A 72089-nucleotide genomic window follows, 5' to 3' on the forward strand; every position below is an offset into this window, starting at 1 on the left:
TGTAAGTAATTATTATTCTGGTTCAGGATCTATCATCACTCAGTACATTTAGTTGTCCTTTTTAGATTTATTTAATCTCAAGTATTTCTTTAGAGTTTTCTTTCCTTGACTGTCAACAGTTATTTTATACAATTTCCTCAGTTTGGTTTGCTCCGATGTTTCCTTATGATTTGAGTCAAGTAATTCATTTTGGGCAGGAATTCCAGAGAATTGCTGGTTTTTTTTTGTTTTTTGTTTTTTGTTTTTAACAGAGTCTTGCTCTGTCGCCAGGCTGCAGTGCAGTGGCACAATCTCGGCCCACTGCAACCTCCGACTCCCTGGTACAAGCAATTCTCCTGCCTCAGCCTCCAGAGTAGCTGAGATTACAGGCACGTTCCACCAGGCCCAGCTAATTTTTGTATTTTTAGTAGAGATGTGGTTTCACCATGTTGGCCAGGATAGTCTCGATCTCCTGACCTTATGATCTGCCCACCTTGGCCTCCCAAAGTGCTGGGATTACAGGCGTGAGCCACTGCACCTGGCTTTGCTGTGTTCTCTTCAGTGCATCGTAATACCAGGTAATATATGTCAGTTTGTCCCACTATTGGTGATGTCCTCCTTGACTCAAGTGATCCTTTCACCTCAGCCTCCTGAGTAGCTGGGACAGTAGGGGCGTGTACCACACCCAGCTAATTAATTTTTTTGTAGAGACTGGATCTTGCCTTGTTGCCTAGGCTGGTCTTGAACTCCTGGGTTCAAGCAATCCTCCTAACTTGGCCTCCCAAAGTGTTGGGATTATAGGTAAGAGCCACCGTGCCCCACCCAAAGATCACATTTTAAATGGCATGAGCACAAGCAATAACATAGGTGACCAAAGTCTACCAAAGACTTTCTCATTTCTATAGAACAAACTCTTTGCCCCTCCCTCCGTAAGTCCTTCCAGAGTGTCTTAATGGCTAGGAGAAAGTTTGAGCTGGGCGAGAGCTTGGATTTCATATGGTTCCCTGTTTTCCAAGTATGGGATGCTTACTACTGGTGAGAAAAAGATGATTTTTTTTGCACGTTTATATTGGGTTAAATTGTGTCACTTAGTAGCAAAGGCTTTGCCATCTCAACGATCTTTTCAATCTTCTGAACACATCAAGTAGGAAGGCTCAGTTGAGTGCTATTCCGTCTTGTAGCCTGTCTTAACAATCTCAAACAGTTGCTAATTTCCTTCCTTCCCTTCCTCCCTCCCTCCCTCCCTCTTTCTTTCCTTTCTTCCTTCCTTTGTTTACAAAGAAAGGGATGGTTTTGGGTTCAGAGTCTTTGGCAGTATATAGTAATTAGTATATAGTAATATAGTAATATATAGTAGTATATAGTAATTCAATGCCTTTAGGTCAATATATTTTCCATTTTTACTGTGCATACGCATATATACAATGTATTTTAAAAGTTGGCTTTACAATATGTAGTTTTATCATTTGGTTTACAACTAAATATATTGTGAACATTTTCTCTTCTACAACAGTTAAAAGAATTGCATAGCTTGGAGGAAACATAATTTATTAAGCAATCTTGTTGGGGACATTGAGGTATAATTTTTTTTTATAAGGAGACTTCATTCTTTTTACAACACCTTTGGGAAAAAAAAATCAGCATCCTAGTCTTACATAGCTTTCTATAGATGATGGAAACTTGCCCTTCCATTTAGCCTTTTAACTTTCTTCTCTACACCCACCTAATCACCATCAAGTAACCCATTTTATGTTTTCCAACCTCTCTCTCCCATTTGTTTCCTCTTTCCTACCCAGTCTCCCTGCATACATGCAGATGAACTTCCATTCCTTCAGCCCTCTGTTTCCTCTCCTTAAACAGGCTTTCTTTCCTTTTTAAGAGACTATTTTAATTGATTTTTATCAACTCTACTCAAAACTGTATCCTAAGGTCCACATTAGGATTGGTCTTTAATAATCTGAAGATAATATTCAATTGTTTAAAAGAACATTTTAAGAAGACCTTGGTAGAATTACATGTATCAAGAAACATGACTTAGGCACAATGGAGATATGGCTGACTTTCTTTTGAAAAAAGAAGTAGTTTTTGTGGGGAGGGCAGGGCAAAGAGGTAAGAAGTATTTGGTACTACAAGGAAATGTTAGAGACCATTTTGGAAATGTATTCATTATTTTAAGGCAACTAACAAATGATCATCTTTCAGTTAGGACATTATAGCAGCAGCCTTTACTGGTCATGAAATTTGAATGATATCTAAAATCATATTTCTGGAAATAGGTCAATGTCAATTAATAGTAACTTTGTATAGAAAGGCAGATGCCAGCTAGCATATAAACTGGTGCATGCAGACGGTGGTAGTTCTGGAGTCCTGGGAGCCATGAGGTGCTCATCCATCACAAGGCCATCACAGCCAGGTAGAAATGCCTGAGGAAAGCAGCGGAGCTGGCCGTACCAGCATTTACACATGGAACACTTCTTGGGCAGCCGGGTGTCATGGGGCACAGACCCACAATTCTCTTTGCGTACGTCGTGCTCACAGTTCCATCCATAGAAGGAGGGGAGGCAGGCACAGAAGGACCCCAGCATGCAGGTTCCCCCATTCAGGCAGCAGGTTCTGTTTGGCTCCTTACTGTCCTGTATCCCCATGGGGGGCACAAGCTGGGAAGACCGAGGACGAATTGCAGGCTCCTCCTGGGGCTGAATGCTGTCATCTCTGAAGGCCAGGTCTCCCTGAGATGGATGCACAAGTTCCCGATGGCCCAGCCTTTAACAAGCAATTCAACGCCTTTAAAAAATTGCCTTTACTTTTACAGTTACTGGCTGTTTACTGAAAATTTCATATAATTTTAAATTTAGAAATAAAAACTTCACAGATGGAATTAAATTTCATATAATTTTCAGTAAACAGCCAGTAACTGTAAAAGTAAAGGTAATTTTTAAAATTACATTTTACAAAGTGAAGTAAAATAAGTGAGTCAATCTAGAGACATTTTAAGAACTTAAAACTTAGGTATGGATCTCTGGAAGAGGTAAGGAGAGATATGGCTCATAGTTGCGCAGATAACACAGGAATGACTCAAGTTTGAGAAATTCCAATTGAGGCCAAATTCCTTAAAGGAAATTGACAAGCTGGCTGGCTGACTCTGTCTCTCCGCAGGCTTTCTCATGGAAACGTGGCAGGCAAACAACGATGCTGGCAAGAAATTGGACAAGCCGCATGAAGGCCTGGAGAGTTTTAAGCCCAGGTTGAGAGCACAGGTGTAGGCTTTCTGGTGTAGGTTCCGACGCACCTGCCTTCCATTCCCGCCTATCCATTTAGGCTGCGACCTCTGGTAGTTCTCCACTTACTCTAATTCTCAGTTACTTCATCCTTAAGAAGTGGTGCATAACTCACATCTTGTTAGGATTGTATGAGTATGTGTGCATACACCGTTTAAAGCAATGTAGGGCACAGAGTCAGGAAATGCAAAATATTAAGTTGAGGTCATTTTTCTTTTGGGAGGACAAGGACAGGGCACGGGCTGGGGCCCCAGAGTAGTAACTAGCGATGGGCTTTTCCTCCCAGCCTTCCTTTTGGGAAACGCAGTGTGCTAAAAAAGTGCATGCAGCCCAGGCTGTGGCCTAGGCCGTCGGTTCCCGGCCATGCCTAGCTCCTCTGAGGTCGCCCTTAGTGAGGACACGAGGTGCCCTCACCTCTTTCACTCTAGACACCTCCAGAACACTCGCCCCCCCGCGCGCCGGAGCCCCGGGTCACCACCAACCGCCCGCGGAGCCAGACCTCCCAGCTCTGCGCCCCAGGACCGCTCGGTGCAACCTGCGCATGCGCACCCGCGTCCCGCTGCTGTTTAGCCGTTTCCAAGGCTACGAAGCCCGTCGGCCGGGGATAAGACAGCAAGAAAATGAAGCTTAAGAGCCTCCTGCTCCGGTATTACCCGCCAGGTACGCACCAGCCCGGCCCCGTCATCCCCACGTGGGACCCTGGGCTCCCAGACTGGGAGGGTTTGGGGCGGAGGGCGCGGCGACTGAAAGGCGGCGGGGGTCCCCAGGTGGGACAGGAAGTCGGGCACTTCCCAACCTGTGCCCCTCATTCCTTCAGATGCTGGACTCTTCCTCAAAACATTAACAATTACTCTTTTAGGAATTTAAAGAGTTTAGCTTGACTTGCATATCAGTCCGTCTGCATTTATTGAGTGCCTACTGCGTACACGCTTTGTGCTGTGTGCTATGGACCTTTAAAGAAGTTCATAGTGCTTGATTTCAATGAGTGAAGTAATTATGAAATAAATTACTTAACTATTACTTAGTAACATAAGCAATACATTAATTGCCTAATCCTTGCCTAACTCTAATTTTAGGTGAGGACATGGTCACCTTTAAAGAATAAGTGACACCCATTGATCACCCAGCTTCTTAGGGACAGAAATAGGAGTGCAATTCTTGGGTTCTAATTCAGAACTCGTCTTCTGAATTAGAAACATCTGCAAAAAAAGAAAAAAAAAAAGAAAAAAATCTGCAAAACATGCCACAAGGCAGAAGATAACCAAATACACTTGCCCAATGAAGTTTGGATAGGAAGTGTCATAAAGATTTCAAAGGAGGGTAAGATACTTTGGACCGGTTTTGTTAAGAATAGCTTTATGAGGGGTGGGACTTGAATTTAAGGTTGAATGTCTCACTTTTCCCCGCAACACATCCAACTGCTTGGTCAACATCTCCGATGAGGTATCGCACAGAGATCTCATGATTTCTTTTTTTCCAGTCCCATCCCAATCCTGCTGCTTCCTCAAACTGTGCCCTGCCAGTAGAAGGCATCATCACCCAGCCTGTTTTTTGCCAGAAACCTAGGTGGTCACTTTTTGTTTCTCTCCTGTGATCATTCACTGCCTCCCCCACCCCCCCAACCCCTGGCATTCCTTTATCATTCTGCCAGCTCTAAGTCCAAAATATTCTGTGAATCCATCAGATTATCCCTCTTTCCATAGCACAGATTTCTTGGTCTAACATCCCTTCCAGCTGCCAACCTAGTCCAACCCTCCATTCCAGCCACCATTCCCTTTGGCTGAGCCACTCCAGTGGCTTTTCAACTGGATTCCTGGTTTTCACCCTCATCTCCTACAATCCGTCTGCCACTAGGAGCCAGTGGGATCTGAATTCAAGATCTCCAATAGCTTCCTATCATGCTTAGAATACGATCTGCAACCTGTGGGATTTGGCTCATCCTGTGCTGCTGACTTCTAAAACTTCACTTGTCTACCCTCACTATACTTCTGACTTCTTTAGCTTGTTCTTCTGTGACTTAAGAGAGGGCCTTTCACTCATTCGTTTTTTGGACCCAGCTTTCCCTAGAGCTAGGAAAAGCTGCTTCCTTTTCTTCATTCAGTTTCAATCAATGTCAACCACCTGAAGAGACTTTCCTACCTATTCAAAGTAGCCTGCGCTGATTTTACTCTATGCCATAAAGTGCTTAAAAATTATATTTGTCATCATCCAAAACTCTACTTGTTTTGTTTCAAATGTCTGCCCCTTTCCCATTTAATGTAAACTTCGTGAGAGCTAAGATCTTAGTGTGGTTTGATCATTGTAGCACCCTCAGCTTCTAGAAGAGATTTGGTGACATAGAAGATCAGGAATGTTTGTTGAATGAATGTATGGATAAATGGATGTGTTTGATGAGAGGTCAGGTATGGAAATTACTGAAAATAAACACTGAAAATCTTAAGGGATGCTGCTTCTGCCTCCCTGGAAGACCGATCCTGGACAGCTACTTTCTCCAATGGGAAGTTGACATTTGTAGAAAAGACATGCATTTTCTCCTTCATAGAATTCCAGTTAAAATAATGTGAGAAAGCTATATATATGACAGTATCTAGATAAATTTATTTTATGTAATTAATTACTTAATTTAATTTTTGAGACAGAGTCTTGCTCTGTCACCCAGGTTGGAGTGCAGTGGTGCAATCCAACTCCACCTCTTGGATTCAAATGATTCTCATCCCTTAGCCTCCCAGGTAGCTGGAATCACAGGTGTGCACTACCAAGCCCAGCTAATTTTTGTATTTTTAGCAGAGACGGAGTTTCACCATGTTGGCCAGGCCGGTCTTGAATTCCTGACCTCAAGTGATCCACCTGTCTTGGCCTCCCAAAGTGCTGGGATCACAGGTGTGAGCCACTGCATCAGGCTGAGAGTATCTACGAAATTTAAATTAGGCATAGGTATATAGTATATAGAAAATTTAAAATTAAGACTAATAGTCTGTTTCCTTTAAGTATTCCATAATTTTCTTTTGGCTCTTTTTGCCCATAGGCCTGTGCTGGTTCCCATAGATGTACCAATAAATGAAGCTCTTGCTTTCATCCCTTTGTTGTGGAGTGTAGGTTAAGAATATGAGCTCTGGGTTCAGAATAACGGCTTCTCACCATATACAATAATAAAAAAACTTGGGCAATTTGTTTTATTCTATCAAAGCATGGGTACATGGTGACAACAGCACCACCTCACAGGTCTACTAGACCCTTCCAGCTTCTTATCTTATTTGATTCTTTCTCTTCAGAGTAGAGAAAACTTTTTGGAAGAATACTCTCCCCAAGTGCTGTCCTCCCGTCCTATCATGTTTTCACGCTGATTGCCCCACTGAAACTGCCCACTTTAAGATCTCCAATGACATTCACATTACTAATCCACTGGCCAAGCCACAGTCCTTGCCTGCCTTGACCTGGCAGCAGCATTCAACCACTCTGCTTTTCTTTGGCTTCCAGGACACATATTCTATTTTCCTTCCTGTCTCACGTCACTTCTTCTGTGTCTATCTTGTTGGTTCCTCTTCTTCTTTTTGATGTTGGAGTGCCCCAGAGCCCCAACCTTGGATTTCTCCTTTCTATCTACACTCATACACTACACAATCTCATCCATTCTCAAGGCTTAAAAACTATCCTGACCTGAGGTCAGGAGTTCGAGACCAGCCTGCCCAACATGGTGAAACCCCATCTCTACTAAAAATACAAAACAATTAGCCAGGTGTGGTGGTGCGGGTCTGTAATCCCAGCTACTCAGGAGGCTGAGGCAGGAGAATCGCTTGAATCTGGGAGGTGGAGGTTGCAGTGAGCCAAGATCACGCCAATGCACTCCAGCCTGGGTGCCAGAGCGAGACTCTGTCTCAAAACAAACAAACAAACAAACAAACAAACAACAAACCATCCCACATAGTCCTGAGTACCTGAGTGCCCACCCGACACATTCATTTGAATGTCCACGGTACATCTCATATGGGGGTCTCCCATGGTCTTCCCCATGTCAGCAAATTGCAGCTCCATTTCTCCACTTACTCATGCCAAACATTTTGCACTCTTCCTTGTCTCCTCTCTCTCATCTCCACATCCACTAACAAATCCTGCTAGTCCTGCCTCCAAAATATATGCAGAATCCAACAATTTCTACTACCTGACCACTACCATTCTTTTTAGCTTGAAAGCTTCCTTCCACCCTTGCCCCTCTTCAGTCTATATGGCAATGGGATGGCTCTGTTAGAACATAAATATGACCATGTCACTCTTCTGCTCCAGCCCTCCAATGACTTCTCAGCTCGTTTAAAGTAAAAGGGCCATGATCCCCAAGGCCCTGCAAAATCTCACCCCCTGTTGCTTCCCTGACCTCACCACTTTCGACTTTTCCCTCCAGCAACACTCCTCTCCTTGGTGTTCCTTGGATGGGGCAGAGGTGTCCCCACCCAGGGTCTGCAGTTGGTGTTCTTTCTGCCTCGAATAATCTACCCATGGACATTTGTATCACTAGTGCCCCATATTTTTAAAGTCTTTCCTCAAAATTGTGTAAAGTGAAGACTTAGATGTCTCCTTTCTGAGCATTTCTATCTTCTTCCCATGATATTTCACAGCCCCTTTCCCTGGTTTGTCTTTTCTCCTTGGGGCTATCTTAATCCAACTCATCATTGTTTCACTCTTTTATTTTGCTTATTCTTCCCCACAAGAATAAAAGATTGATGAAGGTAGGAACTTTGTCTATTTTGTTTGCTTCTTATCTCTAGCACCCAGAGGAGAGCCTGGTGCATAAAATGGCATTAATGTTTTTGTTGAATAAGTGAGTTTAATGAGATGATGTGTGTTAAGCAGAATGCCTCAAACTCTTCCTGAAGTGTGAAAGGCCCAGATAAGTGATCTTTGATCTACTTCAGCTCTAAATGCCTAGGATTTTCTTTTTTTTTTTGAGATGGAGTCTAGCTCTGTCACCCAGGCTGTAGTGCAGTGGCATGATCTTGGCTCACTGCAAGCTCCGCCTCCTGGGTTCATGCCATTCTCCTGCCTCAGCCTCCTGAGTAGCTGGGACTACAGGCGCCCGCCAGTACGCCAGGCTAATTTATTTTTTTGTATTTTTAGTAGAGATGTGGTTTCACCGTGTTAGCCAGGATGGTCTTGATCTCCTGACCTCGTGATCCGCCCGCCTTGGCCTCCCAAAGTGCTGGGATGACAGGCGTGAGCCACTGTGCCCAGCCAAGCCTAGGATTCTTAGGCTCACGTAATTCTCTTGACTCATGTTTGCAACTATTGCCTTAATGCTTATCTTATAATGAGGTCATATTACTTAGCATGCTTGACATTTAATTTCTGAATTCCAATCTTTGGTGAGCCAAATCATATGCAAGTTTCCAAGATACTACTGAATAGCAGGTGGGTGTTTCAATAATAGCATTATCAGATAGGAAAAAATTATTCCACTGAATCATTCCCGTGCTACCTTTATCCCTTCTGCATATAAAGCAGTTTTGTTTTGCCTCCTAATCCTCTAATTTTCGCCCTCCCACTTTCTTTTGAATAACGTATCGGTCAGGGGCATTGTCTTGCTGCTATCTACTGAATTATCCCTCTCCCTACCTACATTCCCAAAGGCTAAATGTACATGCCAGTGACATGGCTAACCAAACATGGGACATTCCTTTTCCTCTTGGTCACATTTATTAATTCATAAGCTCTTTGCTTTGGGAAGAGTGGGTGTTGACTATGTGCTTTTCAGCTAACTCAGTTATGACAATTTTTGTATTTCATTTATTGTGTGAAGTCCATAGTTCTCAGACCAGGAGAAGGAATTAAGTCAACATTAACTAAACTAGTTAACATTCTGAGCATTTTAAAGGTTTCTGTTGATTGAATATATAATCTAAGTAAAGAATACTAATATCATTTGAAGCATGCCCTTTTAATATACTGAAAAATTTGAGGAATAGAGGCTTCTTACCTAAGTGTTTTGGGAATTATATTTATTGAATAATGCACAATCAAGGGAAAATCAAGATTATTAAGATACTGTGGGAAACAGTCACTGAAGAAAAGCATGTATTTCTGGCAGCATCTTTGTTTATTTATTTTTATTTTTGAGACATAGTTTTGCTCTGTCAGCCAGGCTGGAGTACAGTGGCACAATCTTGGCTTACTGCAACCTCTGCCTCTGTCTCCCGAGTAGCTGAGATTACAGGCATGTGCCATCACACCCAACTAATTTTAGTATTTTTAGTAGATATGTGGTTTTACCATGTTGGCCAGGCTGGTCTCAAACTTCTGAACTCAAGTGATGCACTTGCCTTGGCCTCCAAAAGTGCTGGGATTATAGGCGTGAGCCACTGCTCCCGGACTCTTTGTTTTCTGCTTTTATTCTTCATGGCACATATCACAGCCTTTTGCTCATATTGGAGCTCAGTAATCATGAGAGGGATGAACATATTGCCTAGATCAATGTTACACAACCTTTTTGGCACCAGGGACTGGTTTCATGGAAGACAATTTTTCCACAGACCAGGGGGATGGTTTTGGGATGAAACTGTTCCACCTGAGATCATCAGGCATTAGTTAGATTTGCATAAAGAGTGTGCAGCCTAGATCCCTTGTATGCACAGTTCACCATAGGGTTCCTGCTGCTATGGAAATCTAATGCTGCTGCTGCTGATCTGACAGGAGGCTGAATGAGCTCAGGCAGTAATGCTCACTCGCCCGCCGCTCACCTCCTGCTGTGTGGCCTGGGCCCTAACGGCCACAGACTGGTACTGGTCCAGGGCCCAGTGGGGTTGGGGGACCCCTGGCCTAGAGGTTTTGTCACAGCGAAGCAGTCAAATGTACATATTTCAATTTTGTAGTGTGTTCTCCAGATCCATTTGTACAGCATCCCCACCAATTTTCAGTAGTCAGCTTGAAGACTTTGAACCTTTTTACTTTATTACAAACAAGTAGTGAATAAAGAAAGCAGACTTTTGTTAACTTATTTGCTAAAATGTTAAAAATGCATTTCCTTAGGGTATTAGATCATACTCTGTGGACTGCCAAGTGCTAATTCTTTCCAACCTTTCTCTGAGTTACAGATTATTATTTTATTGCTTATTCATTGTGTTTATCATTTATTTACTCAAGCATTTATTTCCTCAATAATAAATAGCACATAGTAAATACCCTCATATATAATGCAAAAAATCTAAAATTATAGTACAGAAAGAAACACTCCCTTGATGATAGTGACACCTTGCATTGATACAGAACTTGTATGTTTAAAGTATGTATCTTTCTTGAATTTTCAAATAGCTTTTTAGGGATCTTGATCTTCAAGGGTTTATATTCTGATAATGTTGATCAACTGGGCATGGTGGTGCCTGCCTTTAATCCCAGCACTTTGAGAGGCTGAGGCAGGAGGATGGCTTGAGCCCAGGAGTTGAAGACCAGCCTGAGAAACATAGTGAAATCTTGTTTCTACAAAAAATTAAAAAATTAGCTGGGCATAGCGGCATGGGCCTATAGTCCTAGCTACTCAAGAAAATGAGGCAGAAGAATGGCATGGGTCCCTAGGAGTTCGAGACTACAGTGAGTGACGATTGTACAACTGCACTGCAGCCTGGGTAACAGAGCAAGACTCTGTCTCTAACAAAATGAAGAAGAAAATATGTCGATCCCTATCATTTTTTCTATTTTCTTGTTTTTCTCTTACTTTTTAAATTTAAATTTAATTTTTTTTTTTTTTTTTGCCCAGTGTGGAGTGCAATGGCACAATCTCAACTCATTGCAATGTCTGCCTCCTGGGTTCAAACGATTCTCGTGCCTCAGCTTCCCAAGTAGCTGGGATTACAGGCATGCCACCACACCTGGCTAATTTTTTCTATTTTTAGTAGAGACAGGGTTTCACCATGTTGCCAGGCTGGTCTTGAACTCCTGGCCTCAAGTGATCTGCCCGCCTCGGCCTCCCAAAGTGCTGGAATTACAGGCATGAGCCACTATGCCTGGCTTCTCTTACTTTTGTAAAATATTTATGTATAGTCGAATAATGAAAAATACATCAAAGAATAGCTAAGATGAGCCTCATCCCCCTGAAGATGCGGTCATGCCTTGAAAGGAGCCACCTGACACGTGACAGTGCCTGTGTCTTCAAGCTGCTGATGTGGAATATTATCAGTCTTTGTAATCTTTGCTAATTTGATGGGTAAAACTTACATCTATTTTGTTTTTTATTTTTTCTTAATAATGAAGTTAGGGACTTTTTGTTTCGGTTTGTTTATTGATCATTGTCTGTCTTTGTAAGTTGACCGCTCCTGACTTTTGTCCAATTTTCTTTTTAAAAATCATTTTTGGAGTTCTTTATATTAAGTTCTTAAAGTTTTGTGGTTATGGTTGAAACTTCTTTGCTGATTATTATTTGCCTTTAACTTTGTGGTATCTTTTATTGTACAGAGGCTTATAATTTATTTTAGACAAATTTGTCAATTTTTTCTTTTATAGCTATTGTATTTCATGTACTTACAAAGGTGATTACAGACACTAAGAGACAAATCCATTATATTATCTAGAATATTTTATATTTTATTTTTAATATTAAAATTTGTAATCAACCTGGAATATTTTTGTACATTGTATGTGGCAGAAATCTACTTTATTAACTTTTCAAAAAAATCCAACTGATTATTACATCATTTATTGAACAATACATTTTTTCTCTGTTAATTTGAAATAGTATTACATCATTTATTGAACAATACATTCTTTCTCTATTAACTTGAAATATTACCTTCACTTTATTTTTAAATGTTGATGCATAGATGATTTTATTATATTGATCTAATTTTGTATCAAAACCACACTTTATTGTTTTATAGTTCATTGTAATGTCTGGTAGAGTAAATTTTCACATTTCAAAAAGTAAAATCATTATAATTACATTAACTTCGTAAATATGACATCTTTACAGCATTGGGTTTTCTCATCCAGAAATGTGTCTCCTCATTTATCACAATTTTCTTTTATATTCAATAGTACATTTAGGATTTGCACATTTCTTGTTAATTCTATATTTAGATATTCAGTAATTTTCTTTGCAATTAAATGTGGTCTTGCCATTAACTGTATCTTCAATGGATACAGTATCTCTTTCTTATCTTCCTCCAGTCTTAGCTTTTTGTATTCTATTTATCTTTTGTAAGCACCTTAAATCTTTTTTATAACATGTGGCATACAGCTAGGTTTAAAAATATTTTAACAATGCTGTAATGTCCATATTTTGCTGAAAAGTTTAATGTGACACAGTCTTTTTTTTTTTTTTTTTAACTCTAGGGAAATAAGTACTGGTTGGCTCTCCACAGAATCTTTCTTTTTTTCTTTTTAAGTTTGCTTTTGATACTAGAGTTTGGTTTCAGGTCTTTAGTACAAAAGAACTACTTCCTGGGGGGGGGAACAACAAAACAAAATTATGCCAAACTATCCTCTAACTAGCATTTGCTTGCTGTGCTGTAGTGTTCTGGGCAGTTTCTTGAGTCACTAAAAGCATTTTTAATTACTTTTCTGTTCTAAAATCTTGCAGTTCATTACGCAACAGCTGCTTGGATTACCTGTTTAGGTTTCAGCACATCCGTGCAGCAAGACAGGGTTGAGAAAAATTCCTTCTGAGAGATCATAGCTGTGCAGCTGAGTGGGTAGTGATGTCCGACACTGAGGAAGAAACTCCAGAGGAGAAGCAGTGTTGAAGGAGAAGATCCTGAACTCTTTGAGGTGATAGGGAGACATCTATGTATCTGGAACTCAGAGGAGATATAGACTGGAGATTTGCAATTAATAGTTAGCATGTTGATAGTAATTAAAGACATGGTACCGATGAATTTAATGTAAGGTGAGAAGAGAAGAATCTGTAGACCTGAAGTTTAAAGATGCTTAGTGTTTAAAGGTCAGGCAAAAGAGGACAAAGGAGAACAAAAAATAACAAAGTCATTGGAAAAAGAGAAAGAAGAGATTTTATAAAAAGCCTAAAGAGGGTATATTTGAGGAAGGAGGACATATTGTTTATAGTATTGATTATTTCTGAAAGGCCACGTGCTATAAGGACAGAGAATGTCCAATGCATTAAGCAATTTGAGGACAGTCTTCCCATCATCCACCAGTTAGTTCATGTATTCAGCAAGCACTGCTGGAGCATTTTGAAAGATCATGAAGATACTAGATAACGGCAGGCACTGCTGATAGAGAAATGGAATTCAGAGAGGGATCTGAATGTGTTGCTCGTACTTGAACCTGAACACAAATCACAGGCCTGCTGTGCTTAAATCATGACTTGCCCTGAGAAGGGTCTTTCTGGGAATATAGGGAAGCATATAACATGGATATGTTTCCTTCTTCAAAGATGTTACAATCTCACTGGAAAGAGAAGGCATAAATGCAATTTAAGTAATACAAGGTGACCATGTAGCATATGCCACAAGGTATCATTTGATTAATAGCTAGAAAATAAGCACTGTTCATTGAGACTTTATGCCGGGTTCTTCATATACATCTTATTTAATCTCAACCAGCAAACTTATAGGTTCATAGATGAGAAAATTGACATTTGCCAGATCGTGACATAAATAAGGGGTTGAGGATCTATCTGATGCCAAGTATACACTTTTTAACTCTGCCACATTCTTTTTTTTTTTTTTTTTTTTTTGAGATAGAGTTTCACTCTGTCGCCCAGGCTGGAGTGCAGTGGTGCAATCTTGTCTCACTAGAACCTCCGCCTCCTGGGTTCAAGAGATTCTCCTTCCTCAGCCTTCCAAGTAGCTTGGATTACAGGTGCCTGCCGTCATGCCAGCTAATTTCTGTATTTTTATTAGAGACGGTGTTTCAGCATGTTGGCCAGGCTGGTCTCAAACTCCTGACCTCAAGTGATCCACCTGCCTTGGCCTCCCAAAGTGGTGGGATTACAGGCGTGAGGCACTGCACTTGGCCTCTGTCACATTCTTTCTCAATGGCTCAGTGCTTTTGAAAAGTAAATAGAGTGTTTTGGCAACATTTCCTATTTTCCCTTGATCTGAAATACTGCTAGGATTATATCTGTTATATCAAACTATGATCTATAGCAGTGATTCTCAAACTGTAGAGGACTCCTGGCAACCCTTGAACACTTTCAGCAGGGTCTCAAGGTCAAACTTATTTTTCATAATAACAATAAGATGTTACTTCTTTTCTACACTGTGCTGACATTGTCACTAATGGTGCAGAAGCAGTGGAAGGTGAAACTGCTGGTGCCTTACTACAAATCGAGGCAGTGACACCAAACTCTAATAGTGGTCACTGTATTTATTCTTCACTGACACACACTCACAATAGGAAAACATCAAAAAAAATCCCAACAGAACAACCTAGTTTTGCTTGAGGATTTCCTTGATGAAGCAGTAAAAATTATTAATGTAGCAAAATATTAACATAGGAGTGCATGTATTTTGAGTATTCCAGGTGATGAAATAGGAAGTACTAAGAAAGCACTTCTGCTCTACAGTGAAGTCTGATAGTTGTTGATATGGTTAGGCTTTGTGTCCTCACCCAAATCTCATCTTGAATTATAATTCCCATAATCCCCACAATCCCCACATGTCTAGGGAGAGACCAGGTGGAGGTAATTGGATCAGGGGGAGGTTCCCCCATGCTGTTCTCATGATAGTGAGTGAGTTCTCACAAGATCTGATGGTTTTATAATTGTTTGGTAGTTCCTCCTGCATTCATTCTCTTCCTGCCACCTTGTGAAGAAGGTGCCTTGCTTCCTCCTTTCCTTCCACCATGATTGTAAGTTTCCTGAGGCCTCCCCAGCCATGAGGAACTGTGAGTCAATTAAACCTCTTTCTTTTATAAATTACCCAGTCTTGGGCAGTTCTTTATAGCAATATAAAAACAAACTAATACAGTTGTCTTAAGGAAAATATAGGTGGTTGCTTGAATTACGAGATGAACCAACTTTTTTTCATGGAAAAGCATTTTTACTTGAAAGAGTGACTGAGAAACAACATGGTTTTCAGACTCAGACATTTTGGCAGACATTTTCTTGAAAATGAAGAATGTGAGCCCACAACTTTCAAGCAAAAATATCAGCATTTCTTGCTAGTGATATATTTTAGCTTTCAAGCAAAAAGTATAAGTTCAGAAAACTTTTGTTTACCACCATAATCTTGACAGCTTACCAACAGTAAGAGTTTTCTTATGATAAAAATTGGTAGTGAAAATGGTAAATGTTACTTTCTGATATTGTGTGATGAAATATGTCAACAGTTACAATATATGCATAACTTAGTAGATCAGTATTTTTCAAATGTCCAGTGCATGATTATGCACGGACCATGCATGAATAAAAGATCCATCGAAAGTGTGAAATAGACCAATGAGGTTTAATTCAAGTATATGGAAAATTCACTAATATGGTTTCAGATTCTATATTGCAACTAATTTTAAGAAGTTACCATTTGTTGAGTTTTAATATAATATCAAAAAATGTTCACAATGATATAAAAAGGCAATTATAATACTCCTTCATTTTTCAACTACGTATCAGTGTCTGACTACATTCTTTTCTTACACTTTGTCTAAAACATTTAGCAGCAGCTTGAATGCAGAAGCAGAGATGAGAATCCATTGTCTTAAGCCAGATATTAGAGATTTGTTAAAGTATAAAACAGTGCTACTCTTCTTACTCTTTTTAGGGGCAAGAAAATATAGTTATTTTTACAAAAACTTTATAAAAATAACATGCTATGAATTACTGTTGTTTTAAAACAACTTAATAAATATTTTAAAAATTTCTCAATTTTAGTTTTTAATATGGAAAAAAACCAAAAACTCTTTGGTGTCCTAAATAATTTTTAAGAGTGTAAGGTGATCCTGAAGCCAAATTTTTGAGATGTACTAGTTTATATCCACAGACAGAGGCAGTAGAGTAAGGTGGTTAGGAGGCTCTGTCCAGTTTTTATTAGCGCTGGGCTGTTCGGATGGAATATATTCTATGGATCCATCTTCAAGTTCACAGAGTCTATTCTCTGTCATCTCTACTTTTGAACTCGCTTAGCAAGTTTTTTATTTTCATTATCATATTTTTCAATTCTATAATCCTCATTTGGTTTAATAAATATTTTCTGGGATTTTCAATTTTTTCATTTGTTTCAAGTGAAATTGTAAATGATTATTGAAGGATTTTTATAATATCTTCTTTAAAGTCCTTGTCAGATGATTCCAACCTCTGATTCATCTTGGTATTGGTGTTCGTTGATTGTCCTTGGTATAATAGGTGATTTTTAAAAAATTGTATCCTAGACGTTTTGATTATTACGGGGATCCTTGATCCTATCTAAACCTTCTAATTTGGCGAAATCTGCTTAGATTTGGCATATGTGCTCTTGGGCTACTTTTGCGGGCGTTGGTTACAATGGTGTCTGTAGTTTCCTAGGCTCTTGCAATGTTACTGTCCTTTGTTTTTTTCGGGTATTGCTAAGGCTCCTGCTCAGTCACTGCTGGCGCCACCTGCAGGGCGCAGAAGGTACTTCCCTAGTAGGCCTGCTGTCACTGAGTGACCTTCCTGGTCACTTCCCGGCCTGATTATGCTGCTGGCTGGAAGGCAGGGAGACGCAGGGCTTTGCTGAGGCTGCTTCAGTGCCTGGTTGTGGAATGAGGTCTGAGACATCCCTGGATGTCACCGTTGCCCCTTTTGCAAGTGGATAGGACTGTCCACCAATGGCCTGGCTGTGGAGTGGGGTCTGGGAGGTCCCAGGACTTTGTTGATGGGGCTGCAGCCAGATCCAACTGCCTGCTGGGGCCCAGAATGTGCACTGGGAACTGGAACAGCCTCAAGCTTCCACTGGGGGATCAGACTGCTTGCAGGGGCCCCATTTGTGGGTCAGGGAATAGGGCCCTCTTGTCCTAGTTTTGGGGTGTGGAATGCGGTGATAAAAAGAAAATCCAGGAATCTCACCATGTAGTCGTCCCTCAAGCCCTGAAACCTATAGCCAGTCTACCTTCTTCCATCCAACTTTATTTATTTATTTATTTATTTTATTTTATTTTATTTATTTTTTTATTGATCATTCTTGGGTGTTTCTCGCAGAGGGGGATTTGGCAGGGTCATAGGACAATAGTGGAGGGAAGGTCAGCAGATAAACAAGTGAACAAAGGTCTCTGGTTTTCCTAGGCAGAGGGCCCTGCGGCCTTCCGCAGTGTTTGTGTCCCTGGGTACTTGAGATTAGGGAGTGGTGATGACTCTTAACGAGCACGCTGCCTTCAAGCATCTGTTTAACAAAGCATATCTTGCACTGCCCTTAATCCATTTAACCCTGAGTGGACACAGCCCATGTTTCAGAGAGCACAGGGTTGGGGGTAAGGTCACAGATCAGCAGGATCCCAAGGCAGAAGAATTTTTCTAAGTACAGAACAAAATGAAAAGTCTCCCATGTCTACTTCTTTCTACACAGACACGGCAACCATCCGATTTCTCAATCTTTTCCCCACCTTTCCTCCCTTTCTATTTCACAAAACCGCCGTTGTCATCATGGCCCGTTCTCAATGAGCTGTTGGGTACACCTCCCAGACGGGATGGTGGCCGGGCAGAGGGGCTCCTCACTTCCCAGTAGGGGCGGCCGGGCAGAGGCGCCCCTCACCTCCCGGACGGGGCGGCTGGCCGGGCGGGGGGCTGACCCCCGCACCTCCCTCCCGGACGGGGCGGCTGGCCGGGCGGGGGGCTGGCCCCCCCACCTCCCTCCCGGACAGGGCAGCTGGCCGGGCGGGGGGCTGACCCCCCCACCTCCCTCCCGGATGGGGCGGCTGGCCTGGCGGGGGCTGATTCCCCATCTCCCTCCCGGACGGGGTGGCTGCCGGGCGGAGACGCTCCTCACTTCCCAGACAGGGTGGCTGCCGGGCGGAGGGGCTCCTCACTTCCCAGACAGGGTGGCTGCCAGGCGGAGAGGCTCCTCACTTCTCAGACGGGGCGGCTGCTGGGCGGAGGGGCTCCTCACTTCTCAGACGGGGCGGCCGGGCAGAGACGCTCCTCACCTCCCAGACGGGGTCGTGGCCGGGCAGAGACGCTCCTCACCTCCCAGACGGGGTCGCGACTGGGCAGAGGCGCTCCTCACATCCCAGACGGGGCGGCGGGGCAGAGGCGCTCCCCACATCTCAGACGATGGGCGGCCGGGCAGAGACGCTCCTCACTTCCTAGATGGGATGGCGGCCGGGCAGAGGCGCTCCTCACTTTCCAGACTGGGCAGCCAGGCAGAGGGGCTCCTCACATCCCAGATGATGGGCGGCCAGGCAGAGATGCTCTTTACTTCCCAGACGGGGTGGCGGCCGGGCTGAGGCTGCAATCTTGGCACTTTGGGAGGCCAAGGCAGGCGGCTGGGAGGTGGAGGTTGTAGCGAGCCGAGATCACGCCACTGCACTCCAGCCTGGGCACCACCGAGCACTGAGTGAACGAGACTCCGTCTGCAATCCCGGCACATCGGGAGGCCGAGGCTGGCGGATCACTCACGGTTAGGAGCTGGAGACCAGCCCGGCCAACACAGCGAAACCCCGTCTCCACCAAAAAAATACGAAAACCAGTCAGGCATGGCGGCATGCGCGCAGGCACTAGGCAGGCTGAGGCAGGAGAATCAGGCAGGGAGGTTGCAGTGAGCCGAGATGGCAGCAGTACAGTCCAGCTTCGGCTGGGCATCAGAGGGAGACCGTGGAAAGAGAGGGAGAGGGAGACCGTGGAAAGAGAGGGAGAGGGAGACCGTGGAAAGAAAGGGAGAGGGAGACCGTGGAAAGAGAGGGAGAGGGAGACCGTGGAGGGAGAGGGAGAGGGAGAGGGCCCAACTTTCTATTATTTTATCATTGTCTATTGGACAATTTGAAGGGTATTTAGTTATATTTAGAGGGAAGGACTGGGGAAAAGTTTGTCTACATGATCTTGTTTTGGAACTAGATATCACTGCTTATTTTTTGTTAAAAAATTAAAAATTTTAAAAATAAAAATGGAAAAAACTGGCAAGGTAGGTTAACTTTTGACATAGGTGGTCATCGTAAGTGTTTTATAACATGTTTGTTTATTTCTATAGGAATTATGTTGGAATATGAAAAACATGGAGAATTAAAGACTAAGTCCATAGATTTGCTTGATCTTGGTCCCAGGTAAGTAAGCTGTAGGATTCAACAAGTAAATGTTCACTGGGAAGCCTTGACACAGAGTGATGTGTGGATGAGCTGCATAAACTGCAGATAATACATTATTTTTTAAAAATTGTTCTTCTGTGGTGTGTTAGTTTCTGTTTGTTTCAGGGAGTTGTATCTGAGGGTCTTGCTGAATGAAGAGGAAGTGGGAAAAAGGTTATCACTCTTTTTTTTCTAAGGTCTTAAAAAAAATAAACCTTTTAGTTTATAATTTTAGAAAGACTGTGAAGGTAGAGTTTCCACACCCCGATTCCCCTGATGTTAACATCTCAGATTAGCGGGGTACATTTATTAGGATTAATGAACCAGTATGATACATAATTATTAGCTAAGGCCCACTTCATTCAGTTTTTCTTAGTTTTTCCCTAATTCCTTTCTTCTGTTCCAGGATTCCATCCAGAATCCTACATGACATTTAGCCATCATGTGTCCTTAAGCTTCCTTAAGCTGCGACCGTTTCTCAGACTTCCCTTATTTTTGCTGACCTTTATTTCTTTCTTTTTTTTCCTTTTTTTTTTTTTGAGACAGAGTTTCACTCTTGTTGCCCAGTCTGGAGTGCAGTGGCCCGATCTCGGCTCATTGCATCCTCCGCCTCCTGAGTTCAAGCGATTCTCTGCGCCCAACCAGTGACCTTTACATTTTTGAGAAGTACTTGTTACTGAGTTTTAAGAATATTACTGAGCCTGCTATTTTCTTATTAAATACTTCATAGGGCTGACTGCATATGTTCCTCCTCATTAATTGTCATGGGGCAGAAAAGGGAGACCTAATCTCTATTACTGAAGCTTGGTATTAGCCCAGAGGAAACCCCTTGTGATGTAATAACACCCAGAGTTCATTCTCTTTAGTAAATCTAATGCAAATAGCTGGGCGCGGTTGCTCACACTTGTAATTTCAGCACTTTAGGAGGCCGAGGCAGCAGGGTCACTTGAGGTCAGGAGTTCGAGAGCAGCCTGGCCAATATGAGGAAACTCCGTCTCTAATAAAAATACAAAAATTAGCCAGGCATGGTGGTGCATGCCTGTAGTCCCAGCTATTCAGGAGGCTAAGGGAGGAGAATTGCTTGAACCCAGGAGGCAGAGGTTGCAGTGAGCTGAGATCGCGGCGCTGTACTCCAACCTGGGTGACAAAGTGAGACTCTGTCTTTAAAAAAAAGAAAAGAAATCTCATACAAAACTCCACTTCAAGGCCAAGGCCAAGTGTGGTGGCTCACACCTGTAATCCCAGCATCTTGGGAGACCAAGGCAGGAGGATCACTTCAGGCTAGGAGTTTGAGACCAGCCCGAGCAACACAAAATAGCAAGACTCTGTCTTTGTAAACAAACAAACAAACATCCTACTTCAAGAGAGAGTCAGACTAGTGATTATCCTGTGAGAGCCTAAGTTCAGATAAGGTGAAAATAATCTCAATGGGTGAAAATCACAAAAGAAACAAAACAAAAATGTTGTGTTTTAGGTTTGTGGCCTGAGACTGTAAGCAAAAGGAGCTTTCTTATATGGGCTGCCCTCTAGTTTTATAATGAGTCCACTTGACACTGTAACTGATGAGAGAGGGGCTCTCTTAATCCTGGAGTTGCTGCCACTTGAGAGGTTTGATGTTTCTGGGAGCACGTGTCTAGGGTGGGGCTGGGGCATGGCTCAGAGGATGATGGTCTATGTAGGGTCCAAGTCTTATTTCAGGTGCTTGGCACAAAGAAGGTAGTCAATTGATATTTTTTTAAAATCAAAGAATAAACAGTGGCACAGATAGTGTCATTGAATACAACAATCTTTGTATTTTCAGAAAAGATGAGGCCTAATATCAAACCCAACCTGTGATTTTTGTAAATGGAACATGTTATTGATTTGTTTGATGATGCTAGCATGCAGGAAGTTTCTTTGTGAGACATTCGTTTATTTAGTCAGCAATTATGTATATGTACCTTCAACACATACGTAAGAATCTAATCTGGGTTAGATTCTATAAGAGGCTATAAAGATATTACTCAGAATCCCTACACTTGATAGGCTTTTTGTCTAGTTTGAGAAACAACTTGTACAACATAGAACATCACACAAGTGGTACAGATAAGCTTCTATATGAGAGAATAACCTCCAGCTAGACATTCTGCAAAACCACAGATTTTTATATCTAAGAAGTATGAATTATTAGGTGATTTCAAAAAGGACTTGTGGGCTGTGAATCCAGGCACTCAACACTTTGAAAGTCTTCATATTAACTATAGTCACTCAATCGTGCTGTGCTTTCCTGAGGAGATATAAGGCATAGCCTCTCATAAACATGACCTTTTGGTGATATGAGAAAGTAAATAAATGTCTCAAAAAAGTGTGAATTTTATTTCTAGTTTTGTGCAAGAATCTGGAAGTATTGTGCCTGTTAAAACCCTGGTACCATAGATGACATGCTGGAATTATTGCATGAAAATCCTACAGGGTTGGAGTGTGTAGATTATCTGGTTAATTTGGATCTTGCGAGGAAATCTGTTTTTATACAAGTTGTTGAAAACTTTTCAAAGGGGCATTTTTACCCTTTTAATTGTTATGAAATTAATTATCTTTTTGACAATGAAATATCTCAGGGTTTATCCAAGTTGTTATTATGGATGGTCCCTGGTTCATTTTTGTTCAAAATATTCACTCCTACTCTAATAGATTATGTTTCTTGAGAGCTGGGACCGTATCTTTTACACACCCAGTGCTAAAGCAATAGTACCAACTCAATAAATGTCAATTGAATGAGCAGGTTCCGAGCTCGGTGCCTTGCACAAAACTGGAGCTTAATGTTTGTTGATGGGGTGAAGAGGGGGATACTTATCAGGGGCCACATTCATGGGAAGTGGATACTGAGACAGAAGTGGGTGAGTCAAAGGTTTATTGGGCAGTGACGCTTGTGACAGTCCAGGGCATGAAGCAGAAGCAGGATCAGGCAGGAGGAGCCATCTGACCTCGATGAAGGAGGCGGGACAACAGAATCTCTGCCAATCTGGAAGAGCTCAGGAGCAAAACTTGCCAGCTAGAGGAGTGCCTCACAGGGAGAAACGGCCAGGCTCTTGCTCTGCCCCTGCTCAGCTGTGGACGGAGAGCCACCAGAGAAGAGGCAGCCCTGGCCTGGAATGCCAAGGTGCAGCCTGAAAGAGCTGCAGCTAGAAGCTGTCAGGCAACAAAGCTCCAACCCTGACTCTGGGCCTGATTCTTTCTTAAAGGTGGGGGAATCTGCATAGTGCATCTTCTGGACACGTGTGTGACATGATTTGTTAAATGGCTCTTTTTTGGATGCTTCATGGTGTATATACATTGATACCTTTTTTTGAACGAATATTATTCTGTGCCAGCAACATTTTTCAGAATTTCTATGAATTATTTGAATGATAGAGAAAATTTGAATCTATCTGTATATTTTTCAGACCAGTTATCTTTCAGGGAAACAATATTTTAGTCTATAATAAATATTAATATTAGTCTTATGATGCTTTAAATTTATGGTTAGGCATTTTTCTCTTTTCCTAAAAATATTTTAAATCTAATCTTTCTGAACCTCAGTTTCTTCATCTCTAAAATAATTATGATAAAAGCATTACATTAGCAGATTGTTACACGATTAAATAAGAGAACATATGTAAAGTGAAAAGTATGCTGCTGGGAACATTCAATACATGTTCATTCAAAAGAAACAGGAAAGAAAGAAAAAGAACTCGTGTTCAGAACTAGTATGGACTAGGCCTTCCTAGGTGTCTTCATTCATTTTGTGCTGCCATAAAAAGAAAGACCTAAAACAGGGTTATTTGTTTCTCATAGTTCTGACTGAAAAATCCAAGATCAAGGCCCCTACAGGTTTGGCGTCTGATGAGGGCTGCACTCTGCTTCCAGGATGGCACCTTGATGCTGCGTCTTCACATGGCAGAGGGCAGAAGGGCAAAAGGGATGAACTCTCTTTGTCAAGCCTTGTTATCAGGGCTTCTAATCCCATTCAGAAGGGCTCCACCATTGTGACTTAATTACCTATTCAGGCCGCACCTCTTAATGCTGTGACATTGGTGAACATGTTTCAGCATGAATTTTAGAGCGGACGCAAACATTCAAACCACAACACTAGGTGAGAACATTAGACTCTTGGCACACCCTCCATGAAACAAGCCTTAGCTTTGGAAAAATGTGTTGTAGAAAATCCAAGCTTCTTGCTTTCCTGCCATCATCTATTTACTGATTTGTATGATCCTCCCCGCCCCACCCCCAGATATCTCTTGGGAAAGATAATGGTGTTTTTGACATTTTATAAATGTGCTTCATGAAGCAATGCAATCAATTCTTCATGTAATATAGGTATATGCAAATTTTGACATAAAATAAAAGAAACTCTTTTTTGGGTGTATTTCAGCACTGATGTCAGTGCGTTAGTAGAAGAAATCCAGAAGGCAGAACCTCTACTCACAGCTTCACGAACAGAGCAAGTCAAACTTTTGATACAGAGGTTGCAAGAGAAACTCGGCCAGAACAGCAATCACACGTTCTATCTTTTTAAGGTAATGGATTTAAAAACAATCAGATAGAAGAATTTCAGTGAAATGATTGATATTTTATTAATTTTTCTTTCCCTACAAATATTTTTTCATGAAAAAGGCATGTCAGTGATTGATTGTAGTGCCTCACATATGTTTGCTAAGATTGTCCCAATAATTATTTGTTAAATGAATGAGTGAAATCCAAAACACTTATTCCTTGAGAGGTTAAATAAAGATTTCAGCTCTTCATATAATGGTAAATTTAAAGGGTTATTATTATTAAGATAGTTTTAAGTTATGGAATAACTAAAGCTTTTTTCTAGTTAAAGTAACATTAAGAAGTTGTGTTTTATGACAAATCAACATTTCGTATTTTCTGCTTTCATGTGAACTAAACCATATTTCAGTAAATTATTTATTTGTATGACATATAATTTTAATGTGATGTAAATATGCTTTTTAAATAGTTTTTTTGATGATTAAATATAGCAAATATAGTCGTTTAGTACTTCAAGGAAAGCTTTTAATTTTCCTTTGTCATTACCTTAGAATTACTTCATATTACACTGCTTTTATCTTTTATGATTTAAATATAATTATGATAGTAACATATAATTATTAGTTATAGACTCACCTGATACAAAATATCCAGGCATTCGTTTCTGGAAGAGGATGTTATAGTCTTGTAACATTTCTTTGTCCAGTAGGTGGCACTGTTTAATTTCAAATATGAGCTGTATAACTAGCGTGTCTCAATTTATTCTCCAAAGGGAACATTTTTGATGGTGAAAGTAGATGCTATTCATAGTTACATTTTGGTAACAGACATAACTTGGACTGTCCCAGCCCAGCCAATCACTCTTAATAGATTGTCCAATTTATGTATATGCGTTCAATAAATATTCATTAAACATTCACTGTATGTTAGATGTTGTAGGGGTTGAAAGATAAGGAAGACATATTCTGACACTAAAGGAGCTTCAGGATTCATAAAGTCATAATACATTGTCAAATCTTTATTGAAACATATTTAGTGTATTTCCTACATACCCAGTTTATACATATATACAAAACCACATGCCATATGTAAAAGAAAATGTTACAAATTAGTGCTATCAATAAGATGCCACATAGCACTGTCTAAAGGTAAATCAGATATTGCCTGTTTCTGATGTATAATTAAGAAAAAATTGAATGTCTTCATTGGTTTGAAGTTATAACTAACAAATTTAATTTGGTTTGAGTCTAAAAAATGGTGTTTTCTTTCACTGAAGGTTCTCAAAGCACATATATTGCCACTGACTAATGTTGCACTTAACAAATCGGGCTCATGGTAAGATTCTCTTTTTATGTCTAATTTTTAGCAGTGAAACAAATTTCTGTGTTTATTTATCAAAGATTCCAGTTAGATAAGTACATAATATATTCATTTTTCTGATTTCAGTACCCTCTTGGATACTGAGGAGAAATATAAACCCTTTCTCCCACTCTTCTAATCTGAGTTTTCTGTCGTATTCGTGCTGCAGTGAATGGGAGGCATATCGGGTTCTCAGCAAATGTAGCTACTGAAGAACTCAACTCAGGAATGAGTCTGGCAGGGTGGCCTCATATCTAACTTGGTTGGTTGTGATCAGTCTATTCAGAGCAGGCACTTTCCATCTAGGTCAGTGATTTGGGGTATGGCAAACAGCAGCTTCAAGTCTCTGTTGAGAGCATGGCTGTGATCAGCTTGGGAGCTGACGTGCTAGGTAGGAGAGATGAGGGAGAAGTCTCGTCTTGACCTACAGACATAAAATAAACACAAACTAGACATAAAATAAGCAGTTTGCTAAGGCTTCCATAATAAGGTAGCACAAACTGAGTGGCTTACACAACCAAAATGTATTTTGTCACAGTTGTGGAGGTTAGAGGTCAGAGGTCAAGGTGTCATCAGGGTCAGTTCCTTCTGAGGCCTTGGGAAAGAAGCTGTTCCACAGCTCCTGTAGCTTCTGGTGGTTTGCTGGCAACCTTTGGTGTGGAGAAGCATCACCCTGAGCTCTGCCCTCATCTTCACATGGTTTTCCCTGTGCATGTGTGTGTCTATATGGCCTGTTCTTATAAGGATGTATTGAACTGGGGCCCACCCTACTGCAGCATGATCTCATCCTAACTTAACAATTTTTTTTTTTTTTTTTGAGATGGAGTTTCACTCTTGTTGCTCAGGCTGGAGTGCAATGGCACGATCTTGGCTCACTGCAACCTCCAACTCCAGGGTTCAAGCAATTCTCCTGCCTCAGCCTCCCGAGTAGCTGGGATTACAGGTGCCTGCCACCACGCCCAGCTAATTTTTTGTATTTTTAGCAGAGGCGGGGTTTCTCCATGTTGGTCAGGCTGGTCTCGAACACCTGACCTCAGGTGATCTGCCCAACTTGGCCTCCCAAAGTGCTGAGATTACAGGCGTGAGCCACCACGCCCAGCCGTAACTTAACTATTAATAATTATATCCGCAAGATCTTATTTCCAAATACATTCACATTCTAAGGTTCTGGGGGATTATGACTTCAACATATAAATTTTGAGGGCATATATTTCAACCCATAAAGTATCTATAGTATATATGTGTATAGTTGCAAATGCGAGTTTGCATCTATCCAAAGGTAGAGGAAGTCTGTGGGAGAAGATGGTAGAAGGAAAATACCTAGGAGAGAATCAAAGATACCTTGTCTTGTCAACCTGCCTGTTTAGTTGAGTTTTGCTATTAGACTTTTCTTCACCTTTTCTTGTTACCACTTGACATTCAGACTGGCTTTTCAATTTTATGGATTGTTTTCTGTGCTGGGGAAATATATTTTTGTTATACTTTTGAAGCAATATTTTGATTTCAGAGATATTTTAGAAAGAAAGTCTCTTTCTTAATTGAATATTGAAGGAATGATTAAGATGCTGCTATTTTACATTACACTCTATTCACTATTCCTGTAGGAGAATAGCTATGTTAAAGGAACCATTCATTTGTTTATTAAACAGAATATAGGCCAGGTGTGGTGGCGCACGCCTGTAATCCCAGCACTTTGGGAGGCCGAGTGTGCAGATCACGAGGTCAGGAGTTGGAGACCAGCCTGGCTAACACGGTGAAACCCCGTCTCTACTAAAAATAAAAAAAAAAATTAGACAGGCGTGGTGGCGCGCCTCTAATCCCAGCTACTCGGGAGGCTGAGGCAGGATAATCGCTTGAACCCCGGAGGCAGAGGTGGCAGTGAGCTGAGATCGCACCACTGCACTCCAGCCTGGGCGACAGAGCAAGACTCTGTCTTGGGGGTGGGGTGGGGGTTGGGGGAGGGAACAATGGAATATATCACAATTTAGACATTGTTCTCAATTTAACTTTTTGTTCTGCACACATGATTTCCATCGTAAAAAGCATAATAGGCCAGGCGTGGTGTGTCACACCTGTAACCCCAGCACTTTGGGAGGCTGAGGCAGGCGGGTCACTTAAGGTCAGTAGTTCAAGACCAGTCTGGCCAACATGGTGAAACCCCATCTCTGCTAAAAACACACACAAAAAATATAGCCAGGCGTGGTGGTGGGTGCCTGTAATCCCAGCTACTCAGGAGGCTGAGGCGGGAGAATTGCTTGAACCTGTGAGGCAGAGGTTGCAGTGAGCCGAGATCACGCCATTGCACTCCAGCCTGAGTGACAGAGCGAGACTCCCTCTTAAGCAAACAAACAAACAGCATAATAAATAGAGTTATTATCCTACAGGTAAAACATGAAGTCTTTATTAACACACTGCCATTCTTCCCTGCAACGTGTTTATATTCCTTGTGTTAGCTTTATCACAGGAAGCTATGATCGGACATGCAAGCTCTGGGACACTGCGTCTGGAGAGGAGCTGAACACCCTGGAGGGCCACAGGAATGTGGTTTATGCCGTAGCATTCAACAATCCTTACGGGTGTGTTCATCCCTTCACTTATTTGTTTATTAATTCATTTACTCATCCCTCCATCTGCTTGGGGAGAAAGGGAAGAAGACAAGAGGTCTGAATTTATTGAGTGCTTGGTATGTGCTTTGGAAGCCTTTTAAATACCTCCTTCAAAGCTTAAAAGGGTCTTTGGGTTAGCTATCACTATCCGCATATAGAATACAAGGTTTCAGGCTGGGCGTGGTGGCTCACGCCTGTAATCCCAGCACTCTGGGAGGCCGAGGCAGTGGATCACTTGAGCTCAGGAGTTTGAGACCAGCCTGGCCAACGTGGTGAAACCCCATCTCTACTAAAAATACAAAAATTAGCTGGGCTAATGTGTGTAATGTATGGTGGCGCATGCCTGTAGTCCCAGCTACTCGGGAGGCTGAGGCAGGGGAATCACTTGAACCCAGGAGGCAGAGGTTGCAGTGAGCCCAGATCGCACCATTGCACTCCAGTCTGGGCAACAGAGTGAGACTCTGTCTTAAAAAAAAAAGAATACAAGGTTCAAATGTGCTTCCAAGGATCGCACGGCAGTAAAGAGGAGAGCTGGAGTTCATGCTCAGGCAAGACTTGACTCTCAATCCTTGGGAGTTCCGACAGGCACTGCCTATTGATGTTCACAGCCCTGGGCTCATGCCTCTGGGGGAATGTGACATACACACACAGCATGGTTTACTTCATTTAGAAGTTAATTTACAGTCTTGCCAGGCAGGAAAAAAATGTGTGTGGCAACATGCTAAATAACAATACCAAGTACAACAGAAGTATTTTTAAACCAACCTCTAGATAATGAACAGGAGATTACACAGTGTCTTCTATTCTTCCTCATGACACACTGCTGATTCCCATGGCACCCTGAACATCTATAGCAGTGAACATACCCACTGGAATGGGCATCCTCCTCCCACTGGTTAGGTTCTAAGCTGATCAAGAGTTAGTTGTATTTGTCAACCAATGTGCTTATGTTGGTTGTACTTTTAATTGTAATTGTGTAACATAACATGTAATTTAACTAAATATTACATAAACCAATAAAATATGAGTGTGAAAAGAAAGCTGGTCTTTTCTAGGGAAGCATAAATAAGGCAAATCTTTGAAAAATTGTTTCACAACTAAATGAAGTTGTGGAGGAGATCAGTGTTCAATTGGAAAGCACACTGTCAAAATCTAGAAAAATTCTGCACTCAGATTGTTCTGAACGTATGTTTAAGTTCTTTAAGTTCTCATTCCACTTGCAAGAAAAGAAAACTAGATATTGTAGAGGTTTGATGCGATTTCTGAAAGACAGATGGTGAACTCCACTTAGCTGACACACAGTCAAAGAAAGACAGTGGCCTCTTGTGAAAAGATTGGCAAATAAATATATATTTATATCTAATGGAATGTACCTTTTTTAGACAAGCAAGTATTTTTTCATGATTGCACATGCTAAATGAATTTTTCCATAAAGGAAGCTGGTTCTATAAATATGGTTCATTTACTATAGCGTTATGATGACTAGAACAAAACAGTAAATGATTTAACAATTAAGACAAGAAAGTGATCACTGTGATTTCTCCTGGTAAGAGTCTTTGGAGATGGTGTGAGCCGAAAGCAGATGCCAGAAGGATGGAGGGTGGTGAGCAGTGGAGAGGACACACGGGGCAAGGAGACCTCAGCAGCTCAGTGTCTCCAGGAGGGGATTCATTGGGCACACTCAGTGGCCAGTCTCTGTAGTGACTCAGTGGCCAGTCTCTGCAGTGAGCATTTCATGTTGAGAAAGAGAAGTATGTGAGGTCAGAGCATTCAGTGGAGTTTAAACTCTGTCCTGTGGGACCGAGTTGCCATCAAGGATTTGGGAACAAAAAGGGGAAAAATGAAAGTGATGTTTTAAATAGAAGGATAGCTCTGGCAGACAGAAGAGGTCAGAGGGTTTGGATGTGAGAAGAAACAAGACACAAGGAGGTCATTTAGGATGCAGATATGACAATACACTCATGATATCATAATACACTCATTGCCTGGGAAGGGGCAGGAAGAAGAGAGGAATTTCATAAAAATTTGATACACTTAGAATAGACATTTTATACTACAGTTAAAAAATTTGATATCTAGGTTGCCAATATAATATCTTTTAGAAATGTAGTACCCTTTCAAAACATGTTAATTGTGATGGCACCAACTTAAATTGGTACATTAAAATGATTAGGCGTTCCAATTAAGTTTTAGAAAATTTAACTTTGATCTATGCATTTTTATATTCCAGAGAATGACAGTTTTTATAATACCTTATTATACCAGCTTATGAAAAGATAAAGATTTTATTGAAATTATAAATGACACTATTTTACATCTGGTATAATTCCTACTTTCACTGCAATGCTATTTAAAGGATATTCTCTATAACATAATGCCGTATCCTTTAATAGTCTACTTAGCAAACATGATGTGTTTGGGTGTCTAGCTGAGAATGAAGTTTTCTCTTGTTGGGGAGGTGAGGGATACTTTTTGACTCTTCAACTGAATTCTACCAAGAGCCCCTGATGAAAAACCCACGTGTCCAATCAGTTATCTTCGCCTGATGATTTATGTATGCGTGAATGCAGTGTTTCTCCTTGCACTTTGGGGTCATTGGGGTTTCAGTAGCATAAATTCAACACAATCACCAAAGAATAAGAGGGAGTGTGTGTGTGTGTGTGTGTGTGTGTGTGTGTGTATGTGTATGAGAGAGAGAGAGAGAAAGGAAAAACTTCAACCAATTTACTGTTTATCTGCTTTATACCTTAGGGCAGGAGTAAGCTTTGACTCAATAAAGTAATTCTCAACACATTGACATGAGAGATATCTTCTATAATGTGGTGTCATGTGGATATAGAGAACAGTTTGTGATAGAATAGATATCAGTCAAGAAACAACAGCAACTCCACACTCATGTTTGAGGGTCAGGAAGGATGGAAAAATGAATTGAGGGAACTGATAAAGAATGTACATAGTGAGACCTCATCTCTACAAAAAATAAAAAAAAATTTAGCCAAGCATGGTGACATGTGCCTGTAGTCCCAGCTACTTGGGAGGCTGTGGTAGGAGGACTGCTTGAGCTCCGGAGGTTGAGGTTGCAGTGAGCTGAGATCGCACCACTGAATTCCAGCCTGGGTGACAGAATAAAATTCTGTCTCAAAAAAAGAAAAAAAAAAAAAAAAAGCACAGGGCTTTGAGCTTATCTTGAGCACGTATTGGAAGACATCAGCAGCTGAAGTAAAATGCCCTGGGCTGGAAACCAGAGGAGAAAGCTAGGTCAGACACTCTGTTAGGAAGCTTTGGGTGGGTGAGTGTTTGCCAGTACGAGCTGCCCTTGGAGCATTGACAAAGAGGGTGGCACTTTGCTTTAGTCTGAGAGACCACCTAGACACTATAGAAATATGGGTGTCCTGGGACAAGGGGGAGAATCAAGGCATCAATGTTAGTCTGGATAAATATACATTTCTAGTCTGCTTTAGGATATATGTGTTGGGTCGTGAGATCTCTTACACTTTGGGAAATTGAGCTTGTACTGTAAATGATAATCCAATTGGGTGAACATCTTGAAGAGCTGGTGTAAAAGACAGTTGTAAGCCAGGGTTAAAAGAAAGGTTTTAGTTCCAAGATCAAAGGCCAAACAGGGTAATCTACTCTTGCTTGTTGGTTGTTGATGTTAGCTCTGCCCCGCAGTCAATATGAGAAGCCTCTTAGTTGAAAGTGACTGAAGTCTTTGTATTTCCTTTCTAAACCCTCTTACAACTGGAATAATATAGGCATTATTTCCTTAAGAGGACAAGCACTGTCTAAATTCTCAAAACCTTATTAACCATATTTTTAATGGGATTTATCTTTTTTATTTCTCTTTTATATTCAATGTTATTCTTTTCCATATACTTATTAACATAATTTTTCTATGTTTACATAGTTCATACTATACATTATTTATTTTAATTTGCAAGTAATTTTCTAAACTAAACCTTTTGCTACATTCATTAAACTCATTTTAAAAATTATTATAATCCCAAACAAATATACCTATAACTTTAATATAAAACCTTTAAAATTAAATGTGTAAATCGATACCACTCAAAAATTAGACTTATTTTATTATCCACTGAAACAAATTTAAGATTGCTTATAGCTTTAGAAGTGAAGTAAATTTTTTACTCATGTATTAATATGTCATCTTAGTTCAGTTTATTATATAATGTGTCTTTTTTTTAATAATCTACATTTCTTTTAAATCTTAGTGACAAAATCGCCACTGGGTCCTTTGATAAAACTTGTAAACTCTGGAGTGTGGAAACAGGAAAATGTTACCATACCTTCAGGGGTCATACAGCAGAAATAGTGAGTATATTTAACAATTTATTATTATTTTATGTATATATATATTATTTTCTTTGAGATGGAGTCTCACTCTGTCACCCAGGCTGGAGTGCAGTGGCACAATCTTGGCTCACTGCAAGCTCCGCCTCCTGGGTTCATGCCATTCTCCTGCCTCAGTCTCCCGAGTAGCTGGGACTACAGGCGCCCGCCACCATGCCCCGCTAATTTTTTGTATTTTTAGTAGAGATGGGGTTTCACCGTATTAGCCAGGATGGTCTCAGTCTCTTGACCTCGTGATCCACCCGCCTCGGCTTCCCAAAGTGCTGAGATTACAGGCGGGACCCACTGCACCTGGCCTTATTATTATATTTTATGTTGCTGTTTCTTTTTAGGATTCTATTATAAAAGTAGTGGGGCTACTTTTATAATTAATTTTCAAATTCTACCCCATGTTTTTAGTCTGCCTATATTTATATGGTGGTACCAATACAATTTAAAAATTACTCTAGTTAATATCTTGCAGATTCTGTAAAGAACTGTATCCTACATTGACTAAGTAGACACGTAATATGATAAATTTATAAATATAATAACCAATCTTACTTTTTAATTGGCTTTTCTTTAAAGTACTGACTCAATGAGGGTCAATTAAGTTATGAAAACAGTTTTTAAAATAATTTTTAAACTACTATGTGAAATATTTAAATATTTAGGCTGATTGTTCTCTGTATATCATTAGAGCTCAAATTTGCCTAAATAGTCTGATACTCGAAACAGCTTTCACTATTGGGAAGCCCTTGTCCTTGACCAATTCTGAGACATATCTGATAACAATTAGTGCAATAATTGGCATTCCATAAGAACAGATGATAGCTTTTAAAAATAAACAGGCTGCTGCTCCTAATGATTAGTAATACCTTAAATGGTTTTAATCAAAGATTTAAATAAGGAAAAATTGATCTGATTTTAACAAATCCCCAAGTTATGTTTTGGTCTGTTAATGGGGATCACACCTTTCCCTCCATTTCTGGCCTTCATTAGGTAGAATGATTCTTTAGATATTTAACTCACTAACTTTGTTGTACTTTGAAGTTACTCTTAAGTGGATAATACCAAAAGAGAATCTACAAATAGAAGGTACTCACTTTACCAATGCAGTAGTAGTATAAAAATAATAGAGACTTTTGAGGGTCAAAGAGAGAAAAGGCTAAAGCAGGAAACAAAATATAACCACCTCTCCCGTAACTGTCAGTAGGGAAATATAGCTCAGTACTTTTTGAATTGAACAGAGACATAAAAAGAATGTGCTAATAACTATTAGTAGATGAAGAGAGGAAATTGATAACAAAGAGTGACAGGTCCTTTAACCTCAATATTCACTGGAAAAAAAGATACCTGCTGTGAACCAGAAAGAGCAAACAAGAACATACAGGGGTGGAGGGAGGAAAAGCAAGCCACAGTGGCGACAGCTTTTGTGAATAGTTGGTGACAGCCGATCTGCCATCGGTGTTCAAGTGCTAGTACCCACACCCACCCCTGGAACTTAGGAACAAGATACCTAGAACAGACTGTGAAATGCTTGGAAATATGTCTTGAGGATGAGGAAAGTACCTGGAGATGGGAAAGGGTCCTGTATTCTGCTTATTTATGTACACCTTAAAACAGGAACAAAAACAAGCTGCTTATTTTAGAAGTAAAATTTATTTACACTCATCCTAAAAATTCATGGTATATTCATCCATAAAGAACTCATGCTATGTTGAAGTTACTTTGCTAGTGACTGGAAATCCTGCAGTGAAACATAACTGACCCTTTGACAGCACTTGCTGTTTGAGAGGCACTGTCCTAAGCCCCTTTACATAGACAGGTATTAGCTTAGTTGTGCCTCATAGCAACCCTAAGAGGAAGGTATTTTCCCATTTTACAGAGTAGGGTACTGAGGCATTGAAAGCTTAAATAACTTGCCCAAAGTCAAAGAAAAACATAATGTGTGTCCTTAGAGTGTGACCATTTTTCCACACTCCTTTAGATTTTGGGGAATATTTTCTTTAGATATAATTCCTAGGGAGACATTCATCTTTTTCACAGTCAACAACATCCATCTAATAAATATTTATTAAATATTGACTATGTGTGGAGCCCTGGCCTACATGCTTAGGGTATCTGAGAGAATCAGACACAATTCTTACAATTCAATAGAAGGAGTAAAAGTGTCAATGGATAAGTTCAAAGATGTGTTGTGTCAGAAGTGGATGGGGATTTCAGTGTGGACACAGAGGGAGCAGTGTGGCCTCCTGAGCCAAGGAAAGGTGTTCAGGAAAGACTTCCCAGAGGGGTGGCATGTGCATTCCAGGCAGACCGAGCAGCCCTGGAAAATGCTGAGAAGAGGCATGCAACAGTGATGTGTGCCTGAAACTCAGGTGGCTCTGTGTGATCAGAGCAGAACTTCCTGACCCTCCATGTGGTGGCATGTGCAGAATATGTGAATGTGGATTTGCAGCACACTGAAGGGAGCTGCCTGCTGTGCATGGCCAGAGGTGATAGGCAAGGATTCCTGCTGCTGCCCAGCTGCCTGAGTTAAAAGTGTCCATGCCTTGGCACACCTATAGCCCATTCAAATTCAGGTCACAGGGTGTGAGCAATTAAAGTAGGAGAGGCAAGCAAGGGCCATAGTATGCAGGAGGTTATATACTATGCTAAGGAACTGGATTTTATTTTGTAGGTAATGCCACACTGTTGAGACTTTTTGGCTAGGAGATGGTATGATCAGCTGTGCTCTTTGGAACGATTATTTCTGTGGCACTGTGAAAAAGAAATGGGAGGGTGGTAAAATCCGAGTTATCGGCCAGTTGGGGATCTTGCTGAAATCCAGGTGAAAAAATGATGAAGACCTGTTGTAAAGATAGATGAAGAGAATGTGAGTAGAACTTGGTTACTAAGTAGTTATGAGGCATAAAAGAAAAGGGGAACCCAGGATGGATTCCCTGATTTTGTGTTTGCGTGATGGGCAGTGCCATTCACCAATTCTGTGCATAAAAGAGGAGCAGGTTTGCATCTATATGACTTTCGTGTCTTAGATTGATATAAGCTGCCTGTGTGATAGCCAAACAGAGGCATCCATTTAACAGTTGGCTCTTTGGGACTGGAACTGAGCAGTGAGGTCTGGGAAAGAGACTTGGATGCATGAGTCACTGGCATCTGGGTGGCGGTAGAAACCAGTGAGCAATTGAAATTGCCCAGAGGAAAATATAGAGTATGGAGAGGGACTGACAGAATCTTGGGAGGATGGAGAAGAGAGAACTTCAAATGATACAGAAAGAAAAAAGCAAAACAAGAAGAAAGGGAGGGAAACTAGAGAACAAAGGATTCAGTGCTGCAGATGTCAGGGAGGTTAAGCGGGATGACTGACCAAACCTGGATTGGGCATTTAGCCAGAGTGGTTTCAGAAGAGTTGAAGAGTGAGCAGAAGATGGACAAAAATGATGGTAGACTGTTTCCCAAGAAATTTGGTTGTAAAGGAGGAAGAAGAGTTGCTAAGAGGGGTACATAAGATCAAGGGAGGATTTACTCAAACATATTTACAGGCCACTGAAAAGGATCTAGTCTACAGGGAAGGAAAAGTTAGTGGGTGCATCTCCCCTAGGTGTACAGGGAAGGGGTTCTTAGAATGGGTGGAAGGATCCCTCTGCATCCGAGACTGAACGGAAGGAAAGTAAGATCAGGAAGTTCCTACCTGACAGGAGAGTTTTCTCAGGGAAGTGGTAGGAGGCCAGGTTGTCTGTTGAGGAGGGGTGAGGATGGAAGTAGAGGCAGGAGTGGGGAATGGGAGAATGTATAGAGCCAGAGGCATCTTAAACAAAGTAGGGAACAGTGCTGAGGACTCTACTGAGGACAGAGGCATGAAAGAGCAATACTAGTAACTTTCTGTGCTGTTCTCTTAAGCTACCTTGGCTGGGTGATGAGGCAGAGAGGCAGGTGGTTGGATAAAATCCTTGCCTGATAAAAGTTAATGTTAGGAGTTGGTACGGAAGGTGCATCAGATAGATAGGGACTAACAGTGTCGAGGATACTGGGAGGAGTGATGCTTCCGGGGTGTCAGTTGAATGGGGAGGATGGACCAGGAGAAAAGGCAGATGTCTCAATGAGATGAAAGATCTTCTGGGGGAGGGGAGTGGGAAGGGAAATTTTGACCCTGGATTGGTGAATTGGTGGTGAATCTTCTAGAGAAGATAATACTAAGGTCCATGGTGTGGCCATGGGAGAGACTACTGAAGAGTTGTCCGGGGCATGAGTCTGGGGGAACTGGATGGATTGCCCACGTGAAGGCCACCTAAGACTTGGCATTGAGACTACAAGTCAGTAGTCTCTTGATGAGTGAGGGGCTGTGATTGGAAGGACTGTGGTGACAGCAGCAAGGAGAAGGAGAGCCATATAGCACGGATCTTAAAGGAGGTGGGCTTCACTTTTGTTCTCGTTCTTCTGTGGTCTGGAAGTGGCAAAGGGAACTAGTGCCCCTCCAAGCCTTAGCTGGGTGCTGTGGGAGAACAAGCAGCCTCTTTTCAAGAGGAGGACTCTGAAGGACTCAACCTGGGGGTAGCAGGTCACACATACGTGGGGTTTTGTACAAAGAATTAGACGGAATCTGGTAAGGTAATTGCATCTGGAAGATTTTCTGTGTATAATTAACACTTTGAAACTCTGTCTTCCTAAAATTTCTCCCATTTTATGTAATTTAGGTGTGTTTATCATTTAACCCTCAAAGCACATTGGTGGCGACTGGAAGTATGGACACAACAGCCAAATTGTGGGACATTCAGAATGGCGAGGAAGTTTACACCTTAAGAGTATGTCAATAATGTTAATAAGCCTGTTATTTGTGTTCATTCTTATTTGTGTTTTTGTTACAAAATGAGCTCTAAGTTGGAGGTTGTTGAGTTGCTGGTTTTCAAATTTTAGTGGTGAAAGAGTGTCCCTACTGGTTTCCTGGCTATTCCAAAAGACTTGGGTGGAGGTGCTGGGGAAGTCCAAGGAGCTTTTTATTTTGACTAACTTTAGTCTGCAAAACACATAAACTATATCTTAGAACCCATCACCATCTCTCTGGCTAAAAGGAAAGCAGGTGGAGGCTGGCACTTTTGGAAGAGGCAGAACTGGAGAACCATGACAAGAGAATCCTTAGAGCAATGACTGTGAGCACACTCTCCTCTGCCCGCTGGTCTTTCAGCCATCCTGTATCAGAAAGTCTGAAATGACAGAGGGGCAAGTGACCAGAGGGGAAAAGGCCAAAGGGCTCTGCCTACAGAGTGAGTGCTGTGGGGCATGCTCTTGTGTGTCACCACCATGTGCCCAGCACCTCCCCGCCATCTGTCACTCTCCCCTTCCTCCCACCCTCCCCTTCCTCCCACCCCAGCCCAAGTCACCGCAACAAAACTAGAGTGACCCTATGTTGTAATCAGCAGGAACAACCGGATGGGAAATTCAGTTTCCTTGTCCTTTCAAAATTATAAATACATTTTAAAAAACATGATTTGTTTCCTCAGAAAGCTTTTTCTAAGCAAGTTAAAACATGGACTGCAGAAGAAAAAAAATCACCATTTTAAAATAACAGTAATGGCTTTTCTTTCTTAAATCTGAGTATCTAGCATTATTAGTGTAAGTATACTCTTTCTGTTCTCAGTTTTTGTTTTTGTTTTTAAATCATTACTATCTCTTCTTTCAGGCAAATGTGCAGGGAAAGGCCCCCATTAATGCCGCACTTTCAACTAAAATGACTCCTTTTACAGACGTGCCTAAGAGCACTCAATGGGAGGGGTCCTGCTTGGCACACCTATCTGCGCCAGAGAGTGAATTTGTTTTGCGTACTTAGAATTCGAATATTCAACTACATTTCATTTTGTCCTTTGAAATCAATCAGAAAAATCAAGTTATAATTCAACTTTTCTAATTCTTTGTATTATTTAAAAATATACTTATGTTAATTTACTAAAATAATGAAGGAATCAAGGGATATATGTACTCCAACCAGGATCCCCTTATCAGAGTTCCAGAATCTGCTGTGGAGAGTGGTTTCTTCCCATTATCTTACAGTTTGATTCACTAACACTAGACAGTAACCAGCTGAAAGTCAGGCCAAAGGCAGGAATTTATCAATCGATTTCATGTCAAGTTATCCTAATAATTTCCTTTTTAAAAGTAATTAGTTTTATTTCATACACTGTTCACTTTTGCACACCATGTGTTATTTGCCCATGGCATCCCCTGCTCTGTAGTGTTTCCAAGGCAGTGTAAAGGATGTCCTCTAGTTTCCCCAAATACAACCTCTTTCTTTTGTTTTTAATCAATATTATTAAGTTAAATGAACTAGCTGTGTGTAAGTCACTAATTTTTAGTAAACTCACAGAATTGTGCAGCCATTACCAAAACCTAGTTTTCAAACCTTTCCATCACCCCAAAAAGAACCCTGTGCCCACGTGCAGACACTCCCCATCCTCACCCCAGCCAACCCCTGACCTCCGTTCCTAGAGCTCGGCCTTCTCCAGCATTTCCTTTTAGACTATGATATTGTACGCTTGCAGAAATTGTTTTATCTGCAGGTATACTTGACAGTATCTGCTCTTTTTCTAGGGACATTCTGCCGAAATAATCTCCTTGTCATTTAACACCTCAGGAGACAGAATCATCACGGGGTCTTTTGATCATACAGTTGTAGTGTGGGACGCTGATACTGGAAGGTAATTCTTAGTTCTTAAGAATTGTTTTAACCTGGATCAGGGGGTTCAGAAAACCCTCTGTTATTTTTTAGTTTAAGCTACTATCTATTAACTCTGCTTTGGATTCCATAAAAATAGGTCATATTGAAAATGTAAATTAATTCATTCTTTAATGATATTTCTGATTCACAAAATATGTGCATTCTTTGAATTCTGAGCAAATAATGACAAACAGCAACATAAAAGGAGAATTTTAGCAATAGTCTGGTTATATAGCTATTATTTATTCCATGGATAATCAGATTTCAATGGCTTGTCATTATGTTAGGCATGAATATCATGTATAAATAAAAACTCTTAGTTAATTTCCCAAATTAATTTAGTCCAAGAACTTCAATTTCCTTCCTAATGATTTTTGGTCCTAGTTGCTAGGAAGTTAACTAAATTAGCATATTTGTGTTGGAAAACTCTACTCTTGGATTTGTCTGTGATTTAATAGAGGGGCTAATTATCAGGGGTGCCAACCAAGATGTATGCAACAAGAAATGATAGAGGAAGAAGGACCTTTCAGTTACTTGATGTGTAGTTTCTGAACAACCAGGGGTGCACTCATCCGGTGTAAGACTACTTCTTACGGCCTTTACTATTTGTTACCCATGTCTTTTTGAAATGTTGCCTTAAGTAGCATTATTTTGATAGTTTAAAATCTAAGTACATTTTTGTTGAAATGAAATTATTTATTTATTTAGTTAGTTTTTGAGACGGAGTCTCGCTCTGTTGCCCAGGCTGGAGTGCAGTGGTGTGATCTCGGCTCACTGCAAGCTCCGCCTCCCGGGTTCACACCATTCTCCTGTGTCAGCCTCCCAAGTAGCAGGGACTACAGGCGCCCGCCACCATGCCCGGCTAATTTTTTGTATTTTTAGTAGAGACGGGGCTTCACTGTGTTAGCCAGGATGGTCTCTATCTCTTGATCTCGTGGATCCACCCGCCTCGGCCTCACAGAGTGCTGGGGTTACAAGCGTGAGCCACCGTGCCCGGCTGAAATGAAATTATTGGTAGCTTCTTTTTGAGCAATAGTAGAGCCATATTTGTCATCAAATATATTATTTTGTAAAAACCAAATTTTAGATTAGCTTACACAGATGGGCTTGGCCTCATTATTCATGTGCATATACTGAAGTAAGATATCTTTCACTAGTTTTAATTATTTTTGTGTTGTAGGAAGGTAAATATCTTAATTGGTCATTGTGCTGAGATTAGCAGTGCCTCATTCAATTGGGATTGCTCTCTAATATTAACTGGCTCTATGGACAAAACCTGCATGGTGAGCAAAATAAATAAATATCTTTGCTTTATATTGTGTCTATACTCTTTACTGTGTCAGATATCCATTGTAACATTAACAGATTTCAAAGATGATATAAAATTAAGATATTAATTTACAAAAAATAGTTGGTAATTTTTAAAATTTCTAGTTTTGGATTTTCCAAATTTGAAGGAATTGTGATGTAGTAAAGCAATTTGAATTGCTTCAAGTATATTAAATATCTTATTTGAGAAGGCATTTTATTTTTATTTAATATCCCACTGTTCATTTATAGAACTTCAATTAGTAGAGTGACCCTCAAGGAGCCTCAAACACAGTGTTTCCTTGTCCCTAAGTTTCTATACTTAAAAAATGGTTACTAAGAGATTATACTATGGAATTATCATTTGTTTATGTAACAAATATAATCTTATAATGTATTTTCCATTTTCTGACATTGTAGTTTTATATCAAGCTCCTAATCATTTGATGTCCTTCCTATAAAAAGAGCACAACTCTTCACCAACCAGTAAAGCATACACGTTGAGATATTTTTTCTTTCTTTAATGTAGTGGCAGATTCTAAATGTCTGACTTTGGTTTTCTCTGTGACTAGAGTGTGCCTTGCTTGATGGTTGGCTGTGGTCTCTGGTCATGAATCAAAGTAAATCTAACTGAACATGCATGAATTACACAAGTGATTTTTGCACAGTTATTTAACCAGCCATAAGCATGTCGTGAAGACCACTGGCCATCTTCACACTTCAGACAGAAAGTCATAGTCTTTTTTTTTTTGTTTTTTGTTCTTTTAATTGTAGCTGTGGGATGCTACAAATGGAAAATGTGTGGCAACCTTAACAGGCCATGATGATGAAATACTAGACAGCTGCTTTGATTACACTGGAAAGCTTATTGCAACTGCTTCAGCCGATGGTAGGTGATCTGTTCATTCTTTTAATTTTTGGAGAGATTTATGCTTTGCTTGATAACCATGCATAATTCTACACTGTGGGTCATTTCTTTGATGACCAGCTATGATAAAAAACCATGTCTCATCTCTATCGTGACCATGTATGGCACAATAGTGTGTCTATATCATATACCTGATAACCACATGTAATGTTATGCAATGTCTGTGTCACCTCCTACATAATGAGGTATATGAGGTCTTTGTCATCATCTTAGTATCTGTATATGATGCTATATTCTGGGTCATCTCCCTGATTTTTATTATTATTATTCTTTTGAGACGGAGTCTCACTCTGTTGCCCAGGCTGCAGTGCAGTGGTGCGATCTCGGCTCAACGCAACCTCCGCCTCCCAGGCTCAAGTAATTTTCCTGCCTCAGCCTCCTGAGTAGCTGGGAATACAGGCATGAACCACCACGACTGGCTAATTTTTGTATTTTTAGTAGAGACGGGGTTTCTCCATGTTGGCCAGGCTGGTCTCGAACTCCTGACCTCAGATGATCCACCTGCCTTGGCCTCCCAAAATGCTGGGATTACAGGCGTGAGCCACCGTGCCCAGCTTCCCTGATGATTACGTATGATGTTACCCTATGTTGGCCTTGTCAACTTAATTACCATCAATGGTGCTATAATCTCCTTTACTATAACCACATGTGCTGTTCCGCTATGTCTACTGCATCTTTGTGATAAGCATACATGATGCTATGCTATACACTGTCTCTTTGATTACCACTGTGATTCTACACTATGTGTCATCTTATTGATAACCATATATGGTGCTATCCTAGGTGTGCTTCAATCCTGTGACAGTCACATGTGACACTACACTATATCTGTCATCTCTCTGTTGCTCACATGTGACATGATATTGTGTCTGTCTTATCGCCTAAGGATCATGTTTATTTCTACACTATGTCTGCATCATCTTGTTGAAAGTTGCATATTATGCTATACTGTGTTTTCATCTACTCCTTTAAAACCACATTTGATGCTGGGCCATATCTGCATCATATCCTTGATAATCATATATGATGCAAAACCATGATCATCTTGCTGACAAATATGTATGATACTAACACTCTGTCCACGTCATCTCGTTGTAGCCACATGCAATGCTATATGATGTTTTTATTATCTCAGTGACGACCATCTGTATTGGTGTACTATGCATGCATCATGTCCTGGATAACATTTTATGATGCTGAACAACAAGTCATTCCCATGACAACCATATATGATGTTATATTATGTGTCATCTCTTTGACAAACATATGTGATGATTCATTGTGTCTGCACTATTTCCCTGGCAAGTATTTATGATGCTACTCTATGTCTGCAGCATATTCCTGAAAAACATGTGTTAACACTATACAATTTCTACATTATCTCCCTGACAATTTCCTATTTTACACTAAACTATGTCTACACCATATCCTTGATAACCACATGGTACTATACTATGTCTCCATCATCCTGTGTCTCCTTGGCAAGCATATGTGATGCTATACTAAGTCTATGTCATATCATGACATCACATACCATGCGTGATGCTATTCTGTGAGGCATAGAATTTGAAGTATGAACTATGTGTCATCTTCCTGAAGATACAGATGATGCTAAACTACATCGATACCATCTACCCGATGACCATGTGTGAAGCTACACCAAGTCTATGTTATCTATCTGATGACCACATATGATGCTATATTGTATCTATGTCATGTGTCTGACTATGTTTAATTTACACTGTTTTTATCCTCTTTATAATAATGTATGATACTATACTGTATCTTTATCCAATTATTTATAACCATATATGATACTATTCCATATCTTAGTATTTCTTAGAAATCCATGTATGATGCTATAGTATTTATACCTCATTGCCCTGACCAACATGTCTGCAGGGTCCACTATATCACATCACCACTTTTAGAAAGGTGGTGATATTATCTATCTATCTATCTATCTATCTATCTATCTGTCTCCTATTGGTTCTGTTTTATACTATATATAATTTTATGTATTTTTTATATTATATATTTGTACATTTTCATATATTATATATTTATATGTATTACACTATATATACTATATATATAATTCTGTTAATACTATATATAGTATATAACCAATAGTATATAAATACACACACACATATATATATAGTATATAACCAATATTATATAAGTATACACACACACATATTTATATATGAAGGCTGAGAAGTCTTGCCATATGCCATCTGCAAGCTGGAGAATCAGGAAAGTCAGTGGTATAATTCAGTGTAAGTCTGAAAACCTAAAAACTTGGGGGGACCAATGGTGTAACTTTTAGTCTGGGGCCAAAAACTTGAGAGAACTGAGGAGGGCACTGGTGTCAGTCTTGGAGTCTGGGGATCTGAGAACCAGAAGCTCGATGACCGAGGGCCAGAAAAGATGGATGTCCCAGCTCCAGAAGAGAGAATTTCATCCTTCCTCCACCTTTTGTTGTATCTGGGTCCTCAATGGATTGGATGATGCCTGCCCACATTGGTGAGGGTGGCTCTTATTTACTCAGTCTAACATCCTCACAGACACACCCAGAAACAATGTTTTACCAGCCACGTGGGTATCCCTTAACACAGTCAAGTTGACACATAAAATTAACCATCACAATGCCACACTGTGTGTGTATATCCTGTTACCCACATATGACATTATACTATATCTGCATCATCTCCCTGACAACCAAATACAACATCGTGATGTTTCTGAGGTATCCTAAAACATGTGTTATGCCTACCTTATTCTTTGATAGTCATATATGATGTTGTACTATGACAATTTCCTTGATGATCATGTATGATGCTATATAATATATGCATCATGGCCAGGTGTGGTGGCTCATGCCTGTTATTTCAACACTTCGGGAGGCCAAGGTTGGAGGATCACTTGAGGCCAGGAGTTTGAGACGAGCCTGGGCAACATAGTGAGACCCCATCTCTACAAAATTAAACAAAAATTAGCTAACTAAAACAAAAATTAGCCAGGTGTGGTGGCATGCACCTGTAGACCTAACTACTCAGTAAGCTGAGGAAAATAACTTGAGCCCAGGAGTTCAAGGTTACAGCGAACTATGATTATGCCACTATTCTCCAGTCTGAGTGACAGAGTGAGACCCCATCTTCTTGATGAATATATTCGTTGATGAACACACACACACACACACACACACACCCCTCATATTCTAGACAGCCATATGTGGTGTTACATTATTTGAAATGTATTGGACAATGATGTATGATGTTATATTATTACTATATCACCCCCTTAACAACCCCATAAGATGCTATATGTTACTTTATACTATTTTGGCATCATATTCATAATAACCATTTATTACACTAGGCTACAATTAATCTCCAGGACCTACAAATATGATACTACACTATGTCCATGCCATTTGGAAAACAGGGTATGATCATACAATATTTTTGCGTCATTTCCCTGACTACTATTTATGATGCTGCAATATGTCTGCTTCATTTTCATGATAAGCACCTGTGACATTACAATATATCTGTGTCAAATCCATGGTATCTTCATATGACACAAAATTATGTGTCATCACCCAGATACTTTTTTTCTGCATCCAATCATCCATGAGACCCTGATGTCTTGTATGACACTATGCTATGTGTCATCTCCCTGATAACGTATAACACCGCCCTATATCTGCATTATCTCTCTGACAACCTAAGTAAGCTTATACTATTTTTTGAGCCATATCCTTGACAATTGTATATGAAGCTATACTATGTCTCATCATGTTTTTGGCAATGGATGAAACTATACTATGCTTGCATATATTTAAGAATCATGTATAGTTATATATATATGTATACACATACATATATGTGTATATATACTACATATGTGTATATATGCATATATACACGTGTATATATGCATATATGTTTATATATACACGTGTATATATGCATATATACACGTGTATATATGCATATATACACGTGTATATATAAACATATATGTGTATATACATATATACACATATATAAACACATGTGTATATATACACATGTATACATATATAATTATACATGATTATATATATTATATATATTACATTCTGAGATATTGTGAATTAGGACTTCAACATATGAATTTTAAAAGGACACAATTCAGCATATAATAGCACATATGACATACTGTGTGTTTGCTGCTTCTGCCTAACGACTGCATATTATTTTATGTTTTTATCATCTTCTTGAAACCACTTATATTACACTGTAACTTCATCATGCCCTGTACAAAGGGCTGTGCTATACCTTATGGGTGACATGGCCTAGTTATTTAAGGACGATGCTACAATATATTTACTTTGTCTCCCCGATGATCATTTTATTTGTAAGAACATGTTTTCATCCTCTCCTTGGCAACAACTTATAATTTCTCCACTATGTCTGTGTCATTGCCTTGATAACCACATGTACTCTTTCTGTATCATCTTTCTGACTACCACATATGATGCTGTATAACGTATGTGTTATATCCCTGATATCCACATGTGATGCTATCTTATCTCTTACCTCTCTTTAGGACCTTTATGAGATTACACTATGTCTATGTCATCTCCCTGATGGCCACAAATGGCAGCCACATTACATATGTGCCATCTCTCTGACACGTATGCCCCTATACTATCTGATTCATCTTTCTCATGACCATATATCCTGCTTCACTATGTGTAGATCCTTTCATGACAACAATATTTGGCTCTGTGCTGTGTCTGTGTGTCTATACTGTGCTACGCTATGCTCTACTCTTCTATGCCATACCATACCATGCTATACTGACTTATGTGTGTACATTGTCTCTTTTGGAACCAAGTATAATGTTACATTCTGCCTCATCTCCATGGTCAACATATATGATGTTATGCTATATCTATGTCACCTTCTTTCTCTTTTTGTTTTTTTCTTTGAGATGGAGTCTCGCTCTGTCGCCCAGGCCGGAGTGCAGTGGCACGATCTTGGCTCACTGCAACCTGCGCCTCCCAGGTTCAAGCGATTCTCCTGCCTCAGCCGCCCGAGTTATGTCACGTTCTTGGTAATCATGTTTGATGTTATCCAGTGTGTTCATCTCTTTGATCACTGGATATGATGCTAAACTATGCCTGTGTCATCTTCTGTCAACAATATGGTATGCTACATGCTGTGTTCCTTATCTTCTTGATGATCATATATAATGCTGCACTGCCTAGTATGTCTGTTTCATATCACTGGAGGTCTGGACATTGCTACACTTTGTGTTTGTCATCTCAGTGATGACCGCCTATTGTGTTTCATTTGTATTCTTCATTTCCTTGAAAACAAAAATGTTCCCCTATGTCTGTGTCACCTTGTTGAAAACCATACATAAGCTATACTGCTGTCATCCCCTACCTGTTAATCATGTAGGATGGTATATTCTGGGTTATCTCCTTGATGATCATATAAAAAGCTGCCATGTGTCTGCAATGATAAACATGATAATTGTGGATTGTGCTCTCATACGTTTGCATCTGTATGTCTTAGACAACTATGTATGCTATACTATCACTCCAAATCTCCTTGGCAACCATATATGATGCCACATTTTGGGTCCTATCACTGATGATCATGTTTGATGCCCCATCCTTGACAGCTATATGTTGTACAATATTATCACTGCTTATAGCATCATAAATGCTACAAAGGAGCTTGAACATTTGGCAAGCATGTATATTGCTAAACTATTTCTCTCTCATCTCCTTTACAATCGCAATCATGTATGAGTCTGTACTATATCTGAATCATCTCCTAGATAACAAAGTGACATGCAATTTTAGGATTCATCTTTCAGAACCACGCATGAGAAGATCATCTTCTTGATGATGATTTGTGACACTATCCTTTGTTTGGGTCTTGATATCACCACATATTGTGTTAAAACATGACCACATAATATCCTTCATATCCACATGTGATGTTATATTATGTGTACTTCATTTCCTTAATAACTATAGATGATACACTAAGTTACCGCCTTTATAACCATGTGTTATATCTCCCTATTTCTGAGTCATCACCTTGATAACCACATGTGACATTATACTGTGTGTTTCATCATGTTGAAAATCACGGATAATGCTTTTCTCCTTGATAACCACATATGATGCCTGATATTTATGTGGACCAGCTCCTTTGTGACATTTATTATGCCATAATATAGGTTATTTCCATGAGGAAAACCCACAGTGCTGCATTCATGCATGTCATCTCCTTGATATTCACGTATAATGCTATCCTATGTGCCATTTTAAAATTCCCATATGTGATGGTACTCTACATGCACATCATCCCACTGATAACCATGTGATACTATACATGTGTTATCCCCTTGGCACTGTGTATGGTTCTAAAATCAATCTTTGTAGAATCCTTGTACACCACATATATCCCTGTACTATGCATATGTCATGCTCTTTATGGCCACTAAGATGCTACAGTGTCTCTGTCATCTCCCTGATCATCATGTATGACATTACAACATGTCTACACCTTCTGCCAGAAGACAGTCATCCTATCTATCTATCTATCTATCTATCTATCTATCTATCTATCATCATCATCATCTATCTAATCTATTGAGAGAGAGTCATATATCTGTATCTCTCTCTCTCTCTTTCTTTACATTAGGTCTATTCATGTTCCTAAAGGCCTTTATAATGCAATAATATTTCTGTGGCATTTCTTTGATAAACACATAGGAACTCACATCACATCTGTGTCTACCTCATTTGTTTGATAACCGTGAGTGATGCTGTACTATGTCTGCACCACCTCCTTGATAAACAAATATGGTACTATACTGTGTCTTCATCATCTATGATCCTGTACTGAGGATTATCTTATATTTTGGGTCATTTCTCTGACCATAATGTATGATGCTACAATATGTCTGCATCTTAAACTTGATAACCGTGGCTGGTGCTATCATACTATATGCACCATCTCCTTGATAACCACCTATGATGCTATACTATGTATACCAAATCTCCTTTACAACCATTGATGATCTATGTTATTTGTCATAAGTAGTGATCTATGTTACTTGTCATAAGTAGTGATTACTACTTATGATTCTATGCTGAGCCATCATATTGATATCCATATTTGATGCCACTCTGTGTCATCTCTTTGGAAACCATGTATGATGCTACACTCTGTGCACCTTATATCCAAGAAGATTACATATGACGTTACACTAGATTATGTCATCTCCCTTATGCCCGCATTTGGCATTGTATTGTCTGCCTCATCTCATTGATGATCACTTATGAGGATACATGATGTCTACTTCACTGTCTGCATTAACATGTATTGTGCTAACTCTTATCAGGGTCATCACCTTGAAAACCACCTATGATGCTACATGTTTTCATCACCATCTTGAAATTTATGTTGGAATCAATATGATATCTGTCTTAGATAATGTTGTACTAATATATGTCATCCTTTTAATCACATGATATGTTTGCATCATTGATAATCATATATAATTCTAGGCTATAGGCCACCATGACAACTACATATCATGCTGTACTATGCCTGTATCATCTTTTAACATACTACATATATTGGTACATTATGACTTTTTCACCTCCTTGAGAGCCATGTATGATACTGCTGTACTGTGGCTAAACTCCCTGATGACAGTGATGCTACATAATGTCTGCATCATACCCTTGACAAAAACATATGGTGCCACACTCTGTCTGCATCATAATTTTATTAAGTATGTGTTATGGTATAGTATTACTGCAGCACACTTTGATAAATATATGATGCTCTGCTTTTATTCATGTTGTGTAGTGATGTAAACTATATCTTCATCCTTTACTTGATGATGATATATGATGCTATACTATGATTTTATTATTTCCACAATATTCTCAAATGACAATCTATTATGGGTCATCTTTTTGATGGTAATGTATGGTGTTACTCTATGTATGTGTCATCACTTATGTGTCATCAACTTAAGTACTATGTATATGCTATTCTATATTTGCCTCTTTTTCTTGATATCCATAAAGTATGCTATTTTATGGGTCAGTTTCCTAATGACCATGTTTGATGCTGGAAGATGTCTGCATTATCTCTTTGAACACCAAGTGGGATTAATACTATAACTATGTCTTTTCTGCAATGACCCTGTGTGATGCTAAACTATTTCTGTGACACCTCCTTGACAATAACCTCTGATAATCATCTCCTTGAGAATGATGTGTGATGCTGTAACATACCCTGTCTGTAGTAAATCCTATGGTACTAGACTCTGTTTTGGTCTTCTTAATAACACTGAATATATGTACTATGTTTCATCTCACTACTCCCATTTATTGTGCTAAAATATAATTGTCTCTGTCAGCCATATGTGATGCTATCTTATGTGTCATATCCTTAATAGCCATATATAATGCTACACTGTATCTACTTCCTCTTCTTGATAACCACATCAATGTTATACTATTGTCTATATCATATCCTTGAAAATTCCTTATGATATTATGCCGTAGTTCATCTCATTTAGGACAATTTATAATGCTACAATGTTTGTGCCATCACCTTGAAAGTTACATATGATTATACATTATTTCTGCATATTTTCATGATAGATATTTTATCAGTCACGTATTTCTAATAAACATCTGTGGCATTTAAATCTTTGTGATTTCCCTGACAACCATGTATGATGCAACATTATGTCTTCATTGTCTTACTGAGACCCTGTATGACTATTACCCTGAAAATAATGTACTGCTACACTATATCTAATATATAATCATCTCCTTGACAACCACTTATGGTTATATGCTATGTCTGCCTTGTTTTTAACAGCAGTACATTAATTTATACTATGTTTACATCAATTTAAAAATACTTATGCATGATATTATGAGTAATCTCACTGATGACAGTATTTGATGCTGCAAGATATCTGTGTTATCACCTTGACAACTATATATGGTGCCAAACTATATGTGCAAAATCTGCTTGAGAAGTACATATGATGCTGTTATGACTGCGTTGTCTCTTTGGTAACTATGTATGATGTTTAAACCAAGGTCATTCTCTTTGATAGTCAAGTATTATGAATGTCAATGTGCATGTCATCTACTTGAAAACCAAGTATGATGCTATACTATTTCTCTGTCATCTTCTTGATAACCTTGTAGAGTGCTATACTATTTTGCATCATCTTCTAGACAATTACACATGATAACCATGGATATATGTCATATCCATGATGGCCATGTATACTATATTATTTGGGTATCATCTTCTGTAGTCCACATATGACCCGCGAAGTCTCCATTATTTTCTTGATGATCATATATGATGCTACACTATATCTTTTTCATCTACCTGAACTTGACAGTGATCACACATCAGGCTATACTATGTCTGCATTATCTCCTTTAAATCCTCATATGATGTACAGCATGTCTATGTTAACATTCTGACTCCTGTGTAGATACTACTATACATCTGGATCATCTTATTGATGATCATGTATGATGCTACACTGTGTATGTGTCAGCTCCATAATTCTGACCTATGTCTGTATAATCTCCTTGTCAGCAATGTATGACACTACACTGCATCTGCATCATCTCCTTGATAGCCACATTTGACCCTACACTATGTTTATGTTATCTCTCTGACAACATGTGACACTAAGCTATGTCTGTGTCGTCTCCCTCATGACCATGCATGACAGTATCTATCTATCTATCTATCTATCTATCTATCTATCATCTATCTATCCATCTATCGATCGATCTATCTATCTATCTACTTTTTCTTCTTTATTGGAATTATTCTGAAGGCTGATTTTTTTGTTTCTTTTTTTTTTTTTTTTTGAGATGGAGTCTCGCTCTTTCACCCAGGTGGGACTGCAGTGGCACTATCTCGGCTCACTGCAAGCTCCGCCTCCTGGGTTCACGCCATTCTCCTGCCTCAGCCTCCCGAGTAGCTGGGGCTACAGGTGCTCACCACCGCGCCCGGCTAATTTGTTGTATTTTTAGTAGAGACGGGGTTTCACCGTGTTAGCCAGGATGGTCTCGATCTCCTGACCTCGTGATCCGCCCGCCTCGGCCTCCCAAAGTGCTGGGATTACAGGCATGAGCCACTGCGCCCAGCTGATTTTTTTGTTTCTTTAGTTGTATCCCTATCTGTAAAAAAAATTACAGTGTTGCAGGCCATATTATTTCTGAGTTTTCTGAAGTTTAGACATATAGTTTTATAAAACTTAGAGTGTAGATCTGTGCAGGACATTCTCTTTCATGTTATTGACTCTGAAACCAAATTGGTCACTTCCCTTTAAGGCTTTTGAAATGTCCAACCGAATTTCAAGTTATATATTTTTTAATCACATTAATTCTAAAATGGCAGGTTTTGTCATTTTTTGTACCTCCTCATGAAGTTGACATTGTCAGAAAGGCAAGTAAAAAATTTATTATGAAATTTTACTTTTCTCTGGGTGCAAATCAAGTACCTACAATTTTGTATCCTTGCTATATTTTACTACTATGTAATGCTATAATCAGAGATTTAAAAAAGCAGTCTTCATCTGGCAAGGCAAATTGTAACTTTTCTTCTAACAAAAATTTTACTACTCATGTTTTTCACTTTCAATACTTATTTATTTAACGTATTCATCCTTTACTTATGAGGAAATGTCCATAGTACTTATTCCATCTATTTCTCCATCCATCCATCCATCCATCCATCCATCCATCATCCATCCATCCATCCATCCATCCATCCATCCATCCATACTACAGCTATTTATTGAATGGCTAATATATGCTTGGCGCTTTTGGCGCTGGAGGCAGAGCAGGAAAAAAGCATTCTATTAGCTTTTTCTGTAGAAAAGGGTTTTTGAAGCCTGTTTTTTGCCTGTTGAGTGGTGGCTGATGCTCCTTCTTTGGATGTTCCTTGTGTACCTTGCAGAAACTCAGACTCACACCTAGTGTATCATGCTGGTCTTGCTGCTTATTTCATCACCTGCCTCTTGAAACTTGCTCAAATTCCTCTTTTTCTCTTAAAGTTTTTTCTTTCTGGATTCCTGTTTCTTGGTCTCTTTTCTACCTTGGAATACATTATTTCTTCTAATAAGCTCAGGGCTAAAGAGGAGCTCCCTCTCACCCTCTCCTGCAGTGGGACCAGCAGGCATTTAGAGTATTAAGTATCTGGCTGTCACCACAGTCAAGAAGATGAACTTAGCACAGAGCTCGTGTGTCAGGGGGATATATATTTATACAATGCAAAGTCTTTTATCCAAAGTTCTGTATTTAAGATGAATTTATATATATCCCCACCCCTCTCAAAAAGGAACAGCAAGAATTTTCAGTGCTGCCACAAGAAAATGCATTGCCAAACTGGAAGGTCATGAAGGTGAAATTTCAAAGGTGAGTCGCTTTCTCATTTGGAGGAGTTTATTTACTTTCAAAAAGTAAAGAGCAGGGCCCGGGTGCAGTGCCTCACACCTATAATCCCAGCACTTTGAGAGGAAAAGGTGAGAAGATTGCTTGAGGCCAGGAGTTCAAGACCAGCCTGGGCAACATAGGGATACCTCATCTCTACAAAAAACAAAAAAAGTCAGCTGCGCATGGTGTTACCCACCTGTAGTCCCATCTACTCTGGAGGCTGAGGAAGGAGGATTGCTTGAGCCCAGGAGGTCAAGGCTGCAGTGAGATGTGATTGCACCACTGCATTCCAGCCTGGGTGACAGAGCAAGACCCTATCTAAAAAAAAAAAACAAAAAACAAAACAAAACAAAAAAAAACCAAACATGCTCAGTATAAATAGGTCTATTGGAATCGAAGTACTAAGATTAAGATTTGTTCTATTGTCTCATGTTTTTTTCTAGAAATCACTTACCTAAAGACTTTATTTTTAACTGTGCCCTCAAACTTAGCATAATAAATGATGTCTAAAACCTCTTAAAAAGTATGGAACAACATTCGCCTCCACTGTCAGCAAAAGATTTAGTTAGCTGAAGATACTTAATACAGCAATTTAAGGAGCGTGTAAACTGCTTTTCCTGGTTCCGGTAAACACATAAGTTTATGTTGTGCGAAAAATATGCTGTGCAGCAAGTATCAAGTGTTCTGTAAGTTAGATGCAATTGAGGAAGTAGTTCCTGGAAATATGTAAAATTATAATTAAATTATAAAATTATCCATTTTGAAACTACAAAGCTGTGTTTTAGGATTTTGTATAAACTTCCCCCAAAGGATCATTCACGGAGCAGGCCCACCCAGTCAGTGATCTGAAGTTTAGATGTGTCATCAGAACCTCGTAGAGTAGGCTAGGACTTGGTGGCTCTCACCTCCCAGCTCAGCCCAATCCCTTGGTTCCCTGTCTGAGATCAGATTTGTTCCTGCTTTGCAAAATATCAGCTTGATGATTTTAGGTTTCTAAAGGCCCCTTCTAGGCCCTGGAACTCTGCCCCAGGCTGTACTCTCGGCCTTTCTGCCTCTGCACCTACAGCTGGTGATCATTGCCCTCTGGCTGGTCAGTGGTGGTCTCCAGGGCATGCAGACTATGGCCTCTTCATAAGCTGGGAGGCTTATGGATGGCAGGAGGGGATGGAAAAGTGGGGTGTGGGAGGCAGGATGAGGAGGAAGCCTGGCCCATGTTTCTGAGTGTCTGGCTAGATAGCTATTGAGACATCTGTGTGTCTCCTCCACAAGTAAACATCTATTTTCATGAATGAGTGAATACAAATAATTCTCTAGTGCTATTTTATTACATTTTATGCTTTTTAAATGAACATATTACTTGTTGAATTGGCATCTGGTAAGGGCATTTCTATGGGGTGCAAAGCTAAAGTATTCACTCATTCAACAAACACTTTTAGAGAGTGTCCACTGTGCTGGGCATTGCACAGCCACTGGTAACAGAGTGATAAAAACAGATACGGCCCTGCCCTCCTCAAACCTTCAGTCATTGAGGAGATGGCCCGAATCGCTGTCTTCTGGTGATTAGAGGGGGATGTAAGTGTGACACCCAAAGGGATGCAGGACTAACACGTTCCTTTGATGGTCACGCAGATGCCAATTGGCAACACCTGGCACATGGGAGGCACAGAAGCGTATTTATGGAAAATGCTATACTTGGGGTGGCAGTAGATGAGAACATCCTTTCTTGTAGGTTCTACATTCACTTATTCTATGGCACAGATTAGAGAAGGATCTGTGTGCTTTTTTAAAAATTGTTATTTATTTATTTTTATTTTTTATTATTTTTTTTGAGATGGAGTCTTGCTCTGTTACCCAGGCTGGAGAGCAGTGGCATGATCTCAGCTCACTGCAACCTCCACCTCCCAGGTTCAAGCGATTCTCCTGCCTCAGCCTCCCCAGTAGCTGGAATTACAGGTGTGTGCCACCATCCATGCCGAGCTAAATTTGTATTTTTAGTAGAGATGGGGTTTCGCCATGTTGGCCAGGCGGTCTTGAACTCCTGACCTCAGGTGATCCACCTGCCTTGGCCTCCCAAAGTGCTGGGATTACGGGCCTGAGCCACCGCCCCTGGCCCGGATCTGTGTGCTTTTGACCACAAAGATGACACCAGGGTTTGGCTACGAAGGATCCTGACTCGTGTGTTCATCCACACCAGGGCCCTGTGTCTTTGCACAGAGAAAGGCATCGTGCATCTTTGGAAAGAAGCTGGGTGGGGAATACTCAAATTATAAGGATGCTTTGGTCTTTATTCTTAGAAACGTGAGGAGTAGGCAATTAAATTTTCTCTCTGTATTTTAGTTTCCATGTACTAGTCCCTGCAATATTTTTTTCCATCATGAAGAAATTGTTCTATGCAAGAATAAATACCAGACTAGGAAGGTGACATGTGCTGTAATGTCCTTTTTTTTTTTTGCTGATAAGAAATGTTTTGGGAACCATTACACAAAGCTGTGATCATTTTTCTTTCTCTTTTGCAGATTTCTTTCAACCCTCAAGGGAACCGTCTTCTAACTGGCAGCTCTGACAAAACGGCTAGAATCTGGGATGCTCAGACTGGCCAGTGCCTCCAGGTTCTTGAGGGGCACACTGATGAAATCTTTTCATGTGCTTTCAACTATAAAGGCAACATAGTCATTACAGGTATGGAAGACATCAACACCATAGACTCATTTTTTCTTGATTGGCTGTTAGAGTTCCCAAGCTGAATACTAACAGGAGTTCATCCCCATTCCCTACCTCTTTTCTGGAGTCACTAGCTCATCTTGGCCTGCCCTCATATTTTCATTATTTAATTTTAGTTTTATGAGGACCCACAGGAGTGAGCGCTGCCATTGACTGTAGTAAGGCTTTGTGAACTTTGAATTTTATTTGCTCTAGATAAGGTAACAATTTGATAGCCTGCCTTACATGTTACTAACTTTCCCCAGGTGTTTTCTATCAATTGAATGGTTGATATTTAGTCAGCCAGGCGCATTGGCTCATGCCAACAATCTCAGTGCTTTGAGAGGCTGAGGCAGAAAAAATGCTTGAGGCCAGCCTGGGCAACATAGTGAGACCCCGTCTCTACAAAAAATAGAGCATTAGCTGGGCATAATGGCATGCACCTGTAGTCCCAGCTACTCAGGAGGCTGAGGCTGGAGGAGCACTTGAGCCAAGGAGTTGGAGGCTTCAGTGAGCTATGATCAGGCCACTGCACTCCAGTCTGGGTGACAGAGTAAGACCCTGTCTCAAGAAAAAAGTTCAGTTTATGTCAGTAAGTATTAGTAACCAAAACAAGTCAGGATCAAAATTCTCCCCAGTTGGCTTTACAGCCCATTAGAGATTTATTCTTTGAGCAGAGTTGTTTTCTCCCCTGCTAAAGCACTAATGTCTGGGTGGAAAGGAACATGTATTAACCATTTTTCAACCGTTAACAGTTTATGGTGAATTAATAATATTAGCAACATTTCATAAGAAAAGGGTAGTTTAGATTGTGGAAAGGGGATAAAAATGACAAGATGATGGTATCATGTTAGTGGAGTGCCTCGAGGGGAGGCCTTGGCAGGGAATGGGTGCCACAGTAGTGTGGAGTAGGGCACCCTAAGTGAGCACAGAAGACCAGATCTGCCTAAGTACCAGTGATTCTCATCATGTTGAGCAAATTTAAAAATTACTAGTCTAATAAGTTAAATGCCACAGGCCCAAGGCTGGCTTTACATATTGGCCAGTTAGGTGGTTTCCTTGTCAGATAACTTCGGGGGTGCTGAGAATTATCTCCCCTTACCACCTAAAATGCCTCCCCAGTCTACTTAATGATGGACAGTTTCCAAAATCACAGGGCTTACGATCTTCAAAATCTTTGGGCTTATGATTTTCAAGTGTTAACTAAGATGTAGGTACTTTGAAAGCACTGGGAAAACAAGCCATAGATTTTTGTTGTGAACACAATATCAAATCCTTCTCCTTGATGAGAAAAGAGGTGAGGGGCTATGATGGAGGGCACAGGGCGCTCCTGCAAGGAGTGAGAAAGAAGGAAGACCAGCCTTTCCTAGTCCACATGGCCTCATGTGAGGCTGGCTCTGCAGTACTTCTTCCCTCAACCGGTTTTCACAGAAGACCCTGGAGAGTTTAGCAAAAGAATTTTTGTTGTTGTGTCTTGCTTTGGTGCCAGCACATACTTTCCTGAGCTCTTCGAAGATACCACTGATTAATTTAGTGTATCCCAAAGCACCAAAGTGCTTAACATTGGCTCACTAGACAACAGAGCTTATTAGATTGGGGTGACACTTTTCTCTTGCCATCGATAGAGCAATCACTTTATTTGAAAGAATCTATTCTATTTTCTGAGTGGACCCTGGTGTGATAAACTGCAGGCATTTTGTAGTGGGCTGCCTGAGGCTGGGTTTAGAATCACAAAGTAAATGGCAGAAAAATAGCTGGCATGACCGTTACATTTGTTAAAACATGAAGTGTCATTTTGTGGGATATGGTTTTTATAGGCTTTCCTAATTCCTAAGGCACTCACACTTCTTATACTGATGTTATGTGCCTGGTCCCTGAAGGTGAGAAAACCAGTAGTGCCCACTGATGATGAGAAAAACCCCCTAAAATTTTGAAATGTTCCAAAGTGGTATGTCCTGCCTCTTCCTAAGCTTATCACCCAAACCTGGAGATATTCAAAGTTGCTGTATTTCCACTGGGTGGTGATGTTTGAGGGGACGGCAGAGGGGATGGCTGAGGTGGCTGCATTCTCAAGTTCTCTCCCATTCTAAGAAGCCATGAATCTTGCTAGTGTAAGTAAGCAGGATGCGTACCTGCTTAATTTACAACTAGCTGGTATCGTGGAAAAAAAAAAAAATCACTACTTCAAAAATGCCTGAGCTGCTCAGAGACTCTGCAGCTAGGCGCGGAGAACCTAGCCCATTTAGCAAGTTGTTAATTACCAATGGCCCAGAAAATGTCAACTTGTAGAAAGAGAGAATGAGGTGAATGAAATGAAGAAAAAAATAACTGCATGAAATCTGTTTTATTAGGCAGCAAGGATAATACCTGTAGGATATGGCGTTGACTGAAGGAAGCTGGTCAGTGAGCAACCTTGCTAGCAACGGTAATCAAGAACTGGAACTTCACAGACAGCAGCTCTCTTAATATTTCTTATACTTTCTCTTTTTCTGCAAGTCAACTATTTCTACAACTGTCCTTCATTTCACGGATATGACCATTAAACATGACAAAGTTATGCCACTCCAATATTATTATTTGATGGCAATGGCAGGACACAGCAAAATGTTTGGCTAATGCCACCAGTTATTTCAGTTGTGTTTGTTTTTTAAAAGCATTATGATACTGGAAAAGGAGACCAGAACAACTTGTCTCCTGGATTTTACTTTGAAGCCTATTGTTATAATTTCTGTTGAATAAAGTGTTTGGAGGAAATTCCTTGTACATGTGTATTTATGATGTATGTTTTTAGGGTGAAGTAAGGGAAATAATGCGGATCTCATTTAATGGCAAATATCTTCTGTATTGATACATTGAGAAAAATGTTGGCAGGTTTATTTCTAAGGAAAAGTTAAACAGAATATTCAGACTATTGCATTTAAAAATCTGGGTGGGGCCGGGTGCCGTGGCTCACACCTGTAATCCCAGTGCCTTGGGAGACCGAGGCAGGTGGATCACTTGAGGTCAGGAGTTTGAGACCAGCCTGGCCAATAGGGTGAAACCCCATCTCTACCAAAAATACAGAAAAAAAAAATCAGGCGGGCGTGGTGGTGGGGGCCTGCAGTCCCAGCTACTCAGGAGGCTGGGGCAGGAGAATCGCATGAACCCAGGAGGTGGAGGTTGCAGTAAGCCAAGATCACGCCACTACACTCCAGGCTGGGTGACAGAGGGAGACTCCATCTCACACATACACTAAAACATAAATAAATAAATAAATAAATAAATAAATAAATAAATAAATAAAATCTGGGTGGAAAACGATTGAAGTATGAGAGAAAATGATCAAATACCAACCTGAATACTGCTGAAATATTTTTAAATGTTTTTTAAAGCTTGGTTTGTGTAAAAGTACCCAAATGCATATTAAAATTAATGTTAAAAGAAAAGTACAAGCACTAATAAGGCCTGAATCTGAAGCAAGAGAATGCCTGAAAATCTTATGAAATCATTTTTTAAAAAGAGCTTCATTGATATGTAATCAATATATAAAATATTGCATATATTTAATGTATACATTTTCATGAGTTTGGACATAGATGATGCCATCATCAAAATCAAGGTACTAAATATACTCATCATCTTCAACCAGTTCCTTGTGTTGTTTTGTGGTTTTTGTTGTTTCCTGGTACAAGCTCTTTACATGAGCTCTATCCTTTGAGCATATTTCAAGGTGTATAATACTTTATTGTCAGCTATAGGTACTGTGGTGTACAGCAGATCCCCAGAACGTGTTCTAGAACTCATTTTCTTAATAATGCAAATAATACCAATATGGCTAAGTGCTTACCATGTGCCAGTAATGCCCAACCACTTTACGTAGAACATCTCATTTAATCTTTCTAACAACTGTTACAAAGTAGATACAAGCCCTGATTTAAAAATGAGGAAAGTGAGTCCCTGAGAAGTTAAGTAATTTGCCAAGGGCATCTGGATATTAGGTGGTGATGTTGGTTTTAGAAACCAGGGATGCTGGCTCCATTACACTGTGTTCTTAAGTAGAAAAGATTTAATATGGGAGAGGAGAATCAGATGTATAGGTAGGATGAATTGAAGTGAGAATTACTTCTTGGGTTGTCTATAGATGTTAACCCTCAAGAAGAAAAAAATAAAACAAACACAGGCCGGGTGTGCTGGCTCACACCTGTAATCCCAGCACTTTGCAAGGCCGAAGTCAGAAGATTCCTTGAGCCCAGGAGTTCAAGACCAGCCTGGGAAGCATAGTGAGACCCCATCTCTACAAAAAATTTAAACATTAGCCAGGTTTGATTGTGCAGGCCTGTAGTCCCAGCTACTTGGGAGGCTGAGGTAGGAGGATTGCTTGAGCCTGGGAGGTTGAGGCTACAGTGAGTTGTGATTACGCCACTGCACTCTGGCCTGGGCAACAGAGTGACACCCTGCCTCAAAAAAAATTAATAAAGGAAAAAAAAATTAAGTAAAAAAACACAAAAGAAAATAAACCAAACCTTTGTTGGGACTGTTGGGAAGAGGAGGTTCCAATATGATGAAGCCAAGAACTTAGATTGGAGAAAACTTTGCCAAAATTTGGCTGCTTCTTTTTTTTCTAAAAGCAAACCTCTTAAGCTTTATTAGATTTTCAGCTTTATTGAGGTATAACTGACACATAAAAATTGTATTATTCAAGGTATACCATGTGATATTTTGATATCACAAAATGAAATAATTACCACAGTCAAACTGCTAATTAACAAATCCATCACCTCACACAGTTACCTTTTCCCCCCTGTGGAGAGAATACTTAAGATCTATTCTAGCAAATTTCAAATATGCTTTATTTTTAACTATAGTCATCAAGCTGTACATTAGATCTCTGAAACTAATTCATCTTGAAACTGCAGGTTTGTACCCTTTGACAAACCTCTCCCCATTTTCCCCACTCCTTGACCCCTGGTAACCACTCTTCTAGTCCGTTTCTACTGAGTTTTACTTTTAAAAATTCCATATGTGAGATAATACGGTATTTGTCTTTCTTTGTTGGGCTTATTTCACTTTGTCCTCTAGGTCATCCATGTTTTTGCAAATGAAAGAATTTTCTTCTTTGTCCAGGCTAAATGATATTACATATATCTTTATACAGGCATACCTCGTTTAATTGCAATTCACTTTATTGCACTTCTCAGATATTACATGTTTTAAACAAATTTAAGGTTTGTGATAACCCTGCCTGGGGCAAGTCTGTCAGTGCCATTTTTTCCGATAGCCTGTGCTCACTTTGTGTCCCTGTGTCACTTTTTGGTAATTCTCACAATGTTTCAAACTGTTGTATCTGTTATGGTGATCTATGATCAGTATTCTTTGATGTTACTATTATAATTGCTTTGGGGCACCATGAATCATGCCCATATAAAACAGCAAACTTAATAAATGTTATGTGTGTTCTGACTCCCCCACCAACCAGCCATTTCCCATCTCTTTCCCTTTCCTTGGGCCTCTCTGTTTCCTGAGATGCAACAATATTGAAATTAGGCCAATTAATAACCTTACAATGGCATCTAAGTGTTCACGTGAAAAGAAGAGTCACGTGTTTCTCACTTTAAATCAAAAGCTATAAATGACGAAACTTAATGAGGAAGTCATAGTGAAAGCCGAAATAGGCTGAAAGCTAGGCCTCTTATGCCAAATAGCCAACTTGTGAATGAAAGGGAAAAGTTCTTGAAGGAAATTAAAAGTACTGCTCCAATGAACACACGAATGATAACAAAGCAAAACAGCCTTATTGCTGATATGGAGAAAGTTTTAGTGGTCTGGACAAAAGAGCAAACAAGCCACAATATTTCCTTTAGCCAAAGCCTAATCTAGAGCAAGGTACTAACCATCTTCAATTTTATGAGTGTTGAGAGAGGTGAGGAAGGTACAGAAGCAAAGTTTCAAGCTAGCAGAGGTTGGTACATTAAGTTTAAGGAAAGAAACTGCTTCCATACTTAAAAGTGCAAGGTGAGCAGCAAATGCTGCAGAAAGTTATCCAGAAGGTCTAGCTAAAATCATTAAGGAAGGTGGCTACATTAAATAAAAGAGTTTCAATGTAAATGAATATCCTTTCATTAGAACAAAATGCCATTTAGGACTTTCATAGCTAGAGAGGTCAGTGCCTCACTTCAAAGCTTCAAAGGATAGCTGACTCTATTGCTAGGGGATAAGATAGTTGGAGACTTTAGTTGAGGCCAATGCTCATTTACCATTCCTGAAATCCTAGGTCCCTTAAGAATTAGGTGAAATCAACTCTGTCTGTGCTCTGTAAATGGAATAACAAAGCCTGGATGACAGCACTTCTGTTTATAGCATAGTTCACTGAATATTTTAAGTCTACTGTTGAGACCTACTGCTCAGCAATAAAAAAGATTTTTTTTTCAAAAGTATTACTTCTCATTGGAAATTCACCTGGTCATCCAAGAGCCCTGATGGAGATGAGCAAGGGGATTAGTTTTGTTTTCATGCTTGCTAACACAACATTCATTCTGTAGCCTATAGATCAAGGAGTAATTTTGACCCTCAAGTCTAGTTATTTAAGAAGTACATTTTGTAAGGCTATACCTGCCATAAATTGTGATTACTCTGATGGATCTTGGCAGGGTAGATTGAAAACTTTCTAAAAGGGTTTTACCATTCTAGTTGCCATTAAGAACATTCATGATTCAACTTGAATGATGAGTCATTTTGGGGAGGTCAAAACATCAACATTAACAAGGGTTTGGAATAAGTTGATTTCAATACTCATGGATGACTGAGGGGTTCAAGATATGTGGTTCAAAATAGCAAAAGAACTAGAACTAGAATTAGAAGGTGTGACTGAAATGCTACAATGCCACAATAAAACTTGAATGGACGAGGAGTTGCTTCTTATGGATATACAGAGTGGTTTCTTGAGATGGAATCTACTCCTGGTGAAGATGCTGTGAACATTGTTGAAATGGCAACAAAGGATTTAGAATATTATATAAACTAGAAGGATTTGTTTATATAAAGCAGCAGAAGGGTTTGAGAGAATTGACTTCAATTTTAGAAGAAGTTTACTGTGGGTAAGATGCTATCAAACAGCATCACATGCAACAGAGAAATCTTTCATGAAAGGAAGAGTCAATTGATGCAGCAACCTTTATTGCAGTCTTATTTTAAGAAACTGCCACAGGCATTTGAACTGAACCTGCAATATCTCCAAGGTCTGCCTGCAACTATGTTATACATCTGCACACCTGTGTTCATTGCAGCATTATTCACAATTGTCGGGATATGGAAACAACCTCCTGAGTGTTCATTGATGAACATATGAATAAATAAAATGTGATATATATGATAAAGATATATACGTATATGTGTATTAGATTTTCTTACATTACATTGTCAGATAAAGAGACATATATACATATATATTACATTTCTTTATTGATATAGACATATATGTATCACTATATCCGTATGGATATATAGATATCACATATTCTTTATCCATCATCCATCCATGCACGCTTAGGTGGTTTCCATGTCTTGGTTATTGTGAATAATGCTGCGGTGAACATGGGAGTTCACACACCTCTTTGAGATACTGATTTTATTTCCCTTGGATATATATATCTAGAGGCGGGATTGCTGGATCATATGGTAGTTCTATTTTCAATTCTTTGAGGTTCTTTCATACTATTTTCCATAATGGCTGTACCATAACTCCTTATCTTACATATGGTTTGCAAATATTTTCTCCCATTCTATGGTTGCCTTTTTTTCTGTTGATTATTTTGTTATTTGTGGAGAATATTTTTAGTTTGATGTAATCTTATTTGCTTTTTTTTGCTTTTACTGCCCGTGCTTTTGCTGTCATGACCAAAAAAAAAAAAAAAAAATCTTTGCCACAACCAACTCTGTGGAGCTCTCCCCCTATGTTTCCTTCTGGGATTTTTTTTTACAGTTTCAGTCTTATATTTAAATCTCTAATCCATTTTGAGTTGATTCTTGAGTATGATGTAAGTTAAGGATCCAATTTCATTTGTTCTATGTGGATATCCAGTTTTTTCAGCATCATTTATTAAGGAGACTATCCTTTTCCCATTGTGGTTACTTCTTTTAAAACTCAAAAAAAAAAAAAAATAGAAGCAGATGCTGACTCTTGCCTATCTAACTCTTTGATTGCTTTAGGGAAGGGTGATATGCTTTTGTAACATCATTCAAAAGAGTCAGCCAATGTATGGCAGTGGAGATCCAATATCCCATAGACCAATTTAGGTGGAGGAAGGCCTTGGCCAGAAAATGGCTTATTTCTCTAGTTTTTATATGTTGAAGAAGTCTTTCTTAATATTTATTATGATTTTCAGATATTCCAACCTACTTAAAATAAGTGTTTGAATACTTAGAATCATAAGAAAAGTGATAATATGCCCACTTTATTTTTGTTTGCAGGAAAAGGCATTGAAGAGTTGTAGTGTGGTATGTGTGGGGTCTGGAAGTCAGATTGCCTGCATGTGGATTCTCATTCCAACTCTTAATCATTAGGCAAGTTACCTGACTACTCCTCTGTGTCTCAATTTCCTTACTTAAAAAGTGATCATAATAGTTCTCTTCTTTAGGATTAGGAATACCTGGCACGGGCTGGGTGTGGTGGCTCACACCTGTAATCCCAGCATTTTGGGAGGCTGAGGCAGGAGGATCACTTGAGCCCAGGAGTTTAAGACCAACCTGGGCAACAAAGTGAGACCCTGTCTCAAAAAAAAAAAAATGGAATATCTGGCACATAATAAACATAGTAATCAACATTTACTATTATTATTATTTGAGACAGGGCCTTACTCTCTTGCCCAGGCTGGAGTGCAGGGGTGTGATCTGTAACCTCTGCCTCCAGGGCTTAAGCAATCCTCCCACCTCAGCCTCCCAAGTAGCTGGGACTATAGACACATGCCATCAGGCCCAGCTAATTTTTTGTTATTTTTTGTAGAGATGAGGGCTGGCCATGTTGCCCAGGATGGTCTTGAACTCCTGGGCTCAAGCAATCTGCCCGCCTCAGCCTCCCAAATTGCTGGGATTACAGGTGTGAGCCCCTGTACTGGCCAACATTTACTATTATTTTTATGAATAAAAACTTAGTCATCTTATTTAAACACATTTCTCCAGAAAAAATTCGGTATTATTTCCTCAGAAATCATACTTGAGATATAACTGACTTTAATGTGTTATAGGTATTGTAAGGAGAATTATCTAGATCAATTTTTTATCAATTAAAAATGAAAGTTAAAGTTCTTAGAGTATTATCCTTTTAAAGGTTCTGTACTGAACAGAGGACCTGAGAAGTAAAGAAATCATCAATATAGACTATTATGATCTAATCCATCTTCTTCATATGTTTAGTTTTCTTATGTGAGTCTATGAAAGAGGATTATTCTTATAAAAAGAAATAGTTTCTAACAGCTCATATATAAAAATATATTAGCTCATGATTTAGCATAATTCCCATTTTAAAATTAAAATAAATGCACTTTTGAACTAAACAATGCTTTTTATACACGTATGTCTCACATTGCCATGTAAAAACACATCATCTTTAAATTATAAGTAAATTTATCTTCTGTGTTTTCGCTGCTACTGTTACTCTAGAACAATTTATCTTTTTAAGTTTCCAAAGGAGCAAAATTTGAAGTTAAAAAAAAAAAAACCTGTTATCTTACCAAGATTACTTTATATTTTGCTGAATTCAAATTCGCTGCTGTCTTGGTTAGAAATGCTTTTGTTGCAAGCAACAGAATACTTGCCATGATTAAATACCACGATTAATGTCATGATTAAAACAATGTCAGTCCCAAAGGTGGCTATGCAATGGCATGAGGACTCAAGGACCCAGAGTTTGGTGACTTTCCACTTTTCCATCCTTAGCATGTTGGCTTCTGTCCTCCTGAGTAACCTTCCTGCTTGCAAGATTGAGGACAGAGCTTTATTAGCTTAAGCATCTTGCCATCTATTTTAATCTCATCAAGGCTAAAAGAGAACTGCTTACTCTCCTCCCTATTCCTTCCATTTTCTGTATCATCTCAGCAACGCTATTTCTGCTAACAATAGAATTATCATTCCCTTTTTCCTTTATTTTCTCTATCTATCCCCCAAATCATAAAGATTTCCCTCAATTAAAAAATCCTAGTTATCCAGTCTTATTCCATTTTAATCTAGAATCTAGAATCTCATTATCACCCTGGCACTAGAAACTGAAACAATCCTCTAGCTAATTGCCCGAGCTTCCTCCTGCCCTACCAGGTTACTTCTTTCTAATATAATCAGAAAAAATTCCAAATATCTGTATATTTTACAATTTACGAGACTTTTGGATAACTAGTTCATTTAATAATAGGAACAAAGTAGGAATTCTTAGAGCCTTAATTTAAGCTGACAACACATGTTTAGGAGGTGGTATAACTTTGAGTCTTTTATCCCTTTTTACTACCCGCCCCCACCTTCTTCTCCTTGCCTTTCCTCTGGAACACCCTGGTCTATATAAGAAATTCGTAGGATGAATATCGATTCAGCATATGAAGGGGAAGTGATACAGTTGTGAATGCTGCACATCAGAGCAAAACCACCAGTTTCTCTCTGGTCCGAAATTTTCTGTCGCGCTTTGCAGTTTCAGGTTGTGTTACTTAGAAGCTTAAAAATGAGTATATGGGTACTTGTGGCCATGCAAACAATGGGGATTCCAGAAAGGCTCTATGGGAGCTGTAAATACCATGAAGGTGAAGATTGCTCTTTGTCATACCTTTTGGGAAATGTTGGATGGACTGCTTTGAAAAAAGTTGCCTTTGCTATTATTTTCTTGGGACTATGGGATCTTAAGTAATCACCACAACAGGCCAGATGTTCATGTATTTCACTTAACAATGAAGTGGATACTTTTTACTGCTCTCACTAATGAAAACTAGAAAATGTCACAGTTTTAAAAGTGCATAACTTTGCACATTTTTGTTAGTTCTCTTACTCAGCAGGTGGCAGTGTTCATCTTTCAGCAGGTAAGTAAGCGCTTGCTTCTTTTCTTGCAGCTACACATTAAGAATAAAGAGTAACCTTTGTATTGTGTCCCTTACAGATCAGGTTTATGAGTGGATACATAACAATGCTCAGATTGTGGTATAGTTAATCTTAGGACCACACTGGCAGATTGGGGCAAATGACATGTCTTCTTAGTCCTGATGCACTGTAGAGACATCTTCTATTCTATTCGTGAGGACATAGACCAATAAGGTGAGTAAGTGATAGTTCCATTTCTTTCCATAGGCCCCTCTGTTGAAAGCCATATTATGATCATTTATTTTACAGGACTGCTGTTCAAATTAAAACATGAGAACACCCTGGGAAATACTTTTACCCTTAATATTTTTTTAAAGTATTTGATGAATTCGCTCTAATTTTTCTTATAAAAATACTTTATCATCTCAAGTACTGGGAGGAAGATTTCAAGATTTGTCAGTTGCTCTTAATTAATGATATTTACATCTTCCTTCTCATGAACAATGATTTCCATTGCTGTGCAGAATGGAGGAGGCTTCTTAACCTACTTAGAGGTTTAGAGATTTGCAAAGGGGAAAAGTTACTATAAAGCTGGATTGATTCAGAGTCATGATTACCACGTGTGGTCAGGGAATTCAACACTCAATTATGTCTTTTAATGTTAATATCTGATCAGAGTATGACATGGATTATTTTTGTTTTAATGAAGTTTATTGTGTTTTCAGTAGATTCAGTGTGTAATAATTGTAAGTACTTTGAATTTGATTACTTTTACATGACTATAAACCTAAAGGGTCAAACTGATTTGTGTTTGGTTGTCAAAGACAAAAGTAAGTCTGAGACCAGACAGGGAAACCGTCTGCTGTCACTTGCGTTTCAACAGGCGATCAGAGGTTCAGAGGAGAATCTGTTTTATTGAGTAAAAAGAGGAAATGTGAGGCAGCCTCTCATTAAGAAGCATTCTATGAAGACAGGAGCTTTGGAAATGGGGTGATTTTCTAATTGGTCTTCAGGTACGTTTGGCAGTTTCTTTAAGGATTGCTCAATGCTATGGGTGGAAGGTTTTCTGTGGTGGCCATTTCCTGGAATAAGTGGAGGTCAATGGTGCTTTGTTGACATCAAACTGTCATAATGGTTTTTATTTGAGAGGAGGGGTGGCTGCCATGACAGCCCATTTCTCATGAGTGACAGTATTTTGGTGATTGAAAATACCGACTCTGGAATCAGAATGCCTGTTTTAATATCCTGCTCCACGAGGTTTTGGTTCTGAGACCTTGAGAATTCAGTTTGTGACTCAGTTTTCTCACCTACAAAATGACCTTCCCTTTCTCCATTGAGAATGTGCCATTTCTAGGCTGGAATCAGTTCTGTCTGTGTGACAGGAGGGAAGATCTTGCATGCACTGCCCTTCCTGCAAAGTGCAAGGGCAGCTCCTCTGCCTTTCTGAAGACCATTCATTGCTGCTGCAGCAGAGCCTTTGTCTCTCCAATGTGCTTCTGAGTCACTCAGGTTTTACTGACTCCCTTGGGGAAAGCAGGTGGTCTATATTTAGAATAGCGTTAGCTGCTTTCCCAAGAATTTGAGCTAATACTTAATGAGTATTAATCCAAACCTTTTTGTAGCATTGGCTATATGTACATTTCAGATAATCTCTTGCTATCTATAAGATCTTCCTCTTAGGGTTGGTTTGAAAGAAGAGGATAAAAATAGGAGAATGTGGATATATATATATATCTATATATATCTGAAAGCGAGTTTCTTTAGAGGGAAATGTTGATTGCTGCAAAATACACATTATAACATTCAAAGATAATTTATTTGTAAATGAATCATGTTAGCATATTTAACCTTCAATTTTGAAGGTTAAATGAGTGAAGTATGTCATCTCAGGTGTTCATATAGCTCACTATCTAAAGAAGTTCAAGTTTCCCATTCTTACATTCCCAGGTATCTGTGAGCTGATCCTAATCTGCATTTCTGGCCCCATCTTTCCTGCTCCTGTATATCCCAGATGTTATAGGTTGAGTTGTGTCCCTCCTAAAATTCATCTGTTGAAGTCCTAACCCCCAGTACCTCACAATGTAATTATTAGAAGATAGCGTCTTTAAAGAGGTAATTAAGTTAAAATGAGACCACGGGGGATGGGGGGGGGGGGGTGTTCCTAATGCAATATGACTGGTACTCTTTTTTTTAATCCATCCCCTCCAGTATTTATTTATTTATTTATTTATTTATTTTACTTTAAGTTCTGGGATACATGTGCTGAACATGCAGGTTTGTTACACAGGTGTACATGTGCCATGGTAGTTTGCTGCACCTATCAATCCGTCATCTACGTTTTAAGCCCTGCATGTATCAGGTATTTGTTCTAATGCTCTCCCCCCCCTTTTCCCCCACCCCCCCGCAACAGGCCCCAGTGTGTGATGCTCTCCTCCCTGTGTCCATGTGTTCTCATTGTTCAACTCCCACTTTTGAGCAAGAACATGCGGTGTTCGGTTTTCTGTTCCTGTGTTTGTTTGCTGAGGATGATGGCTTCAAGCTTCATCCATGTCCCTGCAAAGGACCTGAACTCATTCTTTTTTATGGCTGCATAGTATTCCATGGTGTATATGTGCCATCTTTTCTTTATCCAATGACTGGTGTTCTTATAAGAAAAGAAGGAAACACGAGGCAGGCAAATGCATAGAGGAAAGAGCATGTGAGGACACAGTGGGAAGGTGCCATCTGCCAGCCAGGGAGCAAGACCTCAGAAGGAACGGGAGCACCTTGATCTTGGACTTCTAGCCTCCAAAACTGTGAGTAAACAAGTTGTTTAAGCCACACAGTCTGGTATTTTGTTATGGCGGCTCTAGTAAACTAATACAGCAGATAGACTACTCACTAGGTCTAAAAATGTGCCATGCTTTCCTTTCTCTGTGATTTTACTTTTACCTAACTACTCTAAAATTCCTTTTCTATCCCTACAACTGGACAATTTTACCCCCTCACCTACTTTAGAATTTACTGCAGATATCATTATTTTCTTGTACTCTTTTTTGAGTTTCTCCCACCGACTCTTGCCCTCCACACTGGAAAAGATAGGCTTCCAAAATTCCACTGATGCATGCCTATTAATTATCCTCCTCTTGCAAATGTAGACTAGGGTTTTCAGAACTTGGGCTGGAGATGGAAAAGGTGAAGGAACCATGGATCATTGGAGGTAATTGTGGTTTGTTTTTAGAATGAAAGAGGCTGACATCTGACTGAGAAGATGGTCGTGGGGGAAAGAGAAAGGAAGAATCAGAAGAAAATTGGTATTTGCTGAAGCCAGTTGCTTAAGGAGGAAGAAGAGGGATGAAAGAGCAGACAGAGGGGGAGGTTGACGTTATAAGGAGAAACAGGTCCTGTTCTGAGACTGGAGGAGCGGATGTGAGGAAGACAATGGTCTTGCTAAATTTTCTTTGTTTTTATTTCTAAAATCATTAAGAGCATGAGCTCCGGAGTGTGAGACAAACTCACCCGTCCAAACCCAAAGGATGAACTCGGAGACCTGGAGAACAGCGTGAGACTTTTAATGAGGACCTTGCAAGATCAGGTGTCTGATAGGCAGGCACACCCAGCACAGTTTCCACAAGCAATTTAACCCCTAGAGCACAGGTCCCTCCCCTGGTTCCTCGTAAGCTGAGTACTATGGGGGTCACGGTCTTCCCAGATGTCACCTATTGTTGCAGAGGGGCTCCAGGTGTTTTTTTTTTTAGGGTTGTCTTGCTGCATTTTGTTGCAGCCCACAATGCATTGCAATCCTAGTTAGCTCAGGGGCTCTTCAAGTATTTGACTTACGACCTAAGTAGCTGGGCAGGCTGATAACAGACAAAACGAGCTATTTTGCAGGCTAGTAAACTTTCATCTTAGACTAAACTTCTTCGGTTTGGGTAAAGGCAACTAAGTTGCCGCGGGGGGAGGGGGAGGCTGACAAGCAGGCATCGGCTATCCAAGCAGGGGCCTAGTATACTCTGTTTCTTCTGTAGTTTGCTGACCTAAGCCGGTTCAAGGCACTTTGTCTTGGAAATGGACCACTGTATACATTATTTCATTCAGGAGCCAGACTCCTGAATCCCTCTACCCTTTATGCTGGATCTGTGACTTGGATGGCTTTTTTTTTTTTTTTTTTTTTTTTGAGACCGAGGCTCCCTCTTTTGCCCAGGCGGGACTGCAGTGGCACTATCTCGGCTCACTGCAAGCTCCGCCTCCCGGGTTCACGCCATTCTCCTGCCTCAGCCTCCTGAGTAGCTGGGACTACAGGCGCCCGCCACCGCGCCCAGCTAATTTTTTGTATTTTTAGTGGAGATGGGGTTTCACCGTGTTAGCCAAGATGGTCTCAATCTCCTGACCTCGTGATCCGCCCGCCTCGGCCTCCCAAAGTGCTGGGATTACAGGCGTGAGCCACCACGCCCGGCCTGGATGGCTTTTTATTTGATTCAGTGTTAGTGTTTCCATGTCTACAATGGGTACAAATCCTCACTATCATCAAAGGATTAAATGGATAACACATGTAAATTACTTAGTACAGAACCCAACAAAAGCAATCTTTTTTTTTTTTTATCATTCTTGTCAATATCCCCCAGCTGAAGACCACCAGGGCCATGACTATAGTTGAACGAATTTGGTTGATGATGCCTTGGAAAGAAAACGCACTCCCTGGGAAAGCATGGAGTGTCTCAGAGAATTTTAGAGAGAATTTATTATAGGATGTGAGCTTGTGTTAGGTTAGGTTTAGGGACTTTGCTCTATATTGGACGCTATCAGGAAGTGAGGATAATTCTGCATCATGGGGTACTTCATAAATTATCCATAGGGATAGCAGACTAGAGCAAGCCTAACATGACTGGCAAAGGAGCAGCTGTCACTCATATCAGCCAAGAGATGGGGTTGTTTCGTCATTTTTATGGCTTGGACAATGCTCACGTTCTGTCTGTTCAGACATGATTCTAGCGTGCTCTTGTTTTTGGTCTTGATCTCCATCATGATCACAGAGTAGCCTTGTTTATGTTGATGTTCTGTGAAGTTGTGTTCAACTGGAAAACACCAAGGCCTGGCTCTGAGTATCAGGCCAGTAGCAACACCAAGACCTGAGTAATTAATGCCTGATGACTTTGCTTTCTGGTGATGTCTGCTGAGAATGAGGTGTTTTTTGAGGAGAGAATAGTCACTGAAGAGAATCGTATAGGGCTGATGGGCAGCATCAGCGGTGCAGCCAAAGTTGGAGTTGATGGAGTTACTGGAGCAATTGGCATTCTGATTGTGTGATTCTCTCCCATGGGGCTAGGCTGTGCAGCACTGGTGTGGAGAAGGCACATCCTAACACTGGCCCTGGGCTGGGGGTTTACAAAGAGATCAGGACAAAGGACAGGAGTTCAGAGTTGAAAGTGCCAGGGAGCACAGATCTGTTGGTTCCCTGTGAGGAATGGGCTATTCCATGAATAAAGACAGAATATGAAAAGACTAACCACCAAGAAAAGAGGAGACTAGATATCTTTTAGAGAATGTTCTGAGCTGAAGCCCTGCTGGGTGATGGGAAGATCATTGACTGGAAAGAACCTAGGCCATTTGGAAATAAGGAGGTTGGGGAAAAATGGAAAGTCTTGCAAGAAGGTCCAGGCAAATA

At 40.0% G+C, this 72089-nt stretch overlaps 1 protein-coding gene and 1 pseudogene across 1 annotated transcript; one reads left to right on the forward strand and one right to left on the reverse strand.

The window, feature by feature from the left end:
* Window positions 1-2266: 2266 nt before the first annotated feature.
* On the reverse strand, window positions 2267-3293 carry LOC736340 (protein Cripto-like; annotated as a pseudogene).
* Window positions 3294-3798: 505 nt separating this feature from the next.
* On the forward strand, window positions 3799-58180 carry DAW1 (dynein assembly factor with WD repeats 1). Its single transcript, NM_001280453.1, is given in 13 exon segments — window positions 3799-3917; window positions 19328-19400; window positions 23815-23959; window positions 25213-25271; window positions 27749-27871; window positions 32134-32233; window positions 36949-37056; window positions 38837-38943; window positions 40144-40246; window positions 41046-41160; window positions 52623-52699; window positions 55234-55396; window positions 57769-58180. Coding segments are annotated over 13 exon segments (1248 nt in total). The 5' UTR covers window positions 3799-3877; the 3' UTR covers window positions 57804-58180.
* The last annotated feature ends 13909 nt before the right edge of the window (window positions 58181-72089 follow it).

This window comes from Pan troglodytes, chromosome 13 (assembly GCF_028858775.2).
Source record: "Pan troglodytes isolate AG18354 chromosome 13, NHGRI_mPanTro3-v2.0_pri, whole genome shotgun sequence".
Lineage (NCBI taxonomy): Eukaryota > Metazoa > Chordata > Mammalia > Primates > Hominidae > Pan > Pan troglodytes.